Genomic DNA, 72,089 nt, shown 5'->3' on the forward strand with positions numbered 1-72,089 from the left:
TTTTTTACTTCGCCTTGCATATACATGTATGTGCAACTTTTAAAAATACGATAGTTATGCTACCACATAAATTACCAAAGGAAAAGATCGAGATTACCATCTAATATACAATATACAATGTACATAAAATATAACTAAAACACAAATAAGAACACACCGAAATAATGACATATTGCCCCAATACATGTATGTGCTGTCTACTGAACAGTACATGTACAAAAATGTACATTAAGCCCAATGCATACTTACATGAACAATGTACATGTGTATTGCAGGGTACACTGTATCCTGTTCCCCACAACCACACGTGTGACCTTGTGTGCCCTGTGTAGTGCGTGACCCACGCATGACCCATGTGTGATTCCATACACATTCGCTCGTACCCCCCGCCCTGCAAACAGGACGCTGGGATACTCTGAAGAGCTTCACAGAATCTTGTGAAGGAATTGGCCTATGGCCTATGTATAAAGCATCTGGCTGCAGCTGTTCAAGACCGCAGTTAGACAATGTGCGCAAATGCTATCCGAAAACTTCCCATAGAATTGCACACATTCCATACCGGATGTGATTTATGTTTCATTGCGGACCATGTAGACAAAATTTTGAGCGTCGCATAATGCACTCCGACCGTTCGTGATTCGAAACGGAGCCTGAGCGTGTGACGGGAATTGTAAATTTACAACACAGATAAGTTTTACAGAATTTCCTACATTATTACGCTTTTTCAACGAGAAAACCATCTCTAAACCGGATAAAAAGATTAATGAATCAGTCTTAACGGCCGTTTCAAATCTTGCAGAGTCATGACCTTGATGACGCGCAGGTCACTGGTCACGCAAAATCTAATTAATCAGAGCGCGAATTCATCAGAGTATCCCAGCGTCCTGTTTGCGGAATTAAAAAAAAGCGGAACCCAAACCCCAAAAGTTATATTTCCTATTTAAAAAAAAAATATGTAGCACCAACAATAATTATAGCTTAATTGCAAAGGCTACAATTTCAGATAAAAAAAATACTGAAATTACCTAATCCGTTCAAAGAATATCACCATTTATACTCAATAACCCTGACCCGTTTCGTCCAAACAAACAACAACCCAGTTTATGGTGTATTCTTACTGTTTGGAACAACAAAGAACATGACACAGAACACTTGTTTAAATTGCACCGTGAAGGTCTGGACATTTCCAGGCAAGCAAAAAGTTGACAATGGAACTGGTCAAATCATAGCTCTAGGACAAGACAAGGGACGCCTAAAGCTGGGTTCTATAGATAGGGTCATTGCGTGCATTAGTTTGGGCCAGAGTGGACTGAGGCAAGTCTAATGGTGACAGTGAGTAGGTGAGTCAGTCAAATCATGAGATAAATACAAATTAGAGTATTGGCAGGCCATCTGGCCGTACCATGATAATACTAAACACACTGTATATGCAGAGATAAAAGAAAAAAAAACGATTGCGTTGTGACTTCAACGCTGTAAGTAGCGAACTATTTTCCCACACTGTTGGAAAGCTGATGAAATACCCTTTTCACTGAAGGTACAAATTTCTCGATTGGCCAATTCTTCAACCCGTAGAAATTAAGATTCAATCGTTGCGTCTGTTATTGAGGCCCACTTCAACCCTTGGTATATACTTGCAAGTTTATACAGGGTGTTTCAATAAAAAGGAAACCCAACTTTTGAAGAACCAGTATGGACATACCAAATGTTTACTGGCTATGACACTGGTATCATCTGAAAGCGTAATCTATATGCTTTTCAATGATACCTTGTTTACATTTCTAGGGTCATGCATCACTGAGCGCCACTGTCATGTGATTTTGATGCAAAATTGCAGTTGGTTCACTTTCATGTCAAAACACAATAGGCATAGTGTGCATGATAATTAGGTATTCAAGAAGAAGACACGAGTGCTTAAAAAGAAACCAACAAACAAGTCGGGTTGGTTTCAAAACTGGATTTTATTGTTTGTCATGAATTTCTCGTGTTGACCAAGCCACGTTCAAAACAATGTGGCATTTTCCCGAGGATTAACATTCAAGCCATTTCCGAAACAATAGGCGCACCGTACCCAGTGTTTTTTTTTTTTTTTTTTTTATGAAAGTGAACCCACTGCATTTTTGCATCCAGTTTTCAGTGATGCATGACTCAGAAAAACTTAACGCGCTATCATTGAAAAGCATAGAGATCAAGCTTTCAGATGATACCAATGTTATAACCAGTAAACATATCGTCTGTCCATACTCATTCTTTGAAGTTGGGTTTCCTTTTTTTAAACACCCTGTACAGGCTATGGTACCCACTGTATGTGTGGGACAAGACCATTATTTCTTGTTTATGGAAATTACTTTACGTACACGAGAATAAGAGTGAATAATGAGTGACAGATAGTTTTCTTGAAGTATAGTTGTGCAATTTGAGCTAAAACACATCTTCAAATAAACCACAAATGGACCACAATCTGAACTATGACTGTACATGTACCTAGTACTTTTAAGCGGGTATACCGCTCACTAAGGAACCTTGTTTTTGTTTTATGAAGCATAATAGCTTGTAGCTTTGCGGCAGGATTTTTATTGGTCTAGGTTCACAATTTCCTTAAACAGTTTTATTAACACCATGGAGGTAGAATAATTTGTCTTAAAATGGGGTATACTGAGAAGGTATTAAAATGAAAACAATTCTAGTGCTTATCGTACTTGCGAACTCTCAACTTCTTTCTAAGTCTTTGTTTATTTGTGAATTATTTGCTCGTAACTTAAGTTGTAATTAAGCCTTGTTTTAGAAGACATTCATATTGTGTAATAATAGTTTAATTTCTGAAGAGACTGTAACAGAAAAATGAAATATCTGAAAGCGATCAACATCAAAACTAGACATATGTTTGTGGACAAACATAGGGCTGTTTCGGCATTATGTTACAGACTGATAGGTAATGCAGGTGTAGTAAAAAGAAAATGCAAATGTAAATATATAGGCTGTAGAAAATGCAGCTTTAATGTGAGTGATATGTCATGTCAAGACGTCATCATGACGTCAGTTGGATTTATGTATACGACATGGCGGCTGAGGTTCATACCAAGTTACAACCAAATTGGATAGTATTGTGCTGCAGACAGACCATATAATAGAATAATGGCCATTTAATGTTACGTAAAACTCAAATTGTAGCAGGTCTTCATTCAAGGTTTCTCCCCAGTTATAAATTGTAAAGAGTTTCCTTGTAGTGAGTTATTCTATTCATTACCCCTCGAAGCCGGCGATGCGGGCTTAGTTCGTATTAATGTGCTCAATTATAATAGTATAGGGGTGTTTACAAAATAAAGGAAACTGAGAGCAATCTAAGATGGCATTGGCGGAGATCAACAAAAGGCGAAATGCCAAAGATCAGTATTTAAAACCAATGCAATCACATGTGTCTGAAGCATGCACTGGAAGGAGATGTTTTGGCAGTATTACCCACCGTATTTGGAAAAAGTTTAATTTTCTCCACCAGCCTCACGCTTGTGGTTAATTTCTAAGCCTTTTTTTCTGTTTTTTTTCTTCAATTTTTGCAGTCAAACTTACATGCAGTCGTTGCGTCATTTGAAATTGTCATATAGCTTTGACCTTCAATCCGATTCATAAAATTAAGAAAATTGACTTGAGCATTTCTGTTCATGAGATTTATTGACATGTGAAAAGTGTTTGAAAAAGGATGAACAATATTTTTGAAATGGTGTCATATGATGTCAGCTATTTTTTTTGTATTTTGTGCAAATACCTTTTACCTAACAGACCAAATACACAAAGAATTTTGAATTTTGCATGTTACGTTCATGAGATATGGCCAGATATAAGGTCAAAAACTTCAAATATTCATATAATATAATAATATAAATTTGTTTTTTTATTTATAACACATCCCGGTCTAGCCACATACCAAGTTTCAACCCAATCAGACTTACAGTTTCATAGATATAGGACTTCATAATATGCACGTAAATTTTCAAAAATCAATTTAAAAAATTAGGTAATGACGTCATCATAACGTCAGAGTCTTGGCATAATTTTTGTATGAGGGTCTTCCTTGGCTGTAACATTGATGACGATTCCAGATCGCCAAGTTATAGAAATGGTGGCTTGAAAACGTGTACAAAGTCAAGTGGCTAACACGTGTACAAAGTTAACAGGCTAAAAAAAAAAAAACTGCAGAAAAATTGTACCTTTAAATTTGTAATTTGCCTTTGAACCGAAACATTTTTATAAAATATTACTTGATATTCTGACCCTTAGGAGTATGTTCAATTGAATGACTTTGCGAACAAAAACACGATTGCTCTTTTCTTCTCATAGTAATTCTCGGCTGAAGTTCAGAACTACTCAGTAAGATATCAGTGTTGTATAGGAAAAGACTTGTGGAAAATCCCACTGCAGAAAAACGGCACCTTTAAATACGTAACATAGGGCTTTTCGGCATTATGATTTTTTATTATACGTCCCTGACTATGCGCATGCATGAGCATAAAATCTGTCAAAGTAAGCCGAAAATCGGCTTAAACGATCACTGTGATGTGGACAGGATTTGACCTCGGCAACACGTGCTCTGCAAGCTGACTGACATACGATGTACATGTATGTGCGTAACGTACGTGTATGTACATATATATGTTCTGTGCATGTTTTAGAGGTATTGTCAGCCTGAAATTTTAAGCGTGCGCAGGGCATGTCCGAGTTCGCTTATTGCCTCGAAGCTTTGAAATGTTTTAGACCTACCCTTAAATCGACAAGTAAAGTAAAAACTAACATAAAAACTGCCATGGTTGATTTTTCAGGAATTTTTAAATGAAAAAGAGTCTTTTTTATTATAACTTCCGGTCTGATGGCGTCATTCGCCTAAAACTTCGCACACGTCTTAAGTGGGTCAAGGTCATCAAATACCCGATATTTAGGGGATTCCGACAAACTTCGCTACAGACATCTATTCAAAATACATTTTTGTTAATTTTCAACCTGTCGCTAGAGGGCGCTCGAAGATTGCATGAAGTCATTGGTAGATGATTTGAAGAATACTAACACCGTTAAAAGCAAGTTCATATCTATTACCATTTTCAAATAATAAGCCACTTCCGGTGTTGGCCTTTTTCGACCGGAAGCTAGGGTCAGGTAATTTCACGCACACTGAATGAAATAAAGACCTCAACCTACTGTACCACTTGCTGGTAACAGAATGCTGCGGACGCGTACGATTGATTTCTCATGCATTTTTTACTATTAAAAGTGTCACAATTTAATTGCCTATAAATACACACCGGATGACGTCATCATGACGTCATCATTACACAATGTTGTTTGAATTAGGGATTTTGCTTGGACAAAGATTGGTACAAACGAATTACTGGCAAAGAGTCAAAAATGCCCTTTGAAAATCGACCATTTTTTTTTTATTTCTGTGTACAAAGTCTTTGGGAAAATTTAAATATTCAAAATTCTATAATAAATTAGTCGATGACGTCACGATGACGTCAATGTTCGCCACAAAACTTCAGATGCTGGTCTAAGTGTGTGCCAGGTATGAAGTCAATCAGATTGATTTTAGTGCCCAAAGTGCCGGAAAGAAAAAAAACGTGTACAAATGCTATGAGCAAAATGACTGGAAAAAAAAAATCTTAACGAAAACAAAGGCTGTTTCGGCTGGTTGCCGAAACAGCAAAAAAAAAAAAAAAATAGACTTATGTTTGTGGACAAACACAGGGCTGTTTCGGTAGCTTTTTGTGACGTGACATGTGTTCCATCAACCAAGGATGTGTAGTTCTGTTTATAATAAATGGTGGCATATAATATGTGATTCCATTCTAATAGGGCTTTGAATTATGACGTCACATGTGACGTAATGACGTCAAGATGACGTCACATAAAGTTTCATTTCTTACTATAATATTATTGTAAAGAACAACTTTGCCAGAGCAAACATCGTTGAAAGCAAGTTCAGATCTTTCACCAATTTTAAATTACAAGGCACTTCCGGTTTCAACCAGAAGAAAGGGTCACGTGATTTTGCACATATTGATAAAAATGAAGACCCTCGATAATTCTATCAATTCCCGCAAAAATCATGCTCAAGTCTCTCACGGTTGATTTTATATTGATTTTTAAAGATTAAATCTATTAATTGTTAACGAGACGTCACGTAACCCATGATGACGTCATCATGACGTCACTTCAATTTTCATCTATAAAACATCCCGGGCTAGGTACATGCCAAGTTTCAACCCAATCAGACCTGTAGTTCTGTAGATATTGGCCTTGAAAATATGCACATTTGATATTACGTCACATGTCATGTGATGACGTCATCATGACGTCACTCAAATGTCCGTCTCAAACACATCCCAGGTTAGGTGCATACCAAGTTTCAACCCAATCAGACCTGTAGTTCTGTAGATATTGGCCTTCAAAGTATGCACTTATATTGTGACGTCACATGTCACGTGATGACATCATCGTAACGTCACTTGAATTTTCATCTATAACACATTACGGTTTAGGTCCATACCAACTTTCAACCTAATCGGACCTGTAGTTCTGGAGATATAGCCCAATCTGTCAGATCTAGACGAATTCTGCTAGAATATGGTCACAACAGAAAAATTGCATATAATGTGACGTCACGTAACTCATGATGACGTCACGATGATGTCAATGTTCGGCAAATAACTTCAGATGCTGGTCTAAGTGTGTGCCAATTATAAAGTAAATCGGATTGATTTTAGTGCCCAAAGTGCCCGTAACAAAAAAAAACGTTTACAAATGCTATGGGCAAAAATTACTGAAAAAGAAAAAAAAAATAATCTTAACGAAAACAAAGGCTGTTTCGGCAAAAGTGCCGAGACAGCCAAAAATAAAAGAAAAAAATCTTAACGAAAACAAAGGCTGTTTCGGCAAAAGTGCCGAAACAGCCAATAATGAGCGATAGATAGTTTTCTTGAAGTATAATAAAATATCTTCAAATAAACCACAAATGGACCACAAATTGAACTATGACTGTACATCTACCAAGTACTTTCAAGCGGGTTTACCGCTCACTAAGGAACCCTGTTTTTGTTTTATGAAGCATAATAGCTTGTAGCTTTGCGGCGGGATTTTTATTGGTCTAGGTTCACAATTTCCTTAAACAGTTTTATTAACACCATGGAGGTAGAATAATTCGTCTTAAAATGAGGTATATTGTGAAGGTATTAAAATGGAAACAATTCTAGTGCTTTCTAAGCCTTTGTTTATTTGTGAATTATTTGCTTGTTACTTAAGTAGTAATGAAGCCTTGTTTTAGAGGACATTCAAATTGTGTAATCATAGTTTAATTTCTGAAGAGACTGTAACAGAAAAAGGAAATATCTGAAAGCGATCAAAATCAAAATTAGGCAACAACAGGTTTCTGCGACTGAAGTGACAGTATAGTGACTGGTATTGGTAATAAGCTTTATACTTACAGAATGCTACAGTAGCAATCACGATGATAACGAGGTGATTCATCTTGTGTTGTGTTTGCTGCAGAAATCAAAGAAGACAAATATTTTTCAGAGTCCAGGGATTTTGTGAAACATGATCACTCGATCAGGTCTCTCAACGGTTTAATACGGAGGCCCGATAAACGTAACGAAGACCACATTGTAGGCCTTCAATGATGTTTTTTTCACAGCAGAAACACTAAACGTGAACCACATAAACAATTTAAACAGAGCTCATGCGAACACTTGGGAACTCGCTATATCCCTCTTGCTCAAGTACTAAAACTAAAACACATTTAAAGGCAGGAGCTCCCCAACACAATGGCAACAAAGTTATGACCTTGTCCATTAAACACCCACGCGCTACGGCACTGTTTCTCATAGACTGTACATGTACATGTACATGTACATGTACATGTACATGTACATGTACATGTACATGTACATGTACATGTACATGTACATGTACATGTACATGTACATGTACATGTATACTTGATCATTTTTGATCATGCACCACAGTCAACTTTAGACAAAACAACAAACTCGCCAAAAATACCATCAATAACTTCAGAGTTTAGAAATATAAGCTTGTCCATATACTGACCTTTCCTGCTGTTCGGTCGACGGAGAGACGATTGAAGGCTGAAATTGCCAGATAGGGCACAAATACTAAAATGTACTCGTAGGACGTTTGCGGCAGGAATGCTTGAGAGAGGCGAGGCCCGTAAAAAAAGAACACACAGGGTAACGCTGACCACGGCTTGCGCTAGCGCTTGCACAAAAACAGGGTGTGGAGCTTCGACGCATGCGCACGAGAACACGCAAGTTGGCATATCCTCGTGGTCATGATTATAATAATGGTGAAGGTTACTTGCACAATATGCCTACATTTAAAGGGCAAGACGTCATACATCTTTAGCAAGCAATTATAACTAAACAAATTGAAGTTTTAGACATTTGTTATCATTAAAAATGTATTTATAAAAATGACACACGTACATTTCTCTCTCTCTCCCTCTATATAAAAATTTTTTTGTTTTACCCATATTGAAATATTAATCATGATGAAGCGTGTAGCTGTTCCCTTGACTACTTTTTTTTTTTTTTGTTACGACAGCCAGCTTTTTCGTCAAAGTCAATGTCTGCCGCGGGAACCTTTCTTGAACAAACATAACTGTTGTCTTATAGATTTAGATTAAACTAACTTATGACAAGAAGTCAAACAGAATGCGAACCAAAAACACGGGACGTTCGTGTGTTCCATTAATGTGATTCCGCTCAAGGTCGCACAAATAAATATGATTGTTCTTTACTCCATAATGAGGAGTAGCGCTCGAGGTGGCATTGGCGTCGTGAGGGGGGGGGGGGGGGACAAGGGGGGCACTTGCCCCACCCCCCCCCCCCCAACCCGGAAAACGAGGGCAAAAAAAGAAAAAGAAAAAAAAGAGGTGCGAAGCCATTGCTGTTAATTTGATGGGGGGGGGTTAGGGCAAATGCTCCCCTGCTCACGCTCGAAAAAATGATATTGAGAATATCTTGAGAAAGGTAAGGAATTTTTGGGGAAAATTTGCTTTGCTTCTCCGCTGGAAAAAAATCCCGGCGACGCCCATGCGAGATGCGCAGACGTTGACCTACGTACGTGGACCGCAGCTGCGTCGGGGCTGGGCGAGTCTGGGCTAGCCACCGCAGGCGAGATCAGCAAGGCATCTTCAAGTTGATCCATGGGAGAGCATAATGTATGGCGTGCCTTTGTTGCAGTCCGACTAGAGTCGACCTGATGACTTGTCATAATCTATAATGAGTCAAACATCTGAGCCTCACTTGAAAGAGCATTTTGCAATAACGACAACAACAACAACAAAATAAAAATCTGCAAAAAATAATAAAAACTGGAGAATTTTCAACTGGCAAGAGTAAGAGCAAACAAATATCAGTAACAGTTGAACATAAGTTATAATCAAACAAAAACGGATTAACTGGCAACAGAAAACAACAAACAAATAGGCAATGGGACCCATAGACCTGCAAGCTGACAATAAAAATATGAAATCACAATAATGGCAATGGAATATGATTTATCTTCGTATATTCTCACGCCAGTGATTCAGTTGAGGAGAATACACGAGAAAGTGTGGATTCGTAATTTAAGAATTCACGTGGCGCGAAGCGCCGAGTGAATTCGTTAATTAAGAATCCCCACTTGCGAGTGTATTCTTCGACTTAAACCATTGCGTCAAAAGAAGTATTGGTATGAAGCCCGGGAAGGGACAGGGTGAAATTTTTTTTTTTGGAGTTTGCTAATTCGTTCGCACGAATTACTAATTCGTGGGAACGAATTACTAATTCGTGGGAACGAATTAGTAATTCGTTCGCACGAATTAGTAATTCGTGGGAACGAATTACTAATTCGTTCCCACGAATTACTAATTCGTGCGAACGAATTAGCAAACTCCAGTAATTCGTTCGCACGAATTACCATTTTTTTTCGCACGAATAACTCCAGTAATTCGTTCGCACGAATTACTAATTAGTTCCCACGAATTAGTAATTCGTGCGAACGAAATAGGAATTCGTGCGAACGAAATAGCAATTCGTGCGAACGAATTACTAATTCGTGCGAACGAATTAGCAATTCGTGCGAACGAATTAGCAATTCGTGCGAACGAATTAGCAATTCGTGCGAACGAATTAGCAATTCGTGCGAACGAATTAGCAATTCGTGCGAACGAATTAGTAATTCGTGCGAACGAATTAGGAAATTCCAAAAAAAAAATCCACCCTGTCTCTTCCCGGGCTTCATATATTGGCATTAACAGTGAGTGGAGATGAAAAGACTTGGGATAAATGTTGCAACCTGACGCCACTTCCGCGATTGTGTACAAAGTCAATGGAGAGTCAAGAATTGTTTTTAAAGTATTTCCTAACAAAATTGGAAATATTTCGCAGTCTCAGATTCATGTCTATCATCGTTTTTGCAATGAATGCCCTTCATTGAGATGATATATGGAGAAAAAAAGTGGCGTCAGGTTGCAACATTTGTCCCGGCTCCTTCCGTCGACAAATTGATAGTTCAGACCATGATTTCTTTCTGCCTCGAAGTAAGTTTTGCAGTGACGGCGGAGAATCGGACAGGGAAGATGCATTGGTAATTTTGGAAGGAAATTTTCACGCATACGGTCATATTAATGCTCATTATTGAGAACAATTGTCTGACGTGTTCAAAGTGTGGATTTGTAATTCCGAATCCACACTTTACTAAACATTCTTCGTTCCGAATCCACACTTTGTGACCAGCGTAACAGATTCGTAGTTCCGAATCCACACTTTTAACAATAGTGTGATGTCATATCAATGGTTTAACCACATATTTGCAAGGAATACATATTACGTACAGATACCTTAGAAGGAATATGCCATTTTGAATGTTATTCTTCAAGGAATATCCAATGCAACTCTTCACACACGTATACAAACCCCGCTGAATGTAGGGCAATTATATGCATGCCCATTGAGCTATACCTCATACATATTCATGATCGAGAGCCGAACGTTCACTGGTCAATTCACCCATCACGTGCCAGATGTTATTCTTGCTGTTTACCAAACGCGCTCGAGAGGATTCACGCACATTGTAAATACGCATGCGTAGTAGACTGTCGCATGGGTTACCCGTGCGACAGTCTACTACGCATGCGCTTTACAGAGCAATCAAGGAACTGTCGCACGGGTGTAGTACGCACGTGCGAACATCGCCCAGGAGAGATGCATGGTTGCATGGTTCGCGTAAATGTAAATTTCCAGAGCTCAATGATGCCGTACTGGAGAAAATTTATAGACCGTGTAAAGATGTCTCCTGTACAAAAGAAAGTTGTACACATTGCAAACATTTGTATTTACAACTGTAGTAACTGTATTATATTGCAAACGAACCGAACTAGTATAATTGAAGTTGATTTTTTTGGTGAGCTGTACAAGTTTCCCCGAATTTTGTTTTAGGTGCATAATAATAAAACAAAATTTGGCAACTGAATATGTATGAGGTACAGTAAAACAAATATAACATGGTTTATTTCGGGTGGACAGTCGATATTAGCTCCCCTCGGTATTGGAAGTTGACAAACTAGTTCCCTCGGCTTCACATTATTCCATTATGTAATGTTGTCAATCTGTTATGTGATATCGTCAGTCCATTATGTGGTGTAGTCAATCTATTAATCCAACAAACGAGGTTGTAGTATAGCAGATAGGTGATGGGATTGTTCAGTTGATGTTAAAATCATGGAATATGGCACACAGTCAGAGTATGTCATGGGAAAGATATTTGGCTATAGGGCCACCGCAGATTGTCCTTTGTAAAAATATAAGTAGAATAACAAGCAATGGCAGTCATTTTGAAAAAAAAAATGACATTTGCTTTTCATTCTACTTATAATATTTTTGTTCAAAGAACAAATCTGCGATGGCCCTCCTAGCCAAATATCGTTCTCATGACATACTCTGACTGTGTGTCAAATGCCATGCTTTACCATCATAGTGAACAATCCAGCCAAATATTTCCCTTATCTGCCCTACTATTAATAACCGTACGTCCATTGTGTCTTCAGGCTTATGGTACATATCCTGCTTAGGTTTAAAACAATAGTTTAATGTTACTAGACTTCCTGTAACGGGCTAGCGTGGACACGCGGCGTCAACTCCAAGGAAATGAGGATTGTATGTCCAGAAATCTGATCTGAACAAGTATGTCCGTCGGCAGCTTTTCCCCCTTTTTTATACTTTCCCTTGAAAAAGCAGTAACATACTACTTTTCGACCCTGATCAAAATCAGTTTAAATTGAGGAAAAGTGATGGGCAAATGAGCGGTTGTTATAGGTGGGCTGACCTGCTTTTTGGTCAGGGCTAGCCTTTAGTCAAGTCCCACGCACCTATACCCGGACAATCTGGACACGTAACGCATCCCGGATGCTGTCACGTAAAAAGACTAGCACGCTTATCTTTTTCTTTACATTTGTCTACCGATTTGGTACACATGCATAATGCATTACCCGTTGTGAATTGACCAATGAAAATGCAGAATTACTAACGTAAATCAGCCGTCGTCTGGCGCCATGGCGCGCTTGCTGTTGCTGGTAACCGAAACCACCGTTATATGATTGGTTTATATTGCTTGATGTATATTACGTGAAAAAATGATTAAGTGATTAGTTCCATGAGATAGTAAAGGACACTCCGTATTTCCTCGTCATGTCAACACAGTTATTGTGAAATTGGGAACTCAAGATAAACACATTGTATTGCAATGAAATTTCATGTATTATTTTGACATGGTATATTTGACACGAAATTCTAGAATCTTGACAGGAACCGCCGAAGAATGAATGTAATAAATTGCAGTATGAAGGCCACTCCGTATTTTCTCGTCATGTCAACACAGTTATTGTGAAATTGGGAACTCAAGATAAACGCATTGTATTGAAATGAAATTTCATGTAATATTTCGTCATGGTATTTGACAAGAAATTCAAGAATTTTGACAGGAACCGCCGAAGAATGAATGTAATATAATTGAAGGAAATTGCAGTGCGAAGGACACTCCGTATTTTCTCGTCATGTCAACACAGTTATTGTGAAATTGGGAACTCAAGATAAACACATTGTATTGCAGATCATGAATAAAATGATGCCCTCACTGAAATATTCCTTATTAGAGAGTTCTGAGAGCCGTAAAATTGGGGAATTAAAATATCGCAATGAACCACTGGCCCAGACATGGGACTTTCAATTCTGAATTGTTTGCATTCAGTGAAGCTCGAAAGTGGCGCTATTTTGTTCATGTCTTGGAGGGATCGTTTTTAAAGATGGCTACTTTTCCGCTTTGGGAAAAATCGGGGTCGTCTTCTTTGGGTGAGAATTCTTCGAAAAGCCAATGGTCAACTAACTAAAAAAAAAAAAAAAAAAAAGATGACACATTGATCGCCATTTCTATGTGCAGCTTAACATGAATGGTTCTGGACAAACTTTATACCGTTGGAAAGCGGATGAATATGCCAACCGGCATGCAAATCAGCAAGGCTCTAGATTTGAAACTTTTGGAGAAAATCGCAGATGGAGCCGCCTGTTTCGTTTTTGTGCAGTAAATCCGTTAGCGAGGCCTGTCAGCGCCAATTGCATGGCTGTCATTGTATCGTAGTCTAAAGATACCTTAATATGAATTGTTCTGGACGAACCTCATACTGTTGGAAAGCGAAAGAATAGGCAAACCAGCATGCAAATCAGCACGGCTCTAGACTTGAATTGTTTGGAGAAAACTACCTGATGCAACTAGTTTCGTTTTTGTGCAAAAAAATCCCAACGCCAACCCACATCATTAGCGCCAACCCACATGTCTCTCATGTATCGCTGTCTAAAGGTACCTTCACATGAACCGTTCTGAGCAAACTTTATATACCGTTCGAAAGCGGATGAATACACTGTAAAAATGGCTGTAATTTGGACAGTATCTTACTGTAATTTCCTACAGTAGTATGCTGTATATTTGTTTCACAGTAACTTACTGTAAAGTACAGTGCCTTGTTGGGAGCCGTTGGTTTAGCTGTAAAATACTGTAAAAAGTACAATTATACAGTAATTTTCACAGTAATTTACTGTTAAATATTTTGACAGTATCATACTGTGAACTTAATCACGTAGACAAGACACCCATAATTATTTTAGGCTGCAACGAAATATCGTCTTGCGTGTGAAAAAAATCAAGCGGGAACCGACAGACGCTATCTTGTGTTTTTTTTGCACATTTGAAGTGTTGGTAATTCTGTTCCCTGAATGTGTACATGTTGGTAGGTATAATCCGTGCAAGATTAATGTTTGCTTCAATCTCTACATACAGGCCTGACTTTTTTTTTATTGGATCATTTCAAATTTTCCCACTTAGTTTATGTAGTTTAATTTTATAGCTGTTGCTTCCCTTTATTTCTTGTTTTTTTTATTGGATTGTATTCGTATAAAGTCTAGTATAGGCCCTATATGATTTTCAATGTTCAATAATTTTGTTTATACAAAGATGTCTAATTGTGTTTCAACATTTTGTTCTTAACTAAAATATTTGAATTATTTGAACACAATTAAAACAAATCTTTCCCGTCCTTCACAGAATAAAGAGAACAAAAGTTTCAAACGTGGAACAGCTGTCATCTGTGTGTTTTTTTTGTAATTTTTTACTGGATCAGTTGGCCCTACTGTAAATTTGAAGATTACTGTAAATTTAGCTGTAAATTACTGTTAATTACTTAACAGTATGATCACCACTACTGTATAAATTATACAGTACTTTACCGTGATTATTTTACAGTAGAACTGCTCTGATTGTAAAAACTACAGTAATTTACTAGTTTATTTAAATACAGTATGATAATTTTTACTGTAAAATTATACAGTACTTTACCGTGCTCATTTTACAGTAGCACTGCTCTTGTTGTAAAAACAACAGTAATTTACTATTTTCTTTAAATACAGTATGATAATGTTTACTGTAAAATTTACAGTAAACGGCTGGCAACTCAGCTGCCAGTAAATTACTGTAATTTTTACAGTTAATTGTTTACAGTGTAGGCCAACCAGCATGCAAATCGGCAAGGCTCTAGACTCTTAACTGTTGGACAAAACCGCAGATGTAGTACCTGATGCCACTAGTTTCTATATTGTGCAATAAATCCCAGAGCAAGGCGTGTCAGCGCCAACCTGTATGTCTCTCAAGTATCGCTGTCTATATGTAATCCAAGTAATTGTTCTCATCCGAAAAGGATGATAACACGATTGGTGGCGGCTAAGACAAATCTGTAAAAACCTACACTAAAACATTTCACAATTTTAATTTTAAATAATTCAATGGTAATTTAAAGCAGTTTTACATACTACGTTTTCCGTTTTATTGTTAAAAACAATATTTGTTTACTAAATTTTAGAAGAAAAGCGTGACATTTTTTGGAGATTTTTTAGCAACGCGCACCACCAGTTAGAAACGAAAAAAAAAATACGAAGGAAAAATGGAGCAAAATTCGAGGTAAATATCCAGCTTGAAAATGCATATTGAATTTTGTTGGATACACAATAGCTACTGGTAAAAAAAAATGTTACTTTTACGGACATAAAAATGCAAATTTGTGCACAAACATACAGGAATTCAGGTGCGCGTAACGCCCCACGCACCACTGCGCATAGAGCGTCCATGACGGAACGGGGAAATGTGTGCACACTCTATGGCGCGTATGCACGCGCTGCCGATCTAGTCTTTTCATTCTTTATCTATGCTTCGTATACCCACAATGTTTTTTTTCTCGCGCAGTTTGTTGCTAAACGCGGTTCGCGCGGCTACGCGCGCTAAAAGCATGGGCTAAAAGCAACATTGACGCGCGCGCGAACGTTAATTGTTCGATACGTAAGCTTTGTCTAAGTTAAACTTTGGATGGAGGATTATCATTGTGTGCAACAAGCTTTGTTGGCGACAATTTTCTTCTCGAAGAACTTCTATTACGATCGGCAGTCTAGCTGATGTGCAATTGAATTGTAAGTTTCCATCAGTTAATAAGCATTATATTATGGTAACCCATCCTACATTAACGAAACCAATATACAGTTGGTACGACATGATTACTTACAGTAGGCCTAATGTAAACTCTGGTTTTCTGTCAAGCAAGATCACGCAAGATAAAGTCAGGCAGGCCTATTGACATTATTGTTGTGAAAATTGAACGCGATTTGGCTGCCACTATAGGCATTGGTTAGCGAGGCAACACATTTTACCAAAAATGGAATATTTACCCTCATTAGGTAGGGCCCATAGACAGGTATTTTTTATGAAGTCTTTGGTAGCATTTGTTGGTTTATTTTGTATTTTCAACAATCCAATGATAATTTTGGAATCAAAAGTAGGTTAACTGTATTCTTTGTTTTTGCAACGTTGACCTTCCATAGTTTGCCAACCCGGCCGTGATTGGTGAAAACACGGGTTGGCAAAAAGGCTGTATGTGATCCATTGAGCTATGATATAGGTTTACCGCACAGGCTAGTTACCTTATTATTCGTAATTATATACCGAAAGATACATCGACGCCATCTTGACCCGGGGTAGGACTATCTAATGCGCATGGAATATGCCGTGTTGCTGTACTGCATGCAGCTGCCGCTAGCTCCTATGCGATGGCAACCTACTACGGTAATTTTTAAACGCCGTTGCTATCTTTACCGCAGTCGACCGTCTAGTTCCCTGACCTCACAATATTCAACGTCATGATCTTCAGTGGCTCTTAGAACCAGACTGTGAACCGAATTATGGTTCTCGGATGTTATTTCCCTTAAAAAAACAAACCCTCCAAAGTGACGATTTGGTAGATATTTGGTTCTGTTTTGTTCCAGGTACGCCTATGTGATTCTGCTTAGTTTTGCAAGTTCCAGGATGATGGGCAACCTTCAAATAATAGTTGTATACACAACACTGGCGTGTAAGTATGCCAAATTACCGATGTGAAACTTAAAACGTTTATCGATCTACCTGTTCTCTTCAACATGGTCGATGTTTTTTTTCTCTTGGTGACATTTAGTTTTATGATTTATTAGAACGGAGCTATACTTTGGTCTATTTTGGATGTGTTCAACCCTATGAATTAAAGGTTTCGTTATTGCTCGGGACTAGTGTGGTTCCCTGTCCTGACAATTTCCCGACCCCCTGACGTCTGCTCATTGTAGGTTGGCTACAAATATAAACACGATGGCCCTTTCTCAAAGCTCAGCTTCTTTTCCGGCTTGGCTTCAATAAAGGCTTTAACAAATTAAATTACTTCATAGATTTTGATTTAAAAATAGTACACGACACAGCAAAGCTCGCCTCTAGCTCTAATGCATACTTTTTCATGCACAAAGTCGTCATTCAATTTCAAGGGTTTTTTTTTTTAATGCAATTAGGCAATTGATATTATGAACTCACTTTTTTTAATGTATTATTATAGAAATGCATGCACGTGATGTCACTTTTAAAGGAACTGATCTTTTTGATGTTTGGAAAAATTGCAAGTACTTATATTGATGTACCTTTTCCTTTCAAAGTGTTGATCCTTACTACGGTGCGTGTGGAGAGCCGCTTGAGATGCTACAACTGCACCTACGTCGAGTACAAAAACAAGGAAAAATGGGGCGGGCTAGAGGAATGCCAGGGCGAGGAGTTTGACGAGGACAAAATCCCAGTTATCAGGTGTGATGGGAAATGCGTGGTACGTAAAACAAACACCACCAATATAAGCATGGTGGTTAGTATTTTGTATTATATTATAAACATGTATTTATTGTTTGTTGTCTACGCAAGTAATTCCATCCTGTTTTATGTCGTTCACATTTTCATGGGCCAGGCATGCAACTGGAAAATCACAAAAAAAGAGGAAATGCAAATTGTTCCCAGACTTTTTACAGTGTTTTTCTATTTTCAATGGCACACATGGAAAGTAAAAAAAGAGGAAATCAGCTGATCCGAGGAAAAGTTGCGTGCCTGATGGGCGTAAATCCAAGGGGGGGGGGGGGAATGTATTCCCCCTTATGTTTTGACCAGAAGAGAATGGGTCTTTGGATATCACCCGCTGTTTGTGGATTATTATTATTATTATTATTAAATGGTTTATTTTACTCTTCCGTCGCAGCCCGAAGGCTGGATTGTGGGCAGGTTTACATTGGAAAACATTTTTAAAATATACAGAGGTAAAAACTGTATGTATTACAATAAAAATAATTAGAAGAACGGACACAAATTATAATGAGAGTTAAAAACTAATGCATGTAACAACAAGAATGGTGAGTACACAATAAAAAAAAAAAAAAAAACATGTTTTGACTAAAAACAGTTGATTAAAAAACAGTTGGGAAAATAAACATGGAGAAATGGATTGCTCAGATTTCGAAAAACAGTAAATAAATGAAGATAAATATCACACCAGGGTGTGAGACGTAGAGCTTAGTTGTTATTAAGAAGGTTGGTTAAGAATGGGATTGCACTATTCTTGTATCGGTTGGTTCGACTTCGAGGGATTGACAGGGTGTTGGTATTGCAGAGGTTGTTTGATCTTTTGGGTGGTAGCCATTCGCGGTATGTATGAGATGAGAGAAGGTTTTTACCAAACTTTAAACAGAGATGATCACGTCTTTCCTGGAGAGAGGGGATTTGTATCATATTAGACATAAGGTCATAGGGAACGTGCTCGCAAACATTAATGGAAAGGATTGTGCGAAATTCTCTTTTTTTGTAATTTTTCGAGCGATTCCCTGTGTTCCTTTGACCGACGGTATTATCATTCCCATCCCCTCCGGCACTCGAAGACACTGATTTACGCAACTGACGTTGATGCTGTCATATTGATACATTTAAAAAGAAAAAAATATTTCACATGCCGGTTTTATTTGGGAGGGGGGGGGGAGACAATGGTGGGACTTGAAACCCTCACTGTCCCGTAGGACTGGTTTCAATGGTTTTTTTTCGCTTTTTAAAGCTTCGGCAGGAGCTTCTATTCGTGGTTGGTCGGTCGGTCGGTCGGTCGGCCGGTCGGTCGGTCGGTTGGTCGGTCGAGCGGTCGGTCGGCATGGCGGTCGGTAGGTCGGTAGATCTCAGTATCTGAAAAATTGACCCAAAAAACAGACCCCCGAAGTTGTCCATAAAATACCAAATTTTAAATTTCATAAAAAAAAGCAAACAAAATATAATAAATACTTAAACAAAATTGTATGTAACAATTCGTGAAGTTGTTTACGAAAAAAATGGAGGCAAGGTAGGTGCAGTAATGTTATAGTCACGTTGTATACTGCACGCTATTATTCGGCGCAAAAAGCCCGCAATATTTTATGGGAGGCTTAGAGGGTTTATATTGGTCAATTTTCGGGGACACCTTAGCGCAGCGTGATTTGTGCGTGTGATGGCCGGGCGCGTGGGCGGCGCGTGGGATGCCGCGGTCCACGCTTGTACATTCTGTACTTGTAAGCACAATCTCCGGTGAAAGTTACAGACTTTTTTGCAAGATAGCTAAAGCTTATTGTGCACTTGCACTTGTTTTTTCCTTCCATTTTTTTTTCTCTGTTTTTGAATCTGCAGACCCGGTCTGTTTGGGGAGACGTGGTAGTGACTCAACGTACCTGCCATCGAAGTGACGAGGGACGGTGTAGCAGAATTGATCGGTATAACATCGGACAAGATGGCTACCTATCCCAAGTCTGTTGCGGTTCTTCACGATGCAATCACAGTGGAAACGATGACGCTAGTCATCTCAAGTGCAGTCTCACCTCCCTCATTGCTACAGAAACGATGACTCTTCTATGGTTTGTGATACCTATCAGGACATGTTTCCGGTGATTCCGGTGAACATCAAAGCCGGTTCTATGTCTGACGAAGAACTTGAAGAAAAGAGACATCGGCATTTAAACATTGAATCGATATTATAAATTTTCCGTCTAATTTCACACCTTGTTCATTCGGTCATGGAAAACCTTTTTTTTCAAATTCACGTAAATGGGCAATCGTTTTCACACCCGGTTCCATTTAATGAAAGTTCAAAACATTCCGGGTATCTTCGTTCACTCGTAAACAAAATGTAGGCAGAACATCGCGCAACGTGTGCCGGTGTCACATGAAATTCCGACTCCTATGAAAATCGGACCCCTATTTCCCTATTATTGGTTGATCCCTCGCACGTGACAGGTCACTCTCCCGAAACGATCCCCCAAAAAGCATTGTATTGTACTCATGCGTGCGCAGTACTACCAATGAGTCCACATTTCATGGAGTCGGATATTCAAGCTACATTTGTCTTGAATTTCGTGAGCTTAGGATTTCAATCCCACTCGGGAATTCAATCGTGTGTGCATACGTTTACAAAAGTAACACATGTTAAATGAAATTGGGCAGTTGCATTAGCAAGATAATGTGCTTACCGTGTTAAAACAGAATACAAAGGTTTCATGAAGCGATGAACGAGTTGAAAGAAATACGAATACTTGGGAAGGAATTATGAAAATATTTCTTGCACGATGCAGGGTTCGACCTTAACGTTTTTTATCACTAACCAGCCAGGCTGCGTGTATTTTTTTTTTTTTTTTTTTTGCAGCATACATCGTATTTCAACCAATTATATCACGCACCCTAACGTGAATATTTACCCCTCTGTGTGGATGGAAAACCCTTAGGTTCTCGTATGTTCCCTTCAATTAAACCTATCCTAACCAACAAAAATATTTGCTGAAAATGGGCATGGGCTCAAACCACAGATCTTGCGATTCATAGTTCACTCGGCTATCCACTCGGCCAATGTAACTGCTCAACGAAAGCCATTCTTTGAAGTGCTCTAATATACATGTATAACTGAGTAATAGTAAAGGTGTGACGTCATTGTTATTTTCTTATGAATAAACATCGAAACAGCTGAATAACCATGATCCATTGACGATGTATGCTGCAAATAAAAACACCGCAACCAGGCTACTGAAACTGACTCTCACCTAACACACGGGCATTTTCACTAGCCCGCATGTTTTTTCTTTCATAGAGTGTCTCATAAACAACAATGTGCATTTATAATGTCCCGAAGCAATCTTGTCAGCGTTTTTAATAAACAGATCTAATAATTTAATCCTAGTTGATAAAATTAGACACAAATTGATACGGGATTGCTTTCTGGTTTTAATGATCCGTTTCTTCCTGTACTTTTTTATTTGCCCGAATCCTAATAATATATTTGGACTCGCCATACAGCCGGGCTACTTAAGGAATAGTTTATGACTAGCCCACCGCTGTTTTTGACTAGCATTTGGACAGCGGGCTAATGCTAAAGTCGAACCCTGCGATGTTTTGAAACATTTAAACAATTTGACTAGGCCCTATTTTGCGATTTGCGAAAACCGTTGTCGTACCCGTCTCTCCGGAACGAAGGAATGAACCTTCTCTCTGATTAAATGAACTGGTGGCGAAATTTGAGTGGAAACAATTATATTGATTATTGATATAATTTTAGAAATATTATAGCCTAAAATGTGTTTGGCATTAACATAAGGAAGACGATAATAAAACTATAATAATTTAAATTTATAATTTGCCTTTTGCATATAAATGATCAAAAGCGCATTACAGAATCGACAATAAATGTAAAGTACATCATAGTAAATAAAAAGACAGAAAGATTACGGTATTATACATGTATAAAGTCATGTCACAGCGCCAGTGCCCAAACCGCAGTATGGGGATACGTCTGTCTCGCCAAGAGAATATATTACTTAAGCCTAATCCTGCTGACATCGGTGATGTTAGCAGGGTTAATTGGCTTAGTTGGCTTTTGTTATGATTATTTCACGGTTTTTAAATTGATTGATACGAACCGGCGATTGTAAACTTTGCTATATGAAAATACTCCATGGCCTATGTCTCAATCCCAACTTGCGATTTTTTTTTAACTCATCTCCTCAAATCGGCTCACAATAGCCCAATTTTTGTTTGGATGTTGGTTGATAATGCTCAGCAGTTTCCTACGTCACAATTTCGGTTCACTTTACAGCACGATGATTATGTCAATAACCCTTCGTAGATCTTGCGATAGAAATAGGCATTGTGGAAAGTTTGTATTCATCAAGGGTACGATTCAAACATACCTAGTCTTCGATCAAGACGTTGCTGCCTATGGGATCGCGATGACCCGTTGCCGCGACAACTTGGCCACAAACCGAACGAGGAGGTGCAGGCCTAGTCTGGTTCCCTGACCTGACAACTTTCCCCGACGCCCCGACGTCTAAATTGTAGGTCAGGCAGGCTCCACGGATAGAAATAACATGACGACATTGACGGCCTTTTATCAAAGCTCGGCTTCGTTTCCGAATTTGCTTTATCACTTGTAGCATAATGTTCTGATCAAATTTTTCAAAAACATTACCTACTTCATATGTCATACAGTTTGATTTTTCTGTAAGAGACATTGACGAAGGTTGACCCGCAATCTTAAAAGTTAGGGACTCAAATATCATCTGAGGCCAAAACAAAAACCAGTCCCCGGTTTCTGGTATGCGCACGCGTCGCCGTAGCCATGCGCGTCGGCAAAATGAAAAGGTTTTTTTGTCAATGAAAGATGATGTCTCAAAACCGCCAAACTCACTGGTTTGACTGGAATCCTGCTGCTACACAATTTTAACGTGTTTTTAGATGGGGTTATGATCGAGAATAAGCTTTATGTGGCCTCTCTGGACTCCCATATACTTGCACTAAGTTTAGTCGGGCACCATGTGCAGTTATCAGCCGACATTTGAAGCAAACAAAACAGGTAAAAAAAAAAAAGCCGCGTCGCCGCACCACTTTTTGGGCAAGCTCCATACCAGAAACCGGAAACTTTTTTTTTGGCCTTAGCAGGCGAAGCCAAAATGGGGACCACGCCGAGTTTTTGGAAATAAGATCCTAGTGCATATCGATGCACAAAATCTTCATTGAATTTTAAGTTTCTTGATGCAATTTATGAATATTAATCATTATCTTAGTTTTTAAATTTTTAATTAGCAAGGTAATTAAATAAAAACCTACTTTATACCCAAAACCACTCGGGGTGCTATCTGAGATTTCGACGAAATACATTCGGCAAACTTCGGTCATTTTCTGAAAAAAGAGGCATTCCTCCCGTTTTAGTCACGTGCCGTTGTATAAATGCTAGCGGCTACCCGATCTAAGATTCATCAAAAATAGTCAGAATATTTTAGTCTGGGAACCAGACTTGTGCAGGCCGGATTAAAGTAGGTCCGAAATTGCCTACATTTGTTTGTTTTGTTTTTTTTTTGGGGGGGGGGGGGCGCAGTAATAGTTTTACTGATATTTATCCATGCATTCAAAGGATACAGGCCTACTCAAAAAACACTGCCAAAACAATGTCCTAATCGTAATGTTTTGTAAGGGGGGGGGGGGGGATATTTAACGTTATTTAATGGCGCAAACAATAACCGGAACACGGGGCGCCAAGATCTCCAGATCTTGTCCCCCTTTAATTGTTTTCTTTGGGGGTACCTCGAGGACCGGGTGATCTGATACACCGTGCCCTCTGGAGACATGCACACAATAGGGAACAAAAGATTGTATACATCTCCACAGGGCAATTTCTATAGATGAATAGGGCCTTCGTCTCCACAAGGTTTTCACAAAATTAGATACATAGATTTTACTCCAAAACTAGGAATTTCCAAGGTATGTTGAAATTGTCGCAAATGGTAGAGGTTTATAAAGGGGATATCAAGTCCGAGTTTCAGCCAAGGAAATTAATTCTGGTTCAAATAAGAGCATTTTGAAACTGTACTTTCAAACTCGAAAACTACAGTACACGAGAACAAAGAAAATGTCTCCTCCTTCCTTTTTGTCAAAGAGGCAGGACGCTAAACATGTTTTTTTTTATTTTGCCTATTGTCCGGAGGGCCATTGTTGCCATTGTGTTAAACATGCCTAGTATTATGAACATTGTGTTGGTAGTGTTTTGGGGTAGTCACATAGAAAGGACTGTACCCTACCCTTTCATGCATAGCTGAATATCAGTGGAACTTTTACCGACTGTGGTCAATACCCAAACTGTTGGCTGAAGAGAAAAACTGGTAACCTTTACCGTTTTTGTGGGAGACAGAAACCTATCCAAAGGAACATTTAAAAAAAATTACCCACCCTGTAGACTGTCCGATCTCTGGAGGCTCACAATGAGCTACAGTTTATTCTTCTCAAACAGGATAGACTGGAACCGTGTTGGCAAAATGGAATCATCCAATATCGAAAGTGAGCCCCACTGAGCAATTCTGAACTACGATTGAGAGTAAATAAAGATGTGAATCTGGGCCGAAAGACGTTTTAAGTTTCACCTGAAATTTGTCATGCAGTCGTGGCAAAAAAGCGCGCCCTCAAGCGATCGCAAGAAAGTAAAGCGCGCTTGCAAGGCAGGCAGCGCAGCTGCAACACACCCTGCAGTAATAATTACGCCCACTTCCAAAAAATATTTTAAAAACCAGCAACTCTCCAAGGTGTTTGAGACACAAATCAAATTAAAGCTTAAGTCATCATCTTTCATTTTCCGTTCACTTTTTGGGGGTTATGACTTTGGGGAGAAAATTCCATCCAAAGATAATCACCCTTTTAAGTAGTATTGAAGACCATCGCCAAAGATGCCCATAAGCTCCATTGCAAAACAAAGCAATTTTAGGGCCTAATGCCATCCGAAATGCTCAGAAATACGAGCTCGCAGTTCTCTTCACGACTTCCTCCCATCTTTAAAAAAAATACTTTATGGCCCACAAATTGCTTCAATATACATGTGCAACGATTTTTAATTGCTGTAAATAAAATACTGCGATTGGGGCTCTTGATCGCGAAAGTTTAACAAAAAGATGCATGAATAGTAACCAATAATAATAATAGTGGAGAATGTGACGGCATGTAAATCGTGATTTGGGAAGGCGTAGGCAATTTTGGGCCTAGCACCCACAGACATATAATAAAACCACCCTCAAAAGTCATCAACAAGCGCCCGCTCTTCTAGTTCTTCACGCACGGAGCCCATGACGTGCGCCCTCACGCGTTTAGTTCCAGACCTGCATGTTAAACATAAAGTTGTCGGAGGGCTTTTTGTAGTGCTATAGACCTTTCTGCGCTTGGTTGGCAAACTGCATTTTTGCCGACCACGTCCTGCAAAACTATGGAAGGTCCAACACTGCAAAAATGAAGTTGAGTTATTACAGATCACCAACATATCATTTGATACTTGAAAATACAACATTTTCAACAAAGCTACACAAATAATTCCCACAAGTCTTTTTACCATGTGTTGATGGCGTTATGAGAACTTTTTTGGAAAAATATGTTGCCAACCACGGCTTCAATTTATGCGCTTACGGCAGCCCATACAAAATGGCGCCAATGTTTACAAACTAAAGCAAGGCCTATATCGGTTAACAATGCATGCCTTGGACATTTAATCTGTGGATTGTTTTCAGTTTACGGATGGTTGATAGCTCTGCTTTGGATATGTTTTTGCGGGGATTCGCCATGAATGCTGAAAATAGCTGAGAGCTACAAAAAGTTTAACGATACGTAACACTGTATATTCAGTCACAGTACATGTGGATGATTTATGAGGTTCAACATCTCTGAAAGATAACGTTTTTAATTGCAAGACGAACGCTTTGTCATGCAATGAAAACAATGAAATAAAAGCAATAAAATGTAAGTTAATTACAAATTTACCAGTGTCTTATAATAATGAATAATTTAAAATGTGTGATTAAGCATACCCTAATGCTTTAAGCCACACAAACAAATCGAAAGTGAGGCTTGGAACGAACTTCAATCATAAAAAAAATAGTCTGGTACCATCCTATTCAACAGTTCACAATGTACATAAAATATTCAGGGAACACGATGGAAAATGGCTTCTTGTGAATAAGGAATAACTTTGGGCGTCATGTTGGCCTACACAAAGGGGTTAAACTATTGACATTTTTCGTGTCTTTATTCCAGTCTGAACTTCATATAGTTGGACAGTAATTGGCATTAACAATAATGACTTCAAGGGAATGTACAACATTTGCTTTTGCTGCAATTTTCAGAAATAAATGGATTTGGAGGATTAGTATGTTACATAAAATACTGTTAAACTGACTTGTTTCATGTTTTGGGCTTGTAGATGCTGGAAAAACCAAGAAAACCTATCATGTTCTTGTAGTCTGGTTCCCTGACCCCACTTAAGATGAAACGAAGCAATTAATACACTTTGGGGAATTGTAAGGTCAGAGAATCAGTCTAGCAGGCTTGTACCCCTTCACAGGTGTGTGATCAATTGCAAAGAAAAGTCAGAATAACTAAATATGAAAAATTAAGAACGGTTTTTGAAAAAAAGCCAGTTTTCTCCAACGCTGGTCGGCCGACCAACGTTGGAAAAAATACAGTTTTTCTTGAAAATGTCAGCCCACCAGGAGCCACGATTATAAAGGATGCTTTAGACTGTCAGTCCCTAACAATTCAGTAAGGTATTTCGTGGTGATGTGATCATTTCGTTTTTTGATGTTTGCAAATGTTGTATTTTCCCTTTCAGTGTACATTATGTTTGTTGGGTTGGTCGTTTACTTCACTCACTTTGAGGAAGAGTATGTAATTAATGATTATATCCAGAATTACAAAATCATCGATGTTATATGACATGGCAAAAGTGGACCCCAAACTTAATGAGCCACATGTTTTGGTATAGCTACCTATTGTCCGATTGTTTTCTCCAGTCTTTTATTCAGTCTTGTCCGCTTTGAAGTGCCGCTATTACTGGAGGGTATCAAGGCACTCCTCTCTCCTTTGATTACTCCCCCTCCCGATTCAAATTGAATGGTTACGGCTATATGATTGACAGCAGAGCCTGGAAAATCTATATCATCTCAACCGTGATAGATTAAACAAAATACAAAATCTCCAAAGTCATGGCTCATAGATTACAGAATTAAGCTAAAGAACCTTGAATGGATTATTATCAGGATACGCCATCTTCAAAATCAAAGTGTGGCATGTAACGGAGAAATGGCTCAATTTTCCCGAAACGTCAACGATAACATTTTCACGACTCATTGTATTTTGAAGAAAGATCTTATCAAATTAAAGCCCGCGGTATTTACGCCGCAATGTTTGTTTGCGTTACATGAACACTTTGATTTTGAAGATGGCGTACCCTGTTCAGGTCTATTGGCTCTTTACTGGACAAAGTGTCTGTAGGATAAAACATAAATAAAACACGAGTCTGCAAAGCTACCCCTGCCACCTGCAAACCTACAAAGCTTTTCTACTACAAAACCTTTATTAACTAAAACTTGCTTCATTAAGGTCTGACAAGGCTAAATCAATTTTCTAAAATATGTGTACGTCATTATGACGACCATGTGCACATGGTTAATGACCAAAATCAAAGAACAACATTTCAAGGGAATGCCGTTAGAATGAAATATAACTGACTAAACTGAGGTAAACATGTTAATTGAGAACAACTGGATAAATCTGAAATTGAAGAGAAGTTTATATGCAATTTAATACAAAGAAAGTCAATCAGCTCCAACATTTAGGCACATAAGATTAATTTGTGCACCATTGTCTGCTGTGATGTGCACATGTCAAAGGCGTTTCGTATGCACACGAAGTGAACAGGATCCGAGCCGAAGCGCATAACATTCAATGGTTAAGTTTTGTTATACAACAAATCCTGTCAGAGATGGGTCTGTATACATCAGCCACAAACACAGCCAGGGTTCACAAAGATATCTGTAGATGAAATTCAATGACCTTTCCATGACTTTTCCTGGATAAAAATATGTAGGGTCGTTATGTACATGAAAAGCGTACATTTTCCCACCTATCTCGCAAATGGTTTCTCATTGGTGCAAGACAGTGTGCAGTGTGGAAATTTTACCTGAGATCCAACCCCCCCCCCCAAAAAAAAACCACACAGTTATAGTTTTGAGTGGACTCCGTTGTTGATAATTTTTCCTGAGAAAAGGCCCTAACACAGGCCACACAAACGAATGGTTTCTAACCAGGGTGCACCTTATCAATAATGTCCGTTAAGATGACCTCGTCGAGCAAAGGCTTTACCACAGGTCTCACAGACAAATGGTTTCTCCCCAGTGTGCATTCTTTTATGCTGGCGAAGACCACTTGGATCAGTAAAAGCTTTACCGCAAGTTACACAAACGAATGGTTTCTCGCCAGTGTGAATCCTCCCATGAACTTTTAGAAGACGTAGTTGTGTAAAGGTTTTATCACAAGTTACAGAGTTTTTCTCAGAAGTGCGCACAGTGTGCGTCTTCTCATGTAGATTACGATGACATTGCTGAGGGAAAGGATTTAACACAGGTTGCACAGACGAATGGTGTCTCATTAGTGTGCATTCTTGTATCTCTGTTTAGATCAGCTTGACAAGTAATAGCTTCACCACAGGGCTCACAAACAAATGCTTCACCCCATGTCTCACAGACGAATATTTTCTCATCAATATGATCCCTGGTATGTCTGTTTAGAGCCTTTTGCGGAGTAAAAGCTACACCACAGGTCTCGCAGACCAGTGTAAACCATGTGTGAACCACTGTGCGTGAACCATATGTTTGTTTATCATTTTGCTGAGTAAAGGCTACACCACAGGTTCCACAAACGAATGGTTTCCCACCAGTGTGAATCCTGTAATGTAGGCTAAGATCATTTTGCTGAGTGAAGACTTCATCACAGGTTTTGCAGACGAATGGTTCACGTCAGTGTGAACACTGGCAAGTCTGTTCAGATCATTTTGCTGAGTAAAACATTCACCACAGGTCTCATAAACGATCTGGTGTTTCACCAGTGTGAACCCTGAGATGTAGCCTTAGATCATTTTGCTGAGTAAAATTAGCTTCACCACAGGTTGCGCAAACGAATGGTTTCACGTCAGTGTGAACGCCGACATGTAAGTTTAGACCATTTGAGTGAAGGCTTCACCACAGGTTTCACCACAGCTTTCACCACAGCTTTCACCACAGCTTTCACATATGAATGGTTTTACGTCTGTGTGAATCCTGTCATATCCGTTTAGATCATTGTGGCGAGTTAAATCTTCACCACAGGTCTCATAAACGAGTGGTTTCTGGTTAGTGTGAACCCTGTCATGTAAGTTTAGATCTTTTGTTTTGCTGAGTAAAAGCTTCAGCGCAGATTTCACAAACGAATGGTTTCACGTCAGAATGAACACTGGCATTTGCTGAGTAAAGGCTTCACAATCGAATGATTTCACGTTTGTTAGTGTGAACACTGGCATTTAAGTTTATATCATTTTGCTGACAAAAAAAAGGCTTCACCACAGGTTGCACAAACGGTTTCACGTAAGTGTTAATTATGTCTTGTCTGTTTTGATCATTGTCTGTTTTAAACTTGTCTGTTTTGATCATTTTGCTGAGTAACTAAAGTGTCACCACAGGTTTGAGAATCGCATGGTTCTTGCAAGTTTTCACGCCCTTATGTCCGTTAAGATGACCTCGTCGGGCAAAGGCTTTACCACAGGTCTCACAGACAAATGGTTTCTCCCCAGTGTGCAATCTTTTATGCTGGCGAAGACCACTTGGATCAGTAAAAGCTTTACCGCAGGTTACACAAACGAACGGTTTCTCGCCAGTGTGAATCCTCCCATGAACCTTTAGAAGACGTAGTTGTGCAAAGGTTTTACCACACGTTGCACAAACGAATGGTTTCACGTCAGTGTTAATCCTGCCTTGTCTGTTTGGATCACTTTGCTGAATAATTAAAGTCTCGTCACAGGTTTCAGAATGGAATGGTTTCCTGCAAGTGTGCATGCTCTTATGTCCATTAAGATGACCTCGTCGAGCAAAGGCTTTACCACAAGTCTCACAGACAAATGGTTTCTCACCAGTGTGCATTCTTTTATGCTGGCGAAGACCACTTGGATCAGTAAAAGCTTTACCGCAGGTTACACAAACGAATAGTTTCTCGCCAGTGTGAATCCTCCCATGAACCTTTAGAAGACGTAGTTGTGAAAAGGTTTTACCACAGGTTGTACAAAGGAATGGTTTCTCACCAGTGTGAATCATCTCATGTGTGTTGAGGCTACTCCGCAGGGTAAAGGCTTTACCACAGGTATCACAAACGAATGGTTTCTCATTAGTGTGCAACCTCCTCTCGTGTAGGTTACGATGACTTCGCTGAGTGAAGGCTTTACCGCAGGTTGCACAAACGAATGGTTTCTCACCCGTGTGCATCCTGTCATGTCTGTTTAAATAAGCTCGACAACTAAAAGCTTTACCACATATCTCACAAACGAATGGTTTCTCTCCAGTGTCGACTTTGTTCTGTTTGTTTCTGCTACTTTGCGTAGTTGAAGTTTTACCACAGTTTGCACTGTCACAGAATGATTTCTCACCCGTGTGAATCTTCTCATGTTGTCGAAGTGCCAGAAGTTCCTCAAAAATATTACCACAGGTTTCACAAACGAACGGTTTCACGTCAGTGTGAACCCACGCATGTACGTTTAGATCATTTTGCTGAGTAAAGGCTTCACCACAGGTTTCACAAACGAAGGGTGTCACGTCAATGTGACCGCTGGCATGTAAGTTTAGATCATTTTGCTGGGTGAAGGCTTCACCACAGGTTTCACAAACGAATGAGGTCACGTCAGTGTGAACACCGGCATGTAAGTTTAGATCATTTTGCTGAGTAAAGGCTTCACCAAAGGTTTCACAAACGAATGGTTTCACGTCAGTGTGAACACTGACGTGTAACTTTAGATCATTTTGCTGAGTAAAGGCTTCACCACAGGTTTCACAAACGAATGGTTTCGCGTCAGTGTGAACGCTGGCATGTAAGTTTAGATCATTTTGCTGAGTGAAGGCTTCACCAAAGGTTTCACAAACGAATGGTTTCGCGTCAGTGTGAACGCTGGCATGTAAGTTTAGATCATTTTGCTGAGTAAAGGCTTCACCAAAGGTTTCACAAACGAATTGTTTCGCTTCAGTGTGAACGCTGGCATGTAAGTTTAGATCATTTTGCTGGGTAAAAGCTTCGCAACAGGTTTCACAAACAAATGGTTTCACGTCAGTGTGAACACACGCATGTAAGTTTAGATCATTTTGCTGAGTGAAGGCTTCACCACAGGTTTCACAAACAAATGGTTTCACGTCAGTGTTAATCCTGCCTTGTCTGTTTGGATCACATTGCTGAATAATTAAAGTTTCATCACAGGTTTCAGAATGGAATGGTTTCCTGCAGGTGTGCACGCTCTTATAATGTCCATTAAGATGACCTCGTCGAGCAAAGGCTTTACCACAGGTCTCACAGACAAATGGTTTCTCCCCAGTGTGCATTATTTTATGCTGGCGAAGACCACTTGGATCAGTAAAAGCTTTACCGCAGGTTACACAAACGAATGGTTTCTCGCCAGTGTGAATCCTCCCATGAACTTTTAGAAGACGTAGTTGTGAAAAGGTTTTACCACAGGTTGTACAAAGGAATGGTTTCTCACCAGTGTGAATCACCTCATGCATGTTGAGGCTACTTCGCAGGGTAAAGGCTTTACCACAGGTCTCACAAACGAATGGTTTCTCATTAGTGTGCCACCTCCTCTCGTGTAGGTTACGATGACTTCGCTGAGTAAAGGCTTTACCGCAGGTTGCACAAACGAATGGTTTCTCACCCGTGTGCATCCTGTCATGTCTGTTTAGATAAGCTCGACAACTAAAAGCTTTGCCACAGGTCTCACAAACGAATGTTTTCTGCTTAGTTTGTTCCATGTCCCGATAATTTTGCCACAAATCCTACAAACGATGATTTCTCTCCCGCGAGTAACCTTTCGTGTGTACGCACGTCACTTTTACAGTTTACCAACAGTCAAACAAAACAATGGTTTCTCGCCATCCGCAACATGTCTTGTATGCTCAGACTACACCTTGTGTCAGAAAGGTTTTACGACAGATTGGAAAATGACTGTCGTCTGTCCCGTGTGCATCCCTTCACATGTGCCTAGATCACCCTGTGAAGTGAAGGATTTTCCACTGGTCTCAAGTTTCTCACCAGTGTGATTCATGTCGTGCCGTTGAAGATTACTTGCATGTAGAAGTTGCACAAGCGAATGGTTCCTCACCCTTGTGGACCCTCTAATCAGCTCATCATAGATCAGGTCCTTTTTGTACATTTGACTGGAGTGCTTACCGTACGCCTTTACAGAATGCTGCAGATTATGAAAGCATCATCACCGGGGCTGAACGTAACCCTCCTCAAGTCTCTCCTTGACTGATTCCGAATCAGCAGATTCCAGACAGGACTCCGCTGTCAGGGTCGTGACCTGGAGACCGTGTTGAAAACACAAACAACGAAACATGCTGCGTTTTACTACGAGCTTCATGCTGCTACACATTTCGGCCCCATCTACAATGTGTCTGATTGCTGAATGGTTTAAAGGGAACATCCAATCAGATTTGTATGAGTTAAATACATTGAAAACCTCTTTCTGTCCATGTAACTATGACTTTCCACTTCCTTTGCAGCAGTAAAGGGAAAATTTCCAACATTTTAGTTGTTATGCTAATGAAAAGTTCCATATTCATGAGCCAAAGCGTGATGCCATTCAAGGCAGGACAGTAGTGTCTCCATAGCTTTGTGATCTAATATATATACAAGTTTTTTTGTCATTTTCTTAGGGTAAGTTCCACTTTTTACTTGTTTATCATGTTAAACAGCTTGTTTGGACAATACTTGTTGCAAACATTTCTTCAACACTTTTTTGTGCGTAATTTGTAAGGACTAATTTGGTACTGTTCATTATGCACTTTGATAAGGAGTACCTTGTGTGACAAAAGCAAAATAGCGCCCTCTTACACATATTGATGAAAGGATTTACTAATAATTGAAAAATTACCATTTTCTTGTCACTTCCAATGAAAACAAGTATTAAGATCTTGTATGTATTGTTGCAACTAATATAGTAATGTGCATGAAAACAAGGTGAGCTGAATGTCCACTGCATGTTTCCTTTAATCTACATGTATATCACAGCAAGTGACCGGTTGTGAAACCACCTCACCAACATAAAATGGAGGAGGCAAAGCCCCGTACACATGGGTACAGTGGGCACTGTGGCTAAAGGGCCTACGAATTTTGAATTCTAGTTTCTTTTCAACTTATATTCGCTACGATGTGCAATGTATACTTACTGTAATTACCAGAGAAATCAAGATCAATGTTGCAGAGAAAGATCCTGCAGTCGATTAAGCGAATCGCTCCAAATTTCCCCTGAAAAGTACAGGATAATAGGATTCAGACAAAATGGAGAATTAATTTGGTTAAAATACTCACCAGGTAAGGTATATCGTTTTGGTTTGCGGTAACACCATGTGGTAATAACTACCGCTTCGCCGAATGAAAAACCGAACTAACGTACCGAAAAAAATAATTAGACACATCGTTGGAAAGGCCTTCTTTCATTGATACAAGTGACAGCTAGTCCGAGTATCACCCGTTATCCACGGAGCCAAGTCTCCTGTGTAACGTCTTATTTGTCTAAACCGTGCAGATGATGAGATGAACGCAATTAAGCTGCGCGCCAGCCAATCGGAGTCCACTTTACTGAATCATGACGTCATCTCATTCCCAAAGAATGGTTTGATTGGTCAATTCGACGGCTGTGTTTTGCAATACAAGAACAGCTCGGGCGCATATCCCGTAACATGAAACAGAGCACGTGACACATGTTTGTTTATCCATGTTTTCGACGCACAGTGGGTGAATGACCGAAGACCCGATGTATAAAGCGCCCGCTGATTGGTCAAAATCTAGAGGTCAAAATGTGGTTGTCTTGCATAATCAGCGCATCTGTTCATAGACTAAGTGGCAGCATGCAAGAAAGAATCATTTCACAGGGACTTTAGTCCCATACTATCTTTAAACCAAGTAAGCTTGGATAGCTGCACATGATGGACTGTACCTTCAACTCAATTTTTGAAGAAGAATTTTCTCCAATAATTTGCACATGAGAGGGATCGGAAGTCGAGAAATTTCAAAATGATCGAGACTGCAGCATGATCCAACTGCTTGAATTGACAAGACTGACATGACTGACCTCTTCATTCCTTGTCGTTTATCGGGTAACTGAATAATTATGGAGAAATGTGCAGAAATTGAGACTAGTTCCAGACATGCCAGATATTTGTTTTTAGCACAGTACAGTTGATTGATGCATTGCTGGGCTGGTTTCTCGTATTGCATGTTTTCAATACCATAGAGGGTACAGTCCATCATTTGCAGCTATCTTAAAGTAACTGACGAAATTATTGTTGAAATAGCATACTTGGTTTAAAGATACATGTAGTAGGCTAATGGCAACAGACCCCTGTGAATTTTTTTTCAGACATGCTGTCACATTTTAAAGAGAACAATGAAAGAAGGTCGTTTCCAACGATCGATGCGTCTAAAGGCACATTTTTAAACTTTCCTTTATACGTAGTTCGGTTTTTTTCATTCGGTCAATCCGTAAAATGGATGCGCGCAAGCGTCGACACGTACGCAGGTAGGTGCGCGCGCTTGCTATTATTCGTCGGTTCAATGCAAGACATCCATAGCTACAATCGGCTGAAGCCCCTCCCCCCCCCCGCAACATCAACATTACATAGTTGTTGAGCGCCCTCTACGACACTTGTTTGATACGTATGCAGGTATACTTTCTACCATGAATTTCCTGTTTTTGCTGAGCAGTTCGATAGCTTAGTTGGAAGAGTCGTGGTTTTGTACCGCGAGGGATCCCCGCGATGTGAGTTCGGTACATCTTTTTCCCCAATTTGTTTTTCTTATCTGGGGCTTTGGCTGATTTTTTTTTAAGGGAAATAGAGTGCGAATTTCATTACGTTGATCGAATTCATATTTTTTTCTAATTTTATATTTCCCCCCCCCCCGTGTTATCAGCGAAGTACAGCCAGGCCCGGATGCGATTTTTTTTTCTCCCAAACGACATCTACGCCATGGCGTTTTGGACTTAACTTTTATAAAAACATGAGAACGCTGAATTCAAAACATGACTCGCAACTTTTCGTGATTGAAATCGAGATCCTAGAAAATTGTTTTCTCGGAATATACAGCATTTAATTGGGATACAATTTCATCAGGTTAGTTGTTTAGCATCCTCCCTCATTTTGGGTACTTTTTTTTTTGCTTCAAACGAATGTAGGCCTAATGCACCCATCACAAATGAGGTATGCCACCTGTAAGTTTAATAATGGCACACTCATACATACATGTTCAAAGTATTGAGACCCGAAGTGTCAGACTATATAGTTGCACATGATACACGGCTTTTTTTACATGGTCATGATTGTTGTTCAATCTACCTACATAATATCATGCCAGTAGGGTTATTCATTTTTATCATTTCAACAAAATGGACTGCCCAAAACCTGTCCACTATTTCGTCGATGTTTTCACGAAGTGACAAAAACCTCCAAAATCGATTTTGAGTTTTGCCGACCAATTTATTGCATTTAAAAAAGGAAGAATTTGGCTGAGTTTCAAAGCGAAATATTGTTTACTTTTGTAATTATCGTAAACAAACGGGATTGGACGCGCACGCCCTCACGGTGAACGAAGTCGATAAAGAACAGACGCACGCGCGCTGCAGTGACGTCAGACGCGCAAATGTAACAATTTCTTAGAATGTTTTATGTTAATGTTTTCACGAAGTGACAAAGAGCGTGTACAACTTAATGGGACAAAATAGTGAAGCTCTGTGTTTTGCTGTTTGACGAAGTGAAAAAAAACAACGTCTGTATTAATGAATTACAGTTTAATTAAGAGAGACTCCTAACAAACAACTTTGAATTAGCAAAGAACGAAGCATACTTTACTTGACAATGCAAAAAGTTCTTAAATCAATAACTAAAAACTAGTCGAAAAGATGTTTTGGAAAAATGATTAAAAGGCGATTATCTCGGAATTACCTTTTTGCATGATATTGAGGTTTTTGTCACTTCGTGAAAACACCGACGATTTACGCCATGATTCCAAAACACATACACGAATGAGAATGGACTTTACGACAACGTCCGGTTCCCAGCACCTAGACCAGGGAACCTGTCCAATAGTTTTTACAAGCGTTTGTTTGAAAAGATCATAGATTGAAGCTTTTAAACAACTGTACCATTTTTTTTTTTAATTCGCTTTTTTTTCTATCAAAGACAATGTTACTACTGTAGATCATTTTTGATCTTGCAAGAATCAAGCCAACAAAATCCATTCTGTCAAATTTTCTGTCAAACTCGTTTTTTTAAACCAAAAAAAAAAAATCTGTCAAAGTTGGCCGGAAATCGGCTAAAATGGTCACTATAATCACGTACACAAGCTGGTTATGGACAGGTCGACACCACGTATAAAAAGATGCCGCAACCTTCGGCTTTGTGATTGGGTCATAAACCAAAACAGCTTGTATTTCCAGCAAGGACTGCCTAAAAATCAAGAACAGTCGGTAGGTAAACAAAACCACACAATTCGGTACTTTTACAATTGAGTAGATTTACATTGGTGCGAATTTCCCGGTATTCATGAGCAAATGTGTGATGTCATTTCAGGCAGAAGCATGTAAATAGCGCTACGTCTGATTGTCTATCTATTGACCAATCAAACAAGTTTAGTCCTGATTTGGGAACGAAACTATTTAGCGAAGTCGACTCCGATTGGCTGATGCAAGGATCACATAAATCTGCATGCTTACGCATAGATACATGTACATTAGACAGGAGTCTTGGGTCCATGGACAACAGGTGATACTCTGACTATCCCCAACCATGGCCGGGGGGGGGGGGAGGGGACATTTGATAGGCGCGCATCAGGGCGTTATCATTCTTTGCCCTCGAGAACTCCCTTCAATAAAAACTACTCTACATGTACGCTCCAGACACCAAACTTTTTAAAACTTGTTCGAAATATTTTTATTAAATTTTTCAAATCATTCTATTGTTCACAGTTTGATCAGGAATGAGAAATTCCACAATAAAACTTTGAAGAAATAGCGCCTTATGTTGGAATAATTACTCACTTCATCTATGTTGCACACTGCCCACGCTGAGCACATGACCTTTGTTTATTGAAGATTTAATTTTTCAAAAACCATTTGTGCACTTTCCTTTGGGCGCCGGGAGGGCAGAATTGACCATCGTCTCTAAACTGGCTCCCACGGAAAGTGCAAGGCATATGTGTACATAGGTAGGGTCTATTGCACCGAACTGTAGGGCATACTATTGTGCTAGCATGGACATTTTTCTCTTATCTTTCTTTTATTTAAATTCCATAGAAATAATGTGTTTAAGCTCTGGCAGCAGCTTCTACTGGTACATGTACAATGTACATGTCTCTTCGTGGTCGGTCAGTCCCCGGAAAATTTACCAAAATAAGACCCTAAGTTTTAAATAAATAGTTCTACATTGCACCAAATTTTTAATTCGCAAAAATGCAAACAAAATAAATTAAATACTTAACACAAATTGTTTGTAACAATTCAGAAAGGTGTATATGAACAGTTTTTAAATGGAGGCAAAATATGTGCAGTTATGTTACAATCACATGGAATATCACAAATCGCAATAAATGTAGGTGTAAATCTTAATTATGGTGTTTCATATGTGCCATCGGTGCATTTTTGAGGGTTGCGTTTTTGGGTGTCGCATTTTAAGCGCAGTTATCATTTCGACAGATTTCATGCAAGACTCATTGTGCACTCTGACTTTAATAAATTAGACCATGCTAAACTAACCTTCAGTGCATTTTAAATTTTAGTTGAAATTATTATCCATACTACATGTATGACAGTTTACCCCTTTCAATTGGTCAAAATCCTGTCAAATGGTCGGTCTTAAAGGGAAGATACAACATTTGCAAACATCAAAAAATGAAATGATCAAATTATCACGAAATACATGTACCTTACTGGATTGTTAAGGAATGACAGTCTGAAGCATCCTGTAAAATCGTGGCTCCTGGTGTGCTGACATTTTCAAGAAAAACTGTACTTTTCCAACGCTGGTCGGCCGACCAGCGTTGGAGAAAACTGGCTTTTTTCAAAAACTGCTCCTAATTTTTTTATATTTAGTTATTCCGCATTTTCTTTGCAGCTGATTACACACCTGTGATGGGGTACAAGCCAGCTACACCAATTCTCTGAACTTATTAATTGCTCCATTTCGTCTTAAGTGGAGTCAGTGAACCAGACTACAAGAAGATGATTGGTTTTCTTGGTTTTTCCAGCATCTACAACCCCAAAACGTGAAACAAGTCAATTTAACAATGTTTGCTATAACATAAATGTACTAATCCTCCAAATCCATTTATTTCTGAAAATTGCAGCAAAAGCAAATGTTGTACATTCCCTTTAAACGAATGAAAATACAGGCTGGCTGGTCTTAAACACTTTTCCAGTGTTCATGGTGTTACATGAAATTTGGACTCCTGCACGAAATCTGGTCCCTGTTACCCTTTTATCGGTTGAATATTCACAATCCTCACTTACAATGTTCAACACTACAAATGAGTCTGTGTTTCACAGTCACACTACACTGACAACATTGCCTTCAGCGCCGCATCGCGCAGTACAAGCCACGCACGTGCCAATCTCCAATCCCCAACAGTCCTGAATCCTTCAATTTTAATACGATTGTGCACACCCAACTCCCAACGGGGTGTGCAAAGTCATATTAAGATTGGAGAATTTAAAGGGGTTGCTTACGACTATTTGCAAGCAGCACATGATACATACCATATACTACAGCTAGAGGATTGTTTAAAAAAACATGCAAACAGGGGCGTAAATCCCGGGGGGTGCGAGTGTATCCCCCCCCCCCCCCCCCCCCCCCCCACCCTTAACTTTTGGCCAGGGTGAAAAACGATGGGCTATTGAAGCATCCCCCAATTGTTCGTGATGAAGAATAAAATTAAGGGGATGAAGTCTGTTTCATGTACAGCGCCCCCTACATGTACATGTAGTGTAATGTGGTGCCCCCCCCCCCCCCCAATTTTGTTTGTCATTCCCCATCCCCGACTCGCTGGCACATAATATTTACGCCACTGCATGCAGTAAAATTGTTTAAAAAATCAAAGTGTGATGTAATTTGTACGGATATTAAACAAGTCCGTTTCAGCCCGGCTGGGAGCCTGGTCACTGGTAATATCCCTCGCCTTCAGCTTGGGTAAATTCAGCATCCATTCCCCCGTCCGGTATTAAACAGCCTTGCTGAAAACCAACCAAGCACATATTAAGAATTCTGGAAAATTTCATCATAGAACACCGAAATGATTTCTTATCAGCTGTGTGGACCTGTTTATTTATGTTCACGACTCGTCTCGTACATGAGGCTTGGCACCAATGTGAACCCTGTCTGTTTGAAGCAGACCTTTATGCCCAGCAAAGGCTTTACCACAGGTCACACAAATTGTTTCTCACCAGTATGAACCCTGTCATGTCTGCGTAGATCAGCTCGCCGAGTAAAAGCTTTACCGCAGGTTGCACAAACAAACGGTTTCTCGCCTGTGTGCACCTTTTCATGTACCCGTAGATTACTCTGTTTAAAGAAGGCTTTCTTGCAGGTCTCACAAGCAAATGTCTTCTCCCTGGTCATGCTGCTATGAATTCTGGCATGACTTGTTAGAGTACTTTGCTGAGCAAAGGCTTTACCACAGGTCTCACAAAGAAATGATTTCTCACCAGTGTGAACCCTGACATGAATGGTTAGATGAGTCTTCCGAATGAAGGCTTTACCACAGGTCTCACAGACATATGGTTTTATGTCAGAGTGATGAACCCTCTTATGATGGTGTAGACCAACATACTGAGTAAAGGCTTTACCACAGGTCTCACAAGCAAAGACTTTCTCACCGGTATGAATCCTCTTATGTTGGTGTAGAGCAGTTGACCACGCAAAGGCTTTACCACATGTTGCACATACAAATGGTTTGTCACCAGTGTGAATCCTCTTATGTTGGCGTAGACCATTTGACTGAGTAAAGGCTTTACCACAGGTCTCACAAACGAATGGTTTCTCACCAGTGTGAATCCTCTCATGTAGGCGTAGACCAAATGGCCGCGCAAAGGCTGTACCACATGTTGCACATACGAATGGTTTCTCACCAGTGTGAATCGTGGCATGACTCTTCAGATGAGTTTTCCGAGCAAAGGCTTTCCCACAGGACTCGCAAACAAATGGTTTCTTACCAGTGTGAATCCTCTCATGTTCTCGGAGACCCTTTTGCTGAGAAAAAGCCTTACCACAAGTTTCACAGACGAATGGTTTCTCATCAGTCATACCATTGTGAATCCTCTCATGTTCTTGTAGACCCTTTTGCTGAGTAAAAACTTTACCACAAGTTTCACAGACGAATGGTTTCTCACCAGTGAGAACCCCGTCATATCTGTTAAGAATGGTTTGCTGAGTAAAAGCTTTGACACAGGTCTGACAGACGAAGGGTTTCGTGTCATATCTGTTTATCAGATATTTAATGGTTTGCTGAGTGAAAGTTTTACCACAGGTGACACAAACTAATGGGTTTTCACTCTTGTGCATCTTTATGTGCTCGTAGAGTACTTTGTCAATCCAATAAGACTTTACCACAATTTATACAAACAAATGGTTCCTCGCCAGTGTGAAATGCTGTTGAAGATTACAGTACATACAGGTAGTTCTGTGAAGGCTTCACACAGAAGAATTGTTACCCTCGTGCATCCTTTCACAACTTCCCAGATTACTGTTCCAGGAAAAGGCCTTCCCAAAGGATATAAAAGAATGGTTTCTCACCGTCCGAACACACCAGCTCAGCCTCAGGTCCTTTTTTTAAGTGCCTTATCTTTATGACCGACTCAATATTGCATGAAATCCTGTGACCATCGGTCTGCACAAAATACTTCTGACTAGACTGACTACGGAAGCATTATCTCCAGGGTTGGATGTACCGGTACTCTCCTCAAGTCTCTTCTGATTGATCCACATCTTCAGATTCCAGACAGGACTCCACTGTCAGTACTGTCACCTGGAGACTGTGTTGAAAACCGAAAATAAAGCATTCAGAACTAACTACAAGCTTCAAATGCTGCTTTACGGTGCATTTGAACCCCATCTACAATTTGCTTGGTTTGCACTGGGCACTGTTCAATGCTTTAAACAGGCATGCAACTGGGAATTCACACACACACAAAAAGAGGAATTTCAAATCTTTCCAAGACTTTGTATGTGATCAACTCGCCGGGACAGGTTGCAAAGTCTTCTTTCCCCATAAAAACCAATTGAGGCTTTCGACAGCTGAGAACTTTTCTTAAGTTTTCCCAAGGCACCAGCCACCAGGCCCAGAGGAATGAATGTTATTGTCATTGGTCAGATTTGGATGACAGCTTGAGAATCTTGATTCTGATTGGCTGATGATACATTAACGCATCCAGTTTTGGGGTCACAGTCTGGATGTTAACTTAGCTGGTAGGTTTTCCTAAATGCACCTGTCCAATGGACCGATCCAGTAAGCCCCGCCCACTGCGCACTGGGAAAATTAACATGTGCTCTCTGTCCAATGCCACACTGCATTTTCCTGCCGCGCGCATCATACGCGCATGCAGGCATGTCAAGCTTTTGTGCACTCACAGCGGACATACATGTATATCACAGCTGTGATTGGTCAGAACACCATGGGGCCAGTGTTGTAGTACTCGTACTCGGTACTAATTTACTCGTACTCGAATGTCAAAGTACTTGTAAGTCGATATGACGGTACTCGTACCCTAGTATCAAAGTGATTACCAGTACACAAAATTTTAGGTTTCAAGTATAATAATGTAACCGGTGCCGTACTCGTAAATAAATACAAGAACTCGTAGGGCCTACTCGTACTCGGAATACTTGTACCCATACTCGTACTCGGAAGTGGAAGTACTCGTACTTGGACGTTCAAGTACTCGTACTCGGAGACATGTTCTTGTACTCAGAGGCACAAGTACTCGTACTCGGCTCGTTACCGAGGTACTCGGTAGCACTCGGTACTCAGAAAAATGTACTCGACTACAACACTGCATGGGGGCGGTGCTTACGGGATCGGTCCATTGGACGACGAAGCCTGTTTAAAAGTAAATGAATTAGAAAGAGCATAATTTAAAAGTAGAATTAAAACATCAAATCCACCAACTAACCTTCAAACATTGGCCGGTTCTGTGTTTTTCATGCAAAACCAAGTGTCCTTTTTAAACGTCACAAGGAAGTTTGTGTGCTATGAAGAGCATGGTTTCCAAGAGCAGCACCCGTTGCCCAGTACTAGTGTCCGCTTTAACATTTTTTAAACGGCACCCCCCGGACGATGGTGCCCAGCCCCCAGCCCCCTCCCCCCTTGATTTAGGCCAAGCATACATGTATAGCCTTAAAAAAAATGTCCACATAAAAAAATTGCATGGATGCCCAGTGCCCTTTTGCATCTAAGTAACATGTTGGCCCTAGACTACAATGTAGTTTTAACACACGTCTTGCTGGTTCTTTATTCTGGTTGGCTGAAACACGGTCACTAGTATAGGCTCTAGTTGCGTCAGCGTGAACTAGACGCGCATCAAGACATCGCGCGCATGTAACTTTTGACTGGTTACTAGTACATGCCCTCGCAGCAAGTCAAACTAAAAAACTGAATCTAGGGACAACAGTAGAAGCGTTCCTTTAAATTGTTGAAGTGAAATCTCGATAAGTCAAACCTCCGAGAATGGACTCAAATTTTGAGTTAAGCACGGAAGCTACAACAGCGCCCTCTATTGCCGCACCACCTCAAATGTTTGTACCAAGGAGCACCAAGGATGGGAAAATCGCACCAAGGCAATGATAAAGGGCACCGAGGCAAACTATGGAGGACACCAATGTATAATGAGGACACAAAAAAGCAAAATAGTACCCACCTTGTCTGTACAATACAAGCTTGAGAAAAAAAAAGCAAAACAAAACAAAACAAAAAAACCGCGTCGCTGCATCAGTTCCAGAACTTCGGTCTGACCAGAGACCGTCTTTTTTTTTTTTGGCCCCAAGCATGCCAAGCATCCCATATTTTTCACCTACATGCATGACATGTATATAGCCTATTAAGACTTTCCAATGGTTCCTTTTGGTGACATTTGTCTCTTAATTTGCCACTGCTAATTTGCAACTGTCAAATTGTGTGCATTCCTGCCACTTCGATTGCCAAATAGAGATACATTTCATCTTAAGAAACATTGGGAAGTCCTCAATTTGGTTACAAAGTGGGATGCTTAGGTAAAGAACCCCCGTTGCATGCGGAGTATCAGACCGAAATATTTCCATAAAGAAATGCCATCATTTTACCAATTTTTTATGCTCACATTAATTTCTTTTTTGGGGGGGGGGGGATTAAAATGTAACTGGAAAATGAGAACTTTATATTCAGAATCAGGTGACATTTGGTCATTTGCTATACTTGGTTGCATAAAAAAATTGCTAACTCGTGATGTTCAGTTCAGGTACATGTAGCCCTATTCTATGGCCACGTAGTGGAGTAAACTCAGAGCTGTGCTGAAGGCCAAACAAATCATTTGTATGGCCTTAAAGGGAAAATACAACATTTGCAAACATAAAAAAATAACACTCCCAATCAATTTGAAATACCTTGCTGGACGGTTGGTGAATGCTAGTTTAAAGCATTCCTGTTAAATCATGGCACCTGGAACACAGTTATTTTCAAGAAAAGTGGTATTTTCGTATCAATTTCCAACAATGGTCAGCCGACCCGCGTTGAAAAAAACTCGCTTATTTCAAATGCTGGCCAAATTAACCATTTTAGTTTGTTGTTTGCGATCGATTACACACCTCTGAACAGGGAAAAGCCAGCTAGGCTAGTTCCCTGACCATACAATTCCCCAATGTCTATAAATTGCTCCGTTTCATTTTAAATGGAGTCAGGGAACCAGACAGAGAAAAATGATTGTTTTTCTTGGTTTCTAACACCTACAAACCCAAAAAACAAAAAAGTCAGTGTAACAACATTTGCTATACATTGCCAACCCCCAAAATCCATCCATTTCTGAAAATACAGCATAAGCAAATTTATGATGTATATGTATATTCCCTTCAAGCATGGGTTTACTCTAGTCTTGGTCCAAGACTGAACTTTGTTTTTAATGTTCGTTTATTATACAGGCAGTCCCTAGCTAGCTACCTGCCTATAGCGCACTTAACGCAGCTGAACGACATCAATGGTAAAGGGCATCTATATCGACGGGATGTCGTCTCGTTGATAGCGCCCTCTACCATTGATGTCGTTCGGCAGCATAGCGCACTCAGCAAAAAGCTGCAATGTAGCTGGGGACTGCCTGCACGTAAAGGAACATTATCCAAATCCAGTCTTGGACCAAGACTAAGTTTACTCCAGTGCGTGGCCATACAATAAGGCTACCTGCTACAATGTAGCAATTATTTGTTATGCAACCAAGTATGTCAAATGACCAAATGTCACTTGATTCTGAATTCTAAGCCCAGTTTACATTTTCATCCCCCCCCCCCTAAAAGTGAAGTTTGTTGAATTTGCCTAAATATGTTGAACCAACTGCTGATGATCGACAAAATGAAATTTAGCCTACCCTTCACATTCATAGTTGTAGATAGCCCCACTAGTGTGGCTCATGTATGTAGCTGCACTGTACATGTACATACCGCCACACAGCAATGGCAGCATGAATTCCTCCAGTCTGAGGAAGTGGTCACCCTTTGTGCACACGAAACTGTACTTGTACTCAATCATTAAAGTACTGGTACTCGAACAGCAGTACTCCGGGGGGGGGGGGGGGGGGGGGGGGGGGGGGGGGGGGGGGGGGGGGGGGGGGGGGGGGGGGGGGAATGTCTTCAATGACCATTGCCTTATTTTATCGATACTTTCAGTTTGAAATGGTTGATTGGCTTGTGGAGAAATCACGATTACCTGATTTTCCTCCGTGCAAGTCCGGACAAACACATTTAACAGCTAGCCGTGAGTGGGTCTGTATATCGGTCGACTGGGCCTGCAGGGCCATTGGACCGATCCAGTAAGCACCACCCCATGGTTTCTGACCAATCACAGCCGCGACTTAGTTCCGACATGCGTGCACCAAAGTCCGACATGCGTGCACGGCATGATGTGTTAATTTGCCCACATGCGCATTGGGAGGGGCTTACTGGATCGGTCCATTACGCACAAAGAACAACTTGCCGTACGGCCGTATTCGGTAATGCGAGTACCCGTACGCGGAGACCTGTTATATACTCGGAGGTACTAATACTCGTACTCGGCAAGTACTCGGCACTCGGAAAAAAGTACTCAAAAAAAAGTAGCGTGCAAAATGGCAATACTGTCTGGGCGAATCTGTTGTACTTGAAACAGCCGTAGCATCGCATGCAGCCCTAGCCCCATAAATGTGGCCTATTTACTGGACTGCCTCCGTAAACATAGGCCACACATCCACATGTACAAAAAAGTGTCGACTTTGCCAAATTTTGATTTTCACATTTAGGCTTACTTTGTAGGTTTTTTTTGTTTAGAAGCATTCTCACCCTCTATATAGGCTAATCAGAAAGTGCTGCCTTTTCAGATGTCTAATTTTTGTGAAATTTCATGTTGAAATTTTGATACGCAAACATGTGCAAATGTATCTGGAAAATTTCACGAAAAATGGACATCTGAAAAAGGCAGCACTTTCTGATTAGCCTATATAGAGGGTGAGAATGCTTCTAAAGCAAAAAAAACCTACAAACTAAGCCTAAATGTGAAAATCAAAATTTGGCAAAGTCGACACTTTTTTGTACATGTGGATGTGTGGCCAATGTTTACGGAGGCAGTCCAGTAAATAGGCCACATTTATGGGGCTAATGCAGCCCAAGCAACAAGATAGATTTGCATACACAACGTCACAGCTTTGGGGTCATCACTTTTAAATGGCTGCCATCAACAGACGTTGTAATTATACGTGTGCATACAGATGGAAAGTCTTCCATACACGTACCGGTACATGTACTCCCTTTTTCTTCAATCAATTTTCAAGTTCCAAAAAGCTTACTTTCCATGGTTCTTTCATCTATTTTCCCTCCTTGACTCTCACTCTCTACCCTCCTCTAATCCTCTTTGTTTACCAGTTAGCCTACTTACTCCATCCGAATTCGAACACGCAATCTTTTTATTTAATCACACCAGCAGTAAGTCGTCTTTTGGCCAGATGTAGCCCCATAAATGTGGCCTATTTACTGGACTGCCTCCGTAAACATAGGCCACACATCCACATGTACAAAAACGTGTCGCACTTTACCAAATTTTGATTTTCGCATTTAGGCTTAGTTTGTAGGTTTTTTTTGCTTGAGAAGCATACTCACCCTCTTTATAGGCTAATCAGAAAGTGCTTGCCTTTTTCAGATGTATATTTTTCGTGAAATTTCCAGATTCATTTTTACACGTTTGTGTATCAAAATTTCAACATGAAATTTCACAAAAATTAGACATCTGAAAAAGGCAGCACTTTCTGATTAGCCTATAAAGAGGGTGAGTATGCTTCTAAAGCAAAAAAATCCTACAACTAAGCCTAAATGCGAAAATCAAAATTTGGTAAAGTGCGACACGTTTTTGTACATGTGGATGTGTGGCCTATGTTTACGGAGGCAGTCCAGTAAATAGGCCACATTTATGGGGCTAAGCCAGATGTAGCTCTACTGAGTGGAGCGTTGAATTACGGGTACCCCTCCTGCATACAAACGCTCCACTGATTTTGGCATACTTTGGTGACGGCTTCACAGTAGCATAGTCACATACATGTACCCAAGCGAGGACAAAAAAAAACCCCAAAAAACGGTAAAAAGAATACAAATGTGAGACAGTTACCCTGGATTGATCTACACATTCATGACATTCCATCAGACCCCTTACATTGTTCCCAAACAGCGAAAATTTTGAAGAAAAACAGCAAAATAGTCTGAAACTTACACAAGTTAAGGCTCAATGTGTTAGCCGTGAAACTCAATCCTTGCACCGACTTGCTGAATGAGGGCGTCTGACGTGACGTCACCGCCGTTGCTCGATCAAAGAAAAACAAGTCGCGCTTTATCAACGACTGTTTCGTGTAATACGTGCTCCGATCCGCGCCGTACGACAGTATGGGCTTTGAACACACGCAAGGTGGAGACAGCTGAAACGTACTCTAAAACAAATTAATGACGAAAGATACCCACATGAAACTTGTATCAAAGAACTACCAATACTGACGAATGAAAATCCCATTATTACATTACATGTGAATGAATATGAGCATGTCAGCTGGAGTTACTCAAGCTAGCCGTACTACAGAGCTTGCGATAGTACTGTACGGCCAGATGCAGTCGGGCTAGTCATGTAGCCTACGTACTAGCCCCATAAATGTGCCTATTTACTGGACTGCCTCCGTAAACATAGGCCACACATCCACATGTACAAAAACGTGTCGACTTTGCCAAATTTTGATTTTCACATTTAGGCTTACTTTGTAGGATTGTTTTGCTTTAGAAGCATACTCACCCTCTTTATAGGCTAGTCAGAAAGTGCTGCCTTTTTCAGATGTCTAATTTTTGTGAAATTTCATGTTGAAATTTTGATACGCAAACGTGTAAAAATGATACTGGAAATGTCACGAAAAACATACATCTTAAAAAGGCAGCACTTTCTGATTAGCCTATAAAGAGGGTGAGTATGCTTCTAAAGCAAAAAAAACCTACAAACTAAGCCTAAATGTGAAAATCAAAATTTGGCAAAGTCGACACGACTTTTGTACATGTGGATGTGTGGCCTATGTTTACGGAGGCAGTCAAGTAAATAGGCCACATTTATGGGGCTACCTACGTACGTACACGTTCGCGTCGGACGTACACCATGTACACGTCGGTTACGTCGGTAAATTGTCTAAATTGAGGTCAATGGGATAGCCTAAACCATTATTTCCTATCAGAACAAAGTCAGAAATGAAGAATTTACATTCAGTCAAATAATAAGAGCTCGAGAATTATATTTTGAAACAGTTACCTGCGGTAAAATGTTGGCGACAACAGCGGGGGCGACAACGACGATGCATCTACTCGTACTCCGCGCCGAGGCCTTTCTTTTTGTTTGTAAACATTGGCGCCATTTTGTATGGGCTGCCGTAAGCGCATAAATTGAAGTCGTGGTTGGCAACATATTTTTCCAAAAAAAATCCTCATAACGCCATCAACACATGGTTAAAAGACATATGTGGAAATAATTTTGTAGCTTTGTTGAAAAAATGTTGTATTTTTAAGTATCAAATAATATTTTGGTAATCTTTAATAACTCTTCTTCATTTTTGCAGTGTTGGACCTTCCATAGTTTTGCAGGCCGTGGTTGGCAAAAATGCAGTTTGCCAACAAGCGCAGAAAGGTCAATACTAAGGGAATAAATGTGTGCTCCGGAGGTTTTTATCACTCTGTTTAATACCACTTAGAGTCTGGGTGCTGATAATTACCCGAGCCGGAGGCGAGGGTAATTATCAGCACCCAGACTCTAAGTGGTATTAAACAGAGTGATAAATACCGACGGAGTACATATTTATTCCCATTCATAAATACCTTTTCGGTAAAAAAAATCATATAATTCGTGCAAAACATCCGATTTTGTTCAACAAATTCACTTTATGCTTTTTGAATCATCCCTCCTGTAAAATAATGGAGTGTTCAGCTGGCGAGTAAGATGAAAACAACCCTTTTATGGAGATTGACGCGCGCGTATCATGTTCTATGCGATGTCGCGCAGAACGCACCTGGCGCGTTGCGTTTTGAATTTAGAACTATAAAATTCTAACTCCCTGGTAGTGTTGCGCATGCCTACGTGAGGATTGTGAACGTTCAACCAATTAAACGATAAGAGGCACTGGATTTTTAGGAGTCCACATTTTATTGTGACACTGGAAAAGTGTTTAAGACCAGCTAGCCATGTCTTTATCATCCGTTTAATACCGGCCACGTGACGGGCTCTCGACCAATAGGAATGGCTAAACTGTCTGAGGTATTTATGAATGAATGATAAAACAGCCAGGGTGACCGTAAGGTCATGGCAAAATTCTGCTAAATTCACTTCAAAAATCTGTCAGATTTATCAAAAATCTGTCAAATTCCCCAGAATTACTCGAAATACACTATAAGCACTTAAAATCACATGCAGACTTGTAGTATTGCCTTATTTAAGGTTCAAATTGCATTATAAACAATCTATAGTCACTTAAAGATTTAATGAAATTGCGAAAAAATTTCAGGCAAAAACGCGGTTGCATCACAACAAAGTCTGGTTCCTAGCATGGAGCTATAAAAAGGAAGGGGTTTTTGATAACTTCATGTTCCTAGTAAACCTCAGCACCTAGACCGGCCAACCTGTTCAAGGGTTAGTTTGAAATAGATGAAAAATGTTTTCATGCAAACTTACCTTTTTTAAAATTTGCTATTTTTTTCTGTCTAATAACCATTTTTGCAGAATTCTGACAGAAACCTGCCGCCAAAAAATCCCTTCTGTCAAACTCGTTTTTTTTTTACCAAAAAATGTCAAAGTTAGCCGAAAATCGGCTAAAACGGTCACCTTAAAAACAGCGCCCTCTTCTTGCAGGCTCCAGCAGGTTTGTTAGCCACTTCTTTGGTTGTGTTCAAAGTCTGTGGAAATTTGAGTGCATTTTTAGGGTATTTTCTAACAAAATTTGAAAAAAGTGACATGGGCGTCGCCAGGAGGGGGCAAAGGGGGGCGCTTGTCTCCCTCTGATGAAGCAAAAGAAAAAAAAAAACAAGAGAAACGAAAACAAAAAGAGGCGCGAAGTCATATTGCTGTTAATTTAATGCACAATTAACAACGTGGGCGTCCGAAGGGGTGTCGTGGGGGTGGGGTGGGCAAATGTCCCCTCCCCCAACCTGAAAAAAATGATAAATTGAGAATATGCTAGTAAAAAAAGTAAGGATTTGGAGAAATAATGTGCTTTGCCCCCCTCTAGAAAAAAAATTCTGGCGACGCCCAAGGGCGGATCCAGAACACAATTTGGGGGGGGGCCAAAAAAAATGTTGGTTCCCCCAAAAAAGTGGGTCAAAAAAATTACGGCGTGGGTTTCGGGGCCCGCTTAAGGGCCCCGAAAAAAATGTTGGATTCTAGATGCTCTGTGGACTGATCTGAGGCGATTTCTGACCACTTTAACCAATGTTTTTTTTTTGAGGAAAAGATGGTGGTGTACTCATTGCCTGCCTTTATTGCGATGTCAAAAAGTGGGTCCAAAAAATTACGGCGTGGGGTTCGGGGCCCGCTTAAGGGCCCCGAATTTTTTGGATTCTAGATGCTCTGTGGTGCGATCTGAGGCAATTTCTGACCACTTTAACCCTAAAGGGCCGGGGGGGCGGAATCCGCCCCCCCCCCCTCAACATTTTCCGCGATAGCTTCTAAAAAAAAAAATTTCGCGACCCGAGCTATTATGACTTTTTAGCCTCGAGCTTTGCGCATCTTTTGATACCAAAAACATAAAAATCGGACCACGGGTTTGCACGTAGCGAAAAATTTTCCGGCGCTACGCGCCGTGAAAACTGAATTTTCGCATATACGTCGTGTACACCGAGCAGAATTGGCATTCATACATATCAATAATTAATTAGCCATAATTCCAAAACCCTTTGACCTATAGTCATGAAATTTCTTGGGCATGTTGAGGAAGAGTTGTTCTATGCATGAAGTGAGTTTCAAAAATTTTCGTCACTCGATGGCCGAGATCTTAGGGGGGGGGGGCGGAATCCGCCCCCCCCCCCCCCCCCCCCCCCCCCCCCCGGCTGAGAGATAGTCAAAATAACCCGGCCCCTTTAGGGTTAACCAATGGTTTTTTTTTTTAGGAAAAGATGGTAGTGTACTCATTGCCTGCCGTTATTGCGATGTCACATAAAAAAAAAAAAAAAAAATGATTTCGTTTTTTTTTTTTTTTGGGGGGGGGGCATGGCCCCCTTTGCCCCCCCCCCCTGGATCCGCCCTTGGCGACGCCCATGGGAGGTGATGATCTTGCAACTAATTACCTGCTGTGCGGGCAAGTCGCCGACGCAACTTTGCTTAAAATTGTATTCCAAAGGAGTCACCTTCAGGGGGAGCACTGAGGCAGGATCAAGCTGGAGGTGATAGAATTACCAGCTTAAAATGGACCAAAGCCAGAAAAGAAAAGACCAAAGGTAGTGGAACAATGTTAAGTCTGTCGCGGAAATGGGCACTGCATGCAGTTTAAAGAGAAGCAGCTGACAACAACGATTAGGTCCATCAGGAGGGCTGAGGAAGATTGAGACGAAAGGCGGCAGTGGAAATCCTTATCCACAGACTCACCATCAGGCAAGACCTATTGGCTCCAGTGGCAGCAGCTGAAAATTCAACAGGGAATTATGTGCCGGCATTTTGAATCAAAATGACGGGAGACAATGTACAGTGTGTCCAGAAAAGTGTCCGTCTGACTGTCTTTAAATTAACTACAAAACCATGAGGTCAATTTTGAAATTGTTTGGTTGTGCAGATACTCGTACTCCTATTGGCCTCGACCCCTATGAGTTTCATTTAATTTCAGTCACGCATCACTGCACAGTTGTCAATTGAGCACAACAACATTTTTGGACACTGTGACCAAGTTCCATTGCCTTTATCAATTTCAGTGCTGTGTTATGTAAAATGTGTAAAATCCTGCATGTGGAGAAAAAAGGCTGATGTGGTTTGAGATTGGAACAAATTGCCCTTGAGCATTATATTAATAGCCAGGCAAAGGTTCCAATCCCAACTGCAGCCCTTTTCACAACATGAGCGATTTTATTACACAGCTTACTTAACATTATAGTACTGAAATTGAATAAGGCACTGAATGTGGTCACATTGTCCAAAAATGTTATCTCCCCCCCCTCCCCCCCCCTCCCCTGCGATGCGCTGTCAGGTCCGATGTCGGGATTTGGTCATGTTTTTCATACCCCAGGGTGGGGATTTGGGTCATTCAAATTACATTGTTTACATTGGCGTACTACATGGAAAGGCAATCACTAGTGCGCCCCACGTATGTATGTCGGGGCATGGTCGGGGATTTCACTTACATTTTGCCCGAGGGGTGGGGATTTGGTCACTTCAAAAGTGACGATCCCCACGTCTTGGGTGGGGCATAACTGCTCCACGGATTGTCGTCATTCAATACTGGTGAAAGAGTGAAACGTTCAATTTAAGAGGAATGGTTGTCTGACGATGACCGTCTGATGATGACCATCGTGACAATGGAGATGTACATAATTATTGGTGATTTTGATGGTGGTTGTGACATTTATTTAGGGGAGACCTGGACTGGTTCCCGGTTCATCCACCGTGTATTTCGAATGATCCAATGTTAATGGGGGCGGGGATTTGTCTGGGAGACCGTCGCTGTGGCTAATAGCTACTGGTCTCTTGGCAAATTCAGGAAGTCGTAGGCCTACGTACTTCGCGCGCGCGAACCAGTACAGCAGTACGCGCATGTGGAGTTTCCTCTCCACGCGGGCTCTCAAAAGTGGAAAAAAGCGCCCAATTCTTGGCGCACGGAGCCCATACAGGCGAAGAACGTTTGTTGCTCATAACTACTTATTTGTTCACAATAAAACGGTATAATGCAAGTTTCTGCAGAGACTATCATACTATTGAGTCCTCTTTTTAGAGGGGGGGGGGGGGGGGGCCTGTGATAGTATATTAACTTGACTGCACCATTTCGTTCAATGTAAACTGGCCTTCTTATCGGACCATGGAAAGTAGATCATGGTAATTACATTGTTATTTCCTGCGTGCGGATTTCCCTGTACCAAGCCGTGTTCATGACGTTTCCAGTTACAGGATAGTACAGCCTGGCACCCACTGATAAGAAAGAGGGTCATGGAACAGTTTAATAACCCGAGGGTTCTTACCACTTGTCACCTTTCATCTGCTTTATACCACTTTGGCTTAGTAATATTTTAAGTAATCGTACAGTTTGAGAAATAACACACTCGGGAATAATTATATCTCAAGTACGATTTGAGGCTTTGCATGGTGGAGACACTAATGGATGAAAGGTTTGCGGAAACAAACATGATTATATGCATATTAATGTGCACCTAATATTAAACTCACAAGACTTAAAGGTACAGAATCTGTCTGTGGTATTCCATTCTTTGTTCTAAAAACCTGTTGGTCCAGTTCGTACAGCTGCAAGCCATGTTACTAACTACCTTTGAGTTTTTGGTTTAAGTGTTATGTCCGTATAAGCAGGGGCGGATTCAGGAATTTTCGCAGGGGGTGGGGGTGTTTCATCAGCAAAAAAAATCTGAAAATGTACACAGGTTTTTTTTCTCCGGACACTTGGCCTCCGTAAAGTCAAAAACTTGGGGGGGGGGGGGGGCGGTACCATATTTTAATAGGGGGCGCTTTTTAAACTCGACGATTATTAAGACTAGATTACAAAATGGTGTACCGTATTTTTAACAGGCGGACATTATACCAGTATAATTTGTTGAGGGTGTCAGGGGGGGGGGGGTTTCGACTTATTTTTTAGGAATGTGTATGATTGTTTTTGTTTTGACAGAGCTGGTTCAACCCCCCCCCCCCCGGATCCGCGCCTGATAAGAAGAAGGCCCATTGAGGCAAACTTACTACTACGTGTAAAAACAACATATCCTTCTTTTGATGTTAAATAACTCTGTCGTTTACAAATGGAATTAAACCATCATTTCAGATCATGTAAACAAGACCGGATCAATTGTACGGAGCGAGTTTTATCCGCTTTGTGAAGGAGGTGAGATTTTAACTGTCACTTTCGACTTGGCGTCCTCCAATGTCGATACAGCGCTGATGTCATTGCACGCCTCCTCGATCGTTTTGCGCAATTAACACACGATCGAGGAGGTGTGCATGGCATGAGGGGTGATCCTGCATTCCTTCAGAAGTTTCCGGCCAAAGCATGCGCCTTCCTCCACCGTCTCCAGCGCTGAATTTTTGAGGACGCCGAGTCGAAAGTGGCATATTGCACGAAGCTGCTGAAACTCGCTCCATAAAATTTGTCATGCCGTGTTAACACGATCTAAAATGTTGGTTTAATTCCATTGGTAAACAACAGTTAGTAAGGATCAAAAGTAGGACATATTTTGTTGACACGTAGTACATGTAAAAGTACAGCATTCCCAACCCCAGAAAGCTATATGAACTGGACATATTTATAGAAAATAAGATGGTTATATCGTGTTCTTGGATGTACATGTACTATAGTAATCGTAGAGTTTGACAAATCTTGAGAAATATAAAGAAATACTCAATCACACTCGGGAATATATCTAAGAACTATCAGACGTCTTGCTTAAGCCGTGTTCTGAATAGAAATAAATTCGAATTTTCTTTATTCGACACGGCAGTAGCACGACGTCTGAAACCACGCGTCGTGATACTGCCGTGAACATCGTTTATTATTAGGAATGCGTTTTCTCGCAACGTGTGTGCGAGTAAAGAAATAATCAACTAACAAACGCATCAACAAATATGGCGACTTAAATGGACAATTTTCAAGAGTCATAGGGCTGCACTCCTGTATATAGGCCTAGGCCTAAACCTATCCGCCAAGCTCATGAATTAAAGTTATACCCACAAAATATTCTATTTTGGAGAGATCTGAGAGCCATAACATTGGGGAATTGAAGAGATATGGCAATGAACCTCTGGCCCGGACTTGGGGCTTCCAATTCTGAGCATTCTTGATGCAATTGGACTCGAAACTGGCGCTATTTTGAAATGTTGTGGATGGATCGTTTTTTAAGATTGCTATACTTTCCGCTTTGGGAAAATAGGGGACGTCTTCATTTGATGAGTATTTCTCGAAAAGTCAATGGTCAACTCACCAAAATTTTAACAGAAAATGAACAGATGACATGTTGATCATCATTTTTCTATGCAGCTTAAATACCTGTGAGAGTTATGAGTATTTAAAAAAAATTGACGTATGGGTATTTTGCATTTAGCATTGGTGCCTATTGGACTTTTAATACAGGGGTTCATCCATAGGCAGATGAGGAATTAGCGTAACGTTCTCATCGGGCCACGACAACAAAAGGACTACAATGAAGCAAAATTTGTTTTCAACATGAAACGCTAATTGATTAAGAGCACAAAATCACATTTGTTGTTGTGACTGTTGGTCCGCCATGTTGGATTTATTTAAATTCGATAGGCGTTTGTATTTAAGTTAAGCTAACGTCGCGCTAAATTCAATTGTATTCGACACGGTATAAGCACGACTAAAAAGTTAGAATACAAACAAAGGAATGAGGATTAAGGACAATAGGAGTAGTAAGGAAGGTGGGGGTATGGGACCAAAATCGAAAAAATCTGCGGCGAGCGTGGGCACGCCGCTCTCGATTTCAAAAAATATGGGGAAATCCCCCGATCTCCAAAAAAAAAAAAAAAAAAAAATTCTGACGCCGGGAGAGAGAGAGAGAGAGAGAGAAAAAAAAAAAAAAATCCTGACGTTGGGAGAGAGAGAAAAAAAAAAAAAATCTGTCGTCGCTAAAATGAGGTGATGTCACCACCACGTGACCTTGAAACTCGGGGCAAAAAAATTAGCTCCTCTACCTGTAAAAGGTAGAGGAGCTGTTTTTTATATAAAAATGGAGAGTAATATGTTTAGACCGACGAGTATTTGAAAAATTAATAAAAAATAATATCGGTTTTTATTAAATATATCAATGACTTTTTTTCAGAGTGAAAACCTCGAGCTATCTGATCAAACAGATCAGTGCGATCATCATATAATCATCGAGAATGGTTATTTAGTTTGTGAAACGTGCGGTGAAATAGTCTCGCGTTACTTTGATTTTTCGGCAGAAAATGCGCAAGAAGATCGTATCAATTGGTCAATTTTAAAAAGAAACAAAAGAAAAGCTGTGGAGAAACTTATTTTGTCTGTGTGTCCAGAGCAAGGCTCAGAAGATGTTCAAGAAACAATCAATAAATATAACGAGCTCGTTAATTACAAAACATTGAGGGGGAATGGTTGCGTCAAACGGTCATTAATAGCGGCGTGTTATCATCACGTCGTTGGATTAGACAAAGAACGAGTTAGAGATTTATTTAAAGTGACTCAAAATCAATTTAATAAGGCACTAAAAAGATACGATGACCACTACAATAAAGGCGGGGCCGAGGGTAACACCCTAAGAGGTGAAATGGAGATATAACTCGGCGGATCGCTTTCATAATGTTTATTTACCGAGAATTTGAACTTGTAAGTTTTTCGATAAGAGATTTTTTTTCTTTTGCAAACCGTTCGTCTACCCGTTTTTTAACTTCTTTTTCAAAGTCTGTATCGTTTTTAATTTTTTGAAGCTTTGTGCTGGTCTTTGTTCTGATTTTTTGTTTAAGCTCGTTAAATTTTGCGAGCTCTCTCGTAATCAGTAAGAACTCTTCGTGCGATATATCTCCGTCGTTGATGGCTTGAGACACGTATTCTTCAATCGTGTTAAGTTTGGAGTCTGCTAATATTTTAATCTGGTCGTGCTTTTTTAGCTTGGCGGATAATCGCCTAGACGCGATTCTAAGCAGAATATCTACACCAAAATCGCCTATAAACGTTCCTTCTAGCACCAATCCAACGGGGGCTGATATAACACCCAAGAGAGCGGGAATACCGACAGCCCCCGCTATAGCCCCCAATCCTCCTAATCCTATCTCTACGTAATTAATAGTGTCGATCATTCTCTTTATTTTTTTATAAGTGCGCTCTCGGTGGTCTCTCTCTTTTAAGATTAAAGATCGAATCTCTTCAATCTTTTTAAGTCTGTACACTTTTGTTTCTTCGTTACTATTTAATCGGAGTACATCTCCAGAAATATCGGGGTATAACACCTTACCATCTACACTCATGTTTTTAATATAAAAACATTTTAAAATTAAAAGATCTCCAACTCTATCATGATACTCACACCCTTGTTGTTGATGATCTGTCCTTTTTTACCGCTGATTGAAAATGTCAGTTTGTCGATTATACCGTTTTTAAGTTTTTTGAAATCTTCGACTCTATCAGGCTCGGGTTCGCGCGTACCCGTGGGTATGATTTTCAAGATATCAGACGGTCGACCATCAAAAAAGTTTTCACTCGTACTTAATTGCGGGCAGCGAATAAACAAAAATTTAAACGGATTAATGTCGTAAGACCCCGTATACACCACTTTGGGTACCAGTCTTCCTTTGGGTAAATTGAGTAATCGAGAGACTTCTCTGTTTAAACGCAGTTTGAGTTTTACGTCGGTTACCACCAACGTCACCTTTTTAGATTCTCCAAATATTCGAAAACTTACCCCGGTATAGAGTTTAAAATGAAATCGAACCAATCGACGTCGTACCACCCCGGTGGTATAGTGACCGAACCGGTGACGTCGGCTGGTAAGGGGGGTAAATGACTCGGAGAAATAAAATCTAAATCATCACCCGACACGATAAGACTTCCCCGAATTGTCACACCAGCCTCCCTAATTGTTCTCACCCTAGGTTTGCTTATTATACCTTCGATATATTCTAGCGCTATCTTTTTACCTTCAGAGACTTGATGGTATCTTTCATATAAATTTCTTAATAAAAATATAAGCGTATTGCGTTCTACACTGTTTAGGGAAGCTTCTCGTTTTTTATTGTACACAACTTCATGTGCGTCACTTATTTGATTTGTTTTTTTCCTGGATCGATTCTAAAGCAGAGTCTAGTCTATCTTCTTCGTACGCTTCTATAAGGTCGTTTATAACTCTATTGTAATCATTTTCGTCGTTAATTAAAAAGTCGTAGGGGTACTCGGGTACCAATTGTGCGATAAAATCTCTATCCGTTCTTATTACCGCATCTGGGTCGAGTTCACTGGGTCTTATAGAGTCATCACGTCTTTTAGCTGGTTGTCCGTCTATTTGCGTATACCAATCAATCTCCGTGGCGCTGGAAATATTAAAATATCCGGGGTTAAACATCACCCTTTTTACGCGAACAGATTTTTGACCGTTTAAATTATCTACGACGTCTTCTAATTTAAACGTCTGCTCATTTTGAAACAAGTGAAACGAATGCATTTATTTTAAAGTCTTTTTATATTAAAACTGAAACTAAAATAATGGCTGCTTTTATGTTGTTAAAAAAGCAGATACAATCGATAGCCGATCAGGTAACGAAACAAGTAAATCAAAATGTAGCTAAACGACAAGCTATCACCCCAGCGCATGTACTAGACAGTCCGTATCTCACTGGCAAACTCGAGATTACGGTCAACGCGTCTAACACGTTTTTAACCCCGTTCCCCGACTTAATCTCGGACTATAAAATATCTCGCCTCAATACCAACGATGCTGTACTTCGTTGGAAAATAGACCCCATGTCTTTTTATCAAAATCAGTTAAACTTTGCGATCTATTGCGCTACAACGGGCTGTGGTGTTGGAATCGATATTTTAAACTCGAACAACCGTTAGGTTAAAGCTTTATTTAATTTTCATCTATACTTTACGGTTAGAAGGATATTAAACGACATGGCCGTAGCAATACCGGGAGAAGACTCGTTTGACGCTCTCAGCAACACCTATGATCGTGGAGCATTTACCAACATCTGTCGGACGTTTGCCATCGATCAAAATAAGTCTTTTAAACAGACGAGAGATCAAAAGACTTATGGCTTAGGTCGGCTTTTTCTTTGGAACGAAAAAACAAAATCGTTTTTACTCTTGCCGTTAGACTATGATAAAAACACGACCACACTCGACGATTTTGTCAACCCCACGGGTGATAAAAATTGGGGTTTAGACGATCCAAAAAAAACACGATGCTTTTTTTAAGCATTGGAAGGGTTATCTCGAACAAGACGACATCGTCAAAATGGCTTGGTTAGATTTTATACCCGCCAAGAGTTTGTTTACCTCCGCGGGAATCATAAAGATCAACGAATCGATCAGATCTTACGTGTACGCTTTACTCGGTGCGCAGGCTCAAACAAAAACGAGCGTATTATCACCGGGCACCGGATTAGACGCTCAGAGACAATTTAACGTCATCGTTGAAGATATCATCAATGCAGTAGACGACATGGAAACGAGTATCGATCAATTTCAAGACTCTTTGCAGTATGCCAGAACGCCTTTAAATTTTGTCGTGAAACCGGGGTTGTATTTAATTCCATCGGATATGAACTTGAGGGTTGGAACGCACAACGGCTATAACAACAATCTTCAAATCGCTACCCAGAGTATGAAAACTGGTTTGGTGTTAGATTTAAACTCACAACCTCAGCCGGACGACTCTTTTGATGACACCGATGATGTCGCGCCACCAACACCCCCAGAGCCTATGACGACCGATGTTGTATCACCAGTACCAGCACCAACACCAGCACCTACACCCTCACCAACACCAGCACCTACACCTTCACCAACACCAGCACCTACAGTTTTAACCCAAGAGCCCACGAAACTACAAACTCACCAGGACGAAAAATTATCGTTGACGGTAGGAATATTAGCTATCGTTGGCATGGGTATTTTAGCTTACGAGGCAACGCGATAAGTCACACTCTAATCACAACACACAAAAAATAAGCCTTACCAACTTTGCGCTGGTAAGGCTTATTTTTTTGTTTAAACTTGATTACAATAACTACCATCGTTTTTGCAGGTAGGCAAACACCAAGGCTCCCACACCCAAAAACAAAGCCCACACGTGTTCGGCCAACCACGATACGGACTTACTCAGCGCGTTAAATATCCAACTGAGTGGGCTGCCTATGATACCCGGCAGAGCACCCAACGCGCTCACTCCGAGTTTTTGAAGAGCAGATGCAAAATTAGCGAGTTGTTTTGAAATCCACTCTTTGATACCACCTTTTGGTGTTGGTGTTGGTGTTGGCGATGGCGCGGTTGGGGCACCCACACCTCTCACGCTAGCGACGATGCTACTCACTATCGTGCTGGTGGCTAAACTCAAAGCGGCTAAAATACTCACTACGGTCACACCTTGTTCTCTAAACAGAGTTCTAATCTTTTCCGCCAGAGTCGTGTCGTCGCCTAAAATTTTATTAATCGTTTCTTTGATTCTAGCGATCTGACTTTTGAGTCCTCGTTCGTTGGCTTTTGCGGCTTCTAATCTGGCGAATCTTTCAGCGTCTAAGTCGCTCAATGTATCGTTTAACTCTCGTCGACCCTCTTCGCTGTGAGATTCGTCGAGTTCTTGTCTCGTGGCTGCAATCTCGTCATCGAGTTGAGTGAGACGCGCTAAATTAAGTTCTAGGTTACCTCTTAACGTCTGAAGACTTTTGTCTAAACCCTGGAGTTCTCTGTAATTTAATCCCTCCGTTTGAGCGTCGGTGTCGCGTTGAAAATCGTCTATAATCTCGGTTATCTCATCGATTACCTCATCGGCGGCTCTGGGTAGTTCTGTCATGGGGATACTCTCGGGTTGTACTTTTTCAAGTTTATCTTTTAGTTTGACAAGTAGTGTTGGTTTATAGTCAGCGATTTTGAGGGTGTCGCGAATAAATGCGGTACCATATTTACTTTGTAAGGTACTTAATTTGTAATATATTCTTTGACCACCTCGTCTATAAGATAACGGTTCTCGACCTTTATATGTTTTAACGTATAGATTTCTGTCTTTACCAATTTCAAAATCGTTGGGGTCGATAAACGCGGGGTCTATATTATTTTGTTTGTAAAATGAATCAACATCTTCTTTTATTAGTTCTATAGATAAACTGCTTATTGTACCCGTGCCCAGGACGCTTTCTGTGTCTAGCGGTGGTGTAGTAGTATCAAAAGTATCGTCCCAATCTAGATTGGTCTCTGCTACATCATCATCATTGTTATCATCGTAATCATCAACGGGGTCAAGGTCAAATCTTCCCTCATCCATTTATTTAATAAACCTATTTAAATTATGCCGTTTTCATTATACTGCCCGGTAGTATACCCTGGGTCACCAACCAATTTTGCGTGGCCAGAGCTCCACTTATAATGCCCGTCAATTTAGCCGCATCTTCTACGCTTAGTTTGCTTAAATCCGGCGCTTTTATTTTGAGTAGTTTAGCTCCTACCATGGCGTATCCCATCACCAGACCCGATATGACGGCTCCGTGATAAATCGTATTAGCTATTCCGTTTGTGTCAAAGTTACTCATCGTTTTTAATATAACAATTTTTAAATTGCTGGTTTATTCCATGTCTAGCGTTTTGGGGGCGATGGGTGTAGTGGGTTGCGTGACTACCGGCACTGGCTGTACAACCGGCGCAGTTGCCTTACTTTTTAGTACCAGCAACCCCACTCCTATTATAGACGCTATAGCCCCCCACATCACCCAAGAGTTGTAGTCCGGTGAGCTCGTAGCTTCGTCCGATGTTACGTTCATTTTTGCTAATTTTAATTTCATCTGTCTATTGTGCTCGGCTAAAGCTTTACCCTGCTGTATTCGTTTAGGATTTTTAGTCTTGGTCACTCTCGTTACCGTCGGTGACGACGTTGTTTTTATCGGTTGGGGCGTCTCTGTTTCTGCTGGTTGAGCTGTGATCGCTGCTTGTTGATCTTCCATTTATTATATTAGGTTTATTAAATTTCAAATGTTTTGTTGTGATTATCGTAGCAACAAGGGGTGATATTAAAGTTCCGTACTTGTAACAAACGTCGCTCAACATACCAGCCATACTCGCGCTTATAATAGGATCGGAACTCAAGTCGTTGGTGAGTTCTTCTTCAGAATCTATAGTGACGTTATATCCTAAAACTTGTACGGGTGTAACCACAGCTAACACTCTCGAAAATAAACTCAAAGTGTATTTACCAACGGTTTTAACAATTTCATTTCCAAATTTAGTTTCGTACAGATGATATAATTTGTCGAGTTCTTTGCTGTCAAGAGCTTCGATATGTTTAACGGTGTATTCCTTTCCCAAGTACTTTCTAGAGTTTCCGGCCGCTACGACACCGCACAAACGATCTTTATGTTCTGCGTTGTGATCTTGTTCGTTCGTTAAAGTAAGTTTTATGTCCTCCATTTAATTAGAAACGAATTTAATTTTGTTGTAGCTTTTGTAACTTTGTTACAAAAGCAAAGGTATTCGTAGGTGTAAAACGATAGATTAATCGATATGACGATAATAGCCAAAACTGCAAATACTCAAATATTGCTATCATTTACTATAAAGCTAGTTTAGTAGTTAGTTGTCAACAACTCAGTAGTTAGTTGTCAACAACTCAATAGTTAGCTGTAAACAACTCAATAGTTAGTTGTCAACAACTCAATAGTTAGCTGTAAACAACTCAATAGTTAGCTGTAAACAACTCAATAGTTAGCTGTAAACAACTCAATAGTTAGCTGTAAACAACTCAATAGTTAAGTTATTAACCTACTCAAGTAGCTCGTAACTAACTGGAGGTTCGGTGTATACGACCAATTTACTATATTTTACATCTCTCAAACGTCGTTTTATATAATCTCGTTCTTCAATCGGCACGACGTCATTTTCGTCTAACGCTTGATCAAACGATGTTTTATCTTTGCAGTAAAATAAAGCCAACCAGGCCGTGTTTTCTCTATAATCTTTTAAAACGCTGTTGTACTTTTGGGTTAGTAACCAACAGCTGTGATTTACGTGTCTTCCACTAAATGCCATCTTGCTTAGCGCGCACGTCTTTTTACGATATTTAATCTCTTGATCCGAAGAGCAATCGTCCACGATAAACAGCGTAGCAACACCTTCGAATATTTTACTGTAAAAATCGATCGCCTCGTTGAGCGTCATCTTGTACAATTCCGGATCGCAGAGGTATACCTCGGGATCTGCTTGAATCCACTTTCTGGAGATGTACGTTTTGTTTTTAAATATGGTAGGGCAAATGATGACTATCGCTTCAAATGTATTTTTATAGTCTGACTCTAACAGATCCAAAATCCATTTGGTTTTACCCGAATTTGTTTTGCCGACGATTAAAGCGCAATGCGGTTGTGTCATTTTAACTTAACAGAGATTTAAAACTCCCGTCTTCCAAGGTCAATTGAGCATCCATGACCAAAAAGACGTACATCGTGAGGTCACCTTGACTTTCGGCTTCTCTGTTAAATTGAACGTTGATGCCTCCTCCGTCTCCGAGTTTCCTACCGGATCCGTGAGCGGAATTGTCGTCGTTACTTCTAAAATCGAGCCACAGACCGTACTTGTTTTTTAGATAGTCTCCGAGGTCACAACCCGTCAAATTCAAGTCTTTAGCTACTCCGCGCCCGCTTTCGGTATCGCTGTCTCCAAAGAACTTGTTAATTTCGTTCCAGTGTTGATATTGAAACATGCCTTGACTGTAGAGTTGATTGGGTTTACCTTCTACAGTCACCGATGTTTTGGTTAGTTTTGGATTATAAAATCGCTGCGGGCTTTTCTCCGTGGGATCTTTAAACAAAAACAAAATACCCTTGAGACTCCTGATGGGTTGATTGACGCTGACGTTCCAAAGCGTGTCCGATTTGTTGACGGATCTAACTTCTAGCGAGTGGATTTTATCAAACAGATATTGCATTAACCCCTTGTGTTTATTCCTGATGGTGATAGCTAGGTCTCTGTTGGTCACCACTTCGTATTCGAGAGACAAGTCTGAGATACTGTACATCGCCGCCGTATCTGAACTGTTGACTACTTTATCGTGATCGTTAAACTTTATCTCGTACGTCAGAGGTTGTTTTAAACCGCTGGGGTAAAAAGGGTGATGCGAAGTCAGCATGTCAATGTCTAGGGGGATACAATATCTGTTGCCATAGGCATCCGCGATAGCCTGATCTTTACCGTTGTTGGCGCCCGCGTTAGCATCTTGAGCCCCAATTCTTAGTTTAGACACGTTTTCTTTTTCTATGCCCGAGTACGCCATGTTTCGAGTTGCCGAGCTGTTGATCCAATTGTCTTTAAAGTTGTGATACACGTCGGCGTTACGATAACTTATAATTTCGTGACCTTGAAGCCTGACACTGATTTCACTGACTAAATTTCTGGCCAAATTGCTAAAAATGGTTCTATTGTTGTCACCTCCACCTTCGAGTTCTAAACTAAAAGCTAGTTTACAAGTGTCAGGTACGATCACGTCGTCTACGCCCAATTGAGGAAACTTGACCCTCAGCGTTTGCCCCGCCGATATACTACTAGGATTGTGGGTAATGACCACCTCTTTTCTCTCACCCTTGATAGATCTGGGTATTTTTAATAGCCTGCTGGGATTGAGCTTTTTTCCGTACGCATTCATTTTATTTATACGAGTTTTAAATTTAAAGATATCTGTAAGCAAAAAAACCCACCAATAGCGTTCCCCCGCGATAAACACCAGTTCTTTTTCTATTTGTTGGTCGCTAGGCTCGTAAAAATCTTCGAGTTTGGGTTCGCGGGGTAACTCGACGTTTTCTCCGGTCATTTCGTTGTAGTAACGCAACGCTTGGTCTACGTTGGAAAATGTTTCTTTAGAGGCATTTTGTTTTCTGATACGTTCGTTGAGAAAATCGAGTCGTTTTGTTCGTTCTCGTTGCCACTGATATCTGGCGGCCGAGAGTTGTTCTGTCGCTAAATCGTGTCTCTTACGCTCTTCGCTGCCATCATCCCTTAGACTTGAAAATAAAAAGTTTGAACCCGTAAAAGCTAAGGCGTTTATGATCGCACCTCCAACCATCATTACAACAGCTGACGCCATCTATTTAATGTATAAAGCCTTTTAAAATTATTATTATAGTAAATGATGGATAAACTTCAAAAACTGTATTATAGCCCGAGCGGTTATTGGAAAGGTGAAAGCGCCGTCGACCATTTACACGATAAAACCAAAATCGATAAAAAGGTAATCAGAGATTGGCTTAAAAAACAAGCGATCTGGCAAATTTATCTGCCGGGTCCTGCATATGTACCCAGGCCTACGAGTACTTCGCGAGAGTTTGAAACACCAAACGACTTTCACCAAATGGATGTGCTATACCTACCCTGGGATAAAGTAAAACGCAAGACTTATAAATACGCTTTGACGGTTGTCGACGTTGCGAGTCGATACCACGAAGCAGAACCTTTGGTTTCTAAAACGGCAAAAAATGGATGGCCTCAAAAAACGTCGAGATTATCGTCGGCGAACCCGGAAACCACCGATCGCAGGGTATCGTAGAAAGATTTAATCGAACGCTAGCCGAGAGACTGTTTGGTCATCAGTACGCTCAAGAAATGTTAAATCCCGAGAGTAGAAACACGCAATGGGTCGAGCGATTACCCAGCGTGATCAAAGCTATAAACGATGAAACGACGAGATTAATAGCTAAAGCACCGTCAGAGGCGGTTAAACTAGAACAGGTCCGGCAATCGCCGGCTAACCCCGTTAAAACAAAAGAGCAACAATTACCGCAAGACGCAATGGTTAGATATTTATATTACCCGGGCGAGCAAGAGGGTGGAACCTCGAGAAGAGCCACGGACCCCATTTGGAGCGTAGACATTTATAACGTGGAAAAAAGAACGAGTCAATTTAAAATGATTAACGGTAAAAAAGTCACGACGGGTCCTACTCTTTATTACCTTCAAAACGGCCCAAAAAGGAGTTTTGTGAGACAAGAGCTTCAAGTCGTACCCGAGGACACGCAATTACCGCCTAATTAATATCTAGATTACGGTGACCATAAGCGAGCGTGTGTATTCCATCCGGTAAAATGTACCTCTTTGTATCCAACGGACTCAACGATAATTTATCTAGCAATATGGTGTAAAGGATGTGTTTTTCAGATCGAATTTGAGTCATCGTTTCTGTTTTAGATTTATTTTTAAAGATGCAGTCGTAGTAGTGTCGGTGTTTTAATTTTTTGTCAGTGACCGATTTTGTGACCCCCTTGGCTTTTTTAAGAGTGATGTTGTTGTCATCTGCTAAAATCGAGTACATCTTAGGTCTTACGCAAACGGCTTCTTGAATGACCTTACCTCCAAATTCGTCTTTAAATTTACTGATCACTTTCTTATTGGTTGGATCGTATAACTCGTGATCCAGATTGTAATTCGAAAAGTCGTAGTGTTGCCCGTGAAATCGCATGTCTTTATATATGTCATCCGTGTAAACGACAATCAACAGACTGTCCGTATCCGTATACATCAACCTGATTTTATCTCCGTACTTGTCTTTCAATCGGTTGTAATAAATATCGTACATCAGCGTCTTTGAGAGATCTAAGATACTCACTCCGCAGTAAATGGGTTTGTTTAACACGGTTGTCGTTTTATATGTTTCGACAAACGACAGGTCACATTCTGGAAACGGCGTTGTCGTTTTATAGCTCGGTTTTTGAATTATTTTTTTGTATTTTTCTTGATCGCTCTCGATATTGTCTCTCAGTAGGTAACCGTCTATTCGATTTCTAACGTTTTCCATCGTCTTACCAAACACGCTGTTATTCATCAGTTTAAAAAAGTCTTTCTCAAAATCAGAGGTTGCTTTGGTTCGGAGTTGCGTGTTTTTATCGATGTAAGATTTCATCCAAGGCGCTTGTTTAAATTTTAACACGCAATGCACCTTTTTTAATTTCAAACCTAGATTGAGGTATGACTGCAACGTAACGTAGTGCAACACGTATTTTTGTTTTGGATTAAGCGTACACGTTAATTTTTGTACGTCGCTACTAGGTTCGGTATCCAATAAGTCATTTTGATAATCAGACATCCAAGCTTGGGGTATGACGATGTTTTCTGGCGCTAGGGGATAATCGTTGTGCTTGGCGTGTAGATCGTGCGGGTAATCGAGGTCTACTTCGAAAAATTAACCGGTGTTGGACGTTTTCTTAAGCGTTAATATTCTTTCTTCGGTAAACGGTTTCGAGGGTGTCCATTTAAAATCGCTGTACGGTAGATATTGACTCATAGCCCAACCGTACAGATTGTTGGCATCCAGATAAGCGATATAACTTGAGGGCTTGTTTGAATCGTAGTCATCGAGATATTGATTATTGGCTTTGTGATGTCTCATTCCACCCACGCTAGATATGCCTCCTCGTTTTGCTTTTTCAAAAAATAAATGTTTGTCTACGTCTTGCAACAGTTCGAGTTTAACTTCCGAGTGTTTCAATAGAGCATCCCACGACAATCCGGGTGCGGTGTAATAATTGGCTGGATCTAGCCCGTAGTTTGTAATGCACGTTCTTCTAAAGTTTTCAAATACGCCTGCAAGTAATAACGTATCAGTCGTCACGTACAAGTCGTGATATTCTCCTAGATTTTGTATATTAAACTCCTTCCACACGCGTTGAGCTCTGTCGTAGTCTTGTTGCGATATATGTTCGTCTTTTAGTCTGCTGTAAAACTTGCCGATGGGTGGTAGGCTGGTCTCTTGAAACTTATCAAACGAGTTCATATATTCGTAGGGATAAATTCCTTTTTGTAATAGCAAGTCAGGATGTTTAAAATGCTTTTTGAGTAGCTGAAACGACTCTTTTGGGCAAGCTTTCACTAATTTATCCAACGATGATGCCATAAAACTTAACGAGTCTAAAAATCGTAGATTTCCTATCGAAAACGAAATATACTTTTCTGAATTTTTAGCGATCACTTGTATTTCTGTTTGGCTATCGTATTCTGTCATTCCCTGCATGATTAAATGCGCGTCGTAATTTTGTAAATTGTGAAAAAAGACTGGTATCGGTGTACAACCGGGTTTAATTTGTAGTTTGAGGTTACAATAAGCGTGTACAGCACCCCTATATTTACCAGTGACGTGGCAGTGATCTCTCACCTTTCTAAATTTATTGATTCTCTTTTTACAGTCGAGACATTTAGACTCGATAAATCCCTTACTGTTTTTGCACTGATATTCTTTTATTTGTTTTATCGTCTTGGGTTCCCTGGGTTTTTGGCACTGACAGTTGCTCGAGTAATTGGGATAAATTGGTTTCTCGCAAATCCAACACGTGTTTGTTGTATCGCGATGGTCTTTAGCTCGCTCGTTAAATTTCATGGGTTGGGGTTTTTCAAATATGCAATTAATATCGCTTTGTAATTGTAACAATGTTGTTATAAATCTAGTTGAAGCGTCTTTGCCTCTATAAGTCTCTTGATACACATTTTTACCGTCGCATCGGACGACAACTAGCGAATAACCGCTAGCTTTGTGAACGTTAATCTTTTTTGTGTTTGTCTCTTTGTCTGAGTGAGTAGGTTTAGATGTCAGTGTCTGTTTGGGTGTTGTTGTTGTTTGTAGTATGGATTCAAAGTCAGCATAAATGACAGATGGTGCTTTTTGTTTGTGCCTTTTTGTTTGTTTTAAATTCTAATATCGGTACGTCTCTTTCGCCTGGTTGCCCGTCTATGTATTTTGGTTTACCCATAGGAAATACAATCTTTGATGGATGTGCATCTATACCCTTACAATCGGCGATATGTCTGTCTAATTTGTTTTGATTGGTAAAATGACATAGACATCTTCGACAAAAATATTTCTTACATTTATGTTTCGTAACGTCATACATCAACCTCGTAAAATATTTTATCCAACAATAGTGATGCTTGTCACCTTTAGAAATCAAAAGCAGATCGATCTCTTTTGCCCCGTAGTTTTTAGACACGTATAATGGATATATCTCACCCTCATAACCATATACGTTTATCGATAAATTATTTTGTCTTTCTATCTTGGGTATCTGATCGACCGGTGTCGGAAAGTCAACGCCTTTAAAACTGAGTCCGTCGTCTTTGGTGTAAATCGACGGTCTGCTTTCGTTGATTTTATATTTAGGATTATTTCTTATTTGATTTTTTACTTTGTCTGTGTATAACCCCAAGGCAGATCTCAAACACCATCTCAAACACTCGTCGTCTTTGTTTTGTACGTTGATCATCGCCTGTTTAATTTTAAGATGTTCGGGTAGGTTTATGTAAGAACTTCCTCTCGCTGGATTATATCTGTTGATGTTTATGTATAACGCCATTATCTTTTTTAAAACCCAACCCGATCCTTGATTCGTATACCTTTCATCCTTTTTGAATAGCTCTTCGATCTCTTCTCTTAAAGCCTGTTTTATTTGACTTTGATTTAAAACGGCTTTTGGCTTGCTATAATGAATAGCTTCGATCGTTTCGATCGTACCATCCGGTTTGGTTTTTTCATATTTTATTTTGATTGTGAGCTCCATTTTTAAACCTCTCAGCTCTCTCAATTCAGACTTGATTTTATTGACTATTTGTTCCTTGTGCGAATCAAAAAACTTGATTAAATCATGGTTATAAAGTCTGGGGTTTAATTCCCAGTTTCTGTAGTAATTTCTAAACCTTCTCGTTTCTCTAAAAGCTGACTCTGTAAAGTATTCGGGTTGTCTGTATGTTTTAATCGCCGAGATTAAATCTTTTTTTCAAAACTCGTCCTTTATAACCCGTCGGTACGTATTCTAGATTTTGTTCGTCTACAATCTGTTTGAGCTCATAAAGTTTCTTTTTCCTCAAGTTTTTAAATTTACTTTCATAATGTTTTATCCCCTCGATGTAAACTTTACGAGTAAGAAAAACATTTTCATTGTGCGGTATATTATACCGCTGTACGTAATCACGCAGCGTGGCTTTGTTCCATTTAGAATATCCTTTGACGGTCGGTCTAAACATATTACTCTCCATTTTATTATAGGAAATATAATATTTTTTTTTCTCATTTTTTTTGGAGGGCGATCAATTATTTCATAATCCATGAGAGCTTGACTTTAGTAAAAATTCCCTAGGTCACGTGGTGGTGACTCACACATTTTTCAAGGTCACGTTGTTTACGCCAAATTTTTATCATACCTCAACACGTTTCAAGGTCACGTGGTGGTGACTCACATAAGTTTCAAGGTCACGTGGTGGTGACATCACCTCATTTTAGCGATGACAGATTTTTTTTTTTTTTTTTTTCTCTCTCTCTCCCGGCGTCAGATATTTTTTTTTTTTTTTCTCTCTCTCTCTCTCCCGGCGTCAGGATTTTTTATTATTTTTTTTTTTTTTCTCTCTCTCTCTCTCGGCGTCAGGATTTTTTTTTTTTTTTTTTTTTCTCTCTCTCTCTCCCAACGTCAGGATTTTTTTTTTTTTTTTTTTCTCTCTCTCTCTCTCCCGGCGTCAGAATTTTTTTTTTTTTTTTTTTTTTTGGAAATCGGGGGATTTCCCCATATTTTTTAAAATCGAGAGCGGCGTGCCCACGCTCGCCGCAGATTTTTTCGATTTTGGTCCCATACCCCCACCTTCCTTACTACTATAGGGGGTTCACGATTGCCGGTGTTTACGAAGATGGGTGTTTTCTTTTCATTTTTTCATTTCCTTGAAAAGCGGTAAAATGTAGTTGTTTACCGATTCTGACCAAAAAGAAGATTATACCCGCCTATCAGGAACGGGGTATTTAAAAAAATAAATAAACAAATTTTGTTCTTCTTCTTCTTCTTTTTTTTTGGGGGGGGGGGTCTTCTCACTGGCATAATGTTGCAAAATAGTGCAACGACTTGGCTTCATTTGTCAAGAAAGATATATCTAAAACTGTTAGAGTGTTCCGGGTCGTGTCGCAGGTTAAACATTCTGCAGCAATTTATTTCTCGCTCAACCTAGACCTAATGCTTACTGTTATAAAGAAAACCTAGTAGTTTGTCCTAGTTCGTTTGAATAAAATCGAAAACGAAGTTTTTAAAAATCATATTAAAATTGAAAGTTCTAAGAGCTTCATATCAATCCCATCCCATTAAATGTCTTTCTTGCAGATTAATTATGTTGTCCTGGTTTAGGGGCCACCTCTATCTGACGTTAAAAACCACCCGCATATTAGTCCATGGGCCCGAATAAAAAAAAAATCACCTACCGGTACCATCCGAGGTGGCAAAATCTATAGTTGCTATTGTTTAATCGCTACATGTTTATATGCTGATATGATAGCCTTTGCAGAGTGGTAGCTTTTTATTGGTGATCACCTCATGATATGAATAATCAGACTTCCAGAAGGCTAGTAAAGTCAAATACCAATGAGTGGAATATATTACTTGAGTGAAGTTTCTTTGTGTTTACTCAAGTCGTATACTGATCGATGATTATATTTCACCTTTCCCCTCTTATTCAAGGCTGTGGATGATTTCTTTAAGGGACGCCAGTTCGTTACCAACTGACACATGCGCACTGTGTTAATTGATCATACTTGGGCGCAGGAAAGACAAGGTGCCCGTGGCTTTTAACGTTTCCCGGCAAAACATCCACCAACTTCAGTTCATTTTAAAACTACAACTACAAGCAATTCAGTAACAACGGCTAACATTGTCTTTAATGGACTGCATTTGCTAGTCTCACCGTCACTTAATCAAATTAATTAGCATATTCAACTACACATTAGGAAAGATTATCACATATTTTCTCACTATCATATATAAATTTCCACCATATTACACTTTTGCCAGTTCAGACGGTAACGATATATGGGCTGGCCCATGGACTATGAACTGGCTCTCTGCCAATCATAATGGTCAAACTCTCCTTAGATTACGACTGTGTCACAATGTACAATACTTCCCTACAGGCTTTAAATTTCCTTGTGCAATGACAATCATAACTGGAACTAACCTGCTTTTTGGTTGGGGTTAGGCTCATACAAATCTACGGTGCATTTCGCTGCTTTTCAAGGAAAAGTAAATAACAAAAGTGTAAAAGGCATCGGACACACCTTTTGAGATCAGATTTCTCGACAAACAATCCTCATCTTCTTTGTTTTGACACCGTGCTTAGCCCGTGACATGAATTCTGTTAACATGAAACTATTTGTGTTAAAACTTAAACAGAATAACGGAAAGTTGAATTCCATCCATTTCAAGGAAAAGTACACCAAAAAAGTGTGAATCGGCACACCTTTTGAGATCAGATTTCTCAATTTCCTTTGATTTGACTCCGTGCTAGTCCGTTCCATAAAGTATGGTGACACGAAACCATTGTTTTTAACTGAAACTCTGGAGTCAGCAAGTCAGGTTGGCGCAGTGGTTACTTTCCTCGCCTTCCACCGCTGTGGCCCGGGTTT

General features: G+C 40.1%; 2 protein-coding genes across 4 annotated transcripts; one reads left to right on the forward strand and one right to left on the reverse strand.

The window, feature by feature from the left end:
* Positions 1 to 15,904: 15,904 nt before the first annotated feature.
* LOC119732652 lies at positions 15,905 to 21,090 on the forward strand. Its single transcript, XM_038206317.1, has 4 exons — positions 15,905 to 16,052; positions 16,902 to 16,987; positions 17,589 to 17,752; positions 19,612 to 21,090. Exons 2-4 carry the CDS (start codon positions 16,942 to 16,944, stop codon positions 19,867 to 19,869), a joined length of 468 nt encoding a protein of 155 aa, XP_038062245.1. The 5' UTR covers positions 15,905 to 16,052; positions 16,902 to 16,941; the 3' UTR covers positions 19,870 to 21,090.
* Positions 21,091 to 27,106: 6,016 nt separating this feature from the next.
* LOC119732753 (zinc finger protein OZF-like) lies at positions 27,107 to 48,196 on the reverse strand. Of its 3 annotated transcripts, XM_038206448.1 has the most exons (5): positions 48,082 to 48,195; positions 47,014 to 47,227; positions 33,228 to 33,306; positions 29,882 to 32,359; positions 27,107 to 28,113 (listed from the first exon to the last, which is right to left on the reverse strand). In XM_038206448.1, exons 4-5 carry the CDS (start codon positions 31,806 to 31,808, stop codon positions 28,091 to 28,093), a joined length of 1,950 nt encoding a protein of 649 aa, XP_038062376.1. In that variant the 5' UTR covers positions 31,809 to 32,359; positions 33,228 to 33,306; positions 47,014 to 47,227; positions 48,082 to 48,195; the 3' UTR covers positions 27,107 to 28,090. The 3 variants fall into 3 exon arrangements, with proteins under 3 accessions (XP_038062376.1, XP_038062320.1, XP_038062423.1); XM_038206392.1 differs by lacking the exon at positions 27,107 to 28,113 and having other exon boundaries at positions 28,422 to 32,359; positions 48,082 to 48,193; XM_038206495.1 differs by lacking the exons at positions 27,107 to 28,113; positions 29,882 to 32,359; positions 33,228 to 33,306 and adding an exon at positions 39,287 to 41,077 and having other exon boundaries at positions 48,082 to 48,196.
* Between the last annotated feature and the right edge of the window lie 23,893 nt (positions 48,197 to 72,089).

The sequence above is a fragment of the Patiria miniata genome, unplaced genomic scaffold (assembly GCF_015706575.1).
Source record: "Patiria miniata isolate m_02_andy unplaced genomic scaffold, ASM1570657v1 HiC_scaffold_1, whole genome shotgun sequence".
NCBI classification, from domain to species: Eukaryota; Metazoa; Echinodermata; class Asteroidea; order Valvatida; family Asterinidae; genus Patiria; species Patiria miniata.

What these genes read in the sequence shown, in the direction of transcription:
- LOC119732652 (XM_038206317.1), top strand. Translation starts at nt 16,942, where the DNA reads ATGATGGGCAACCTTCAAATAATAGTTGTATACACAACACTGGCGT. An exon ending in TGTATACACAACACTGGCGT is followed by an intron (nt 16,988 to 17,588) that starts GTAAGTATGCCA and finishes TTCCTTTCAAAG; the next exon opens with TGTTGATCCTTACTACGGTG. An exon ending in GGTGTGATGGGAAATGCGTG is followed by an intron (nt 17,753 to 19,611) that starts GTACGTAAAACA and finishes TTGAATCTGCAG; the next exon opens with ACCCGGTCTGTTTGGGGAGA.
- LOC119732753 (XM_038206392.1), bottom strand. Translation starts at nt 31,808, where the DNA reads ATGGAACAAACTAAGCAGAAAACATTCGTTTGTGAGACCTGTGGCAAA.